Source organism: Vicia villosa, linkage group LG4 (genome assembly GCF_029867415.1).
Source record: "Vicia villosa cultivar HV-30 ecotype Madison, WI linkage group LG4, Vvil1.0, whole genome shotgun sequence".
NCBI lineage: Eukaryota > Viridiplantae > Streptophyta > Magnoliopsida > Fabales > Fabaceae > Vicia > Vicia villosa.
In genome coordinates this window covers 17009134-17081222 of record NC_081183.1, presented here as the reverse complement: position 1 = coordinate 17081222, position 72089 = coordinate 17009134, and the positions used below count along the sequence as shown (strand labels likewise).

The following is a 72089-nucleotide window of genomic DNA, read 5'->3' as shown; positions in this document are numbered from 1 at the left end:
TCGGGAGCGTTATTCCATATACATTCATACATGCATCATGCATAAATCATATCATATCTGTTTCTTTCTGCAGGAAAGTTATCCAGATACAAATGTCTCCCAGAGAGCAACTCGCCTAATCATTACAGGCGCTTATCCTGATGTTTTAATCAGAAGAAGTTTGTTTTCCCATCTTGACATCGTCAGATCAGTTGAATGCATTCTTGTTCCCGATGCCCTCAAATCGGTTGAAGATATTTGTTCCTATCCTGATTCCAGTTCAGTTGAAGGAACCGCCTCCGGATCTCCCAAGATCTTCCTAAGGAGCAAGTCTGCTGATGCTTCAGATCAGTTGGAAATATCTACGTCCTGACGATTTATTTTTGTTCAGAAGAAGAACTCATCTGCCCTGTCCTGATGCTTACTATCAGTTGAAGATGTTTTCTTTTCCCGGCGCACACAGTTCGGAAGAGATATCCGTTCCTATTCCTGATAAATCAGACTTTCAGTTGAGGGAACCGCCTCCGGATCTTGTCGATCTTACGAAGGAGCAAGCCACTGATGCCCAGATCAGATGGAGATATCTGCCTGATTGACTTTGTCATTCAGAAGAGGATTGTTCTACTTATTTTCTAGCATCGAGCCTAGATCAGTTTAAAGACTTCCTTTCCCGGCGTACACAGTTCGGAAGAGATATCCGTTCCTATTCCTGATAAATCAGACTTTCAGTTGAGGGAACCGCCTCCGGATCTCGTCGATCTTACGAAGGAGCAAGCCACTGATACCCAGATCAGATGGAGATATCTACCTGATTGACTTTGTCATTCAGAAGAGGATTGTTCTACTTATTTTCTAGCATCGAGCCTAGATCAGTTAAAGACTTCCTTTCCCGGCGTACACAGTTCGGAAGAGATATTGTTCCTATTCCTGATAAACCAGACTTTCAGTTGAGGGAACCGCCTCCGGATCTCGTCGATCTTACGAAGGAGCAAGCCGCTGATACCCAGATCAGTTGGAATATCTGCCTGATGATTTAATTGCATCAGATGGAGATGTCGCCTTGGTACCCAGACCAGAGATATTTACTATCCGTTGATGCCCAGATCAACCGGAATATCTCATTTCGATGCCCAGATCGACTTAGACATCTATCCCCGATTCCTGTTCGGAAGACATCTGCTACGCCTGATGCCCAGATCAGTCGAGATGTTCCTTCTCTTGATGCCCAGATCAATTGAAGTTTTTCCCCCTGCCTGTGGGGTTGCCCGTTCCTTCTTATCGCAAGTTGGAGCATATTTAATTATACATATCAATCGAAGTTTTTTCTCCCTGCTTGCGGGGTGGTACTTTCCTTCTTCATGCAAGATGGAATCTTCTATTGATCAAGAGTGCAAATTTTCGAGTTCATTCTGGTATTCAATCTCCTCCCACCTCAACGGTTCGAAACTTTTGTTTCTCACTCGCCAGGTTCAAGAAGTTTGAATAGGGGCAGCTGTTGCACCCCAAAATTTGCCCTCTTTCTCCGTGCTATAAGTTATCAAGGACGTTTATTTCGTCACTTCAAAATTAGAGAAAAATTAAAGAGTTTTGTTATACACCGTGTCCGCAATCGCTAATACAATTGAGGTTCGTTGGGTTTCATGCCAAAGTGTTCGTACATGCTTTAGTTCATATCTTCTTCGAGGATTCTTTCGAGGCATTATTGTGTTGGTGGGTTGAAACACAAGTGTGATGGCATAAAGGATTGAATCGTTCATTCATTTTGATCAATGTAATTTTTTAGCTCCCACCATATACTTGTTACTTCAATTGCAAGTTGATTCAGACTTTGGAAATTAAGATTGGGGAATTCAAGAGTTGTCATTAAAAGTGTGAAGATGATGATTTATCAAGTGGAATAAATTTTCATTGAAATTACAAGTTAATTGGATTTGTTCATTAAAACTTCAAGCGAGTTTGAGGTCAAAGATAATCGAATGAATCAAAAATCTTAACCATTTGTGTATGGATTCTTGGGATTTATTAACTAGAAGTGTTGGTTCAAGTTTTAGTTGGAATTCAAGAGGTGAAAGTCAGTATCCAAATTATCATTCAAATCATTCAAAAAGAGAAGATTTTGTTACAAAAAAATCATTACACAAAAAGAGAATTCAAATATTAGTCCATTCAAGTTTAATAGTCCTTCAAGTTTACATTCATTCAACTTTCAATAAAATTCCAATGTCAGTTTTATTCTTTTCTTCAACTAAGATCACGTATGAACCATGTGGCAAGGGGAAGCTTCAAAACCGCACTTGCTAACCGACCCTGCACAAAATAAAACCAAAATTGCATCATGCCGTCGTCACCAAACTGGTTCAGCTGCATTGAACGTTGCACGTAACACCTGCATAACCGAACCAACTGCTGCATATAAATAAACCAGGAAAAAACCAGCCCTGCATCCAACACAATTGAATCGGGTTCAGTCGATTAACCAATACAAGAGATCAATAACAGAATTACAAGAGAAGGGGATTGAGAACACAGAAGGGGGAACGAACCTGTAACAAACTCTCTCGATTCCCTCCCTTTCGTTCTTCAATCCATCTTCATCACTGTAAACAAAAGCCAACACAATTCGTCAATAAACCTTCAACAAACCTTCATCATCTTCTCCCTATGAAACCTTCAAACTTCTTCAATCCTCTCAACTTTCTACATCTTCATTCATTCAATCACCAAGAAAAAAACCTGAGAAAAAAATCCAAAAACCAGTAACAGAAAATTTCTCTCTCACAGCAATAATCATCACCGTTGCAATCTCCATGAATTGAATCACCAAAATGAACAATCCTTCATCTCTTCAATCTTCATCATCATCTTCATCAACTCTGAATTCAGGGAGAAAAACAAGAGGTTGAGAATCAGAAAACAGAAGAAAAAATCAATAATCTCCATAAGAACTTTCAATCCACCATAACCGAATCACGTCATCTTCTTCATCACACCAAAATTCACAGAGAAAAAGATAACAGAAAATCAGAATTGGAACTTACCTCATAATGTAACAAACTTCTGGATTCATTCTCGAACAATTCGCCAATCTCTCTGAACTTTCAACAATCTGCTCCACATCCATCTTCTCCATTGCTCTTCATCTTTCTTGCTTCACGACTTCATTCATCTTCATACTTCAACAATCATCTTCTTCATCATCACAGAGCCGTCATCACCTTCAATAACCTCATCACCACATCGGCTCGTCATCACACAACAACGCATCTTCATCACTTTCAATCAATCTTCACATCGCTCTTCAACCATCAACCTCACGTCAAGAATTCAAAACTCTTCACCGAATCGCCTCAACACGTGCACTTCATACATCTCCAATCTTCACCGATCTGAAATTCACCTCTCGTGGTACACCTTCGGCATCAACAGCGCAATGACCTCGTCTTTGTGTCACTTCAACAACAGCGGTATAATCACCAACAATCGCAACATTACTATCAAAGAGAGAACGAAATTTCGAAGCAAGACGGCTAAAGCTTATTCATACCTGATGTCTCTGGATCTATCACCGTCGGAGCATCTCCGATCAACTTGCGTCATAATCAGATTTGAGCTTAGAAGAGAGGAGGAGCGATGAGCGTTTGAGAGGAGATCGGAGTGAGAACGCGAGTGAGATGTGAGCGGAGATGAGAGAGTCGCGTTGAATTAGAGAGAGACGAGAGTGTCAGGTCCGATGAGGAGATTCGTTGGTTTACAGAGTCGATTGAAACCACCGGAGAAGTGCCCTGGCCGCCGCCGCCGCCGCGAGTTCACCTGAGGAGGGAGACGAGTTTGGTTTGAAGAGAAGCTGATGCGTCAAAAAGATAACCCTAATTCCTTTTAGCATTTTATTTGATTAACATTGAATATAATCTGTTTTAATTTGATATAATTGATTAGCATAATTTCTGGTTTAATTGAGATTAGAGATTAACTGAATCTGATTAGGAAATCTAGATGGGTCTACCATAATCCCTTGGGCCAGCAAAGTCGATTTTCACACCTCCCCTGTGGTCCATGCACATTTTTGGCAGAATTATGATTTACCAAACAGTTATGATGGGCTAGCCTTACCAGCATTGGGCCAGCGCCTATTCTCCCTGCACCACTGCAATTTCACTTTAACCTCCCTGCTTTACTTCAATTTTTTGTTTAGAATTAGGATTCATTTTCATATTTCTAGATAATGATAAAATAGCATATAAAATCAATTGTTTTGTTAGACTTTTGTATGATAAAAATGAATAAAAACATGTATTCTTTTCTAATTAGAATTAGATTTTTGTTTTCTATATTTGTTTTAGATGATAAAAAAGGAATAAAAACATGTAATATCTTTTGCTCATTAGAATTTAATTGTTTTGTACATAGTTTTGTTTTAATTTTTAGATAAAAATGTCACAAAAAACAATTTAATCTTGTTAGACTTTTGTTTAGGATTTACTTAGAATTTATTTTCTATGGCGGGTGCATGCCTCCTTGTTATTACTGATTTCGTTGTTGAGATGTGCGAGGTATTTCGAGAGAGCCTTCGATTGCGATTCGACTTGCTTCGTGTTCCACTTTATTTGTGGGACACGAATTCGCTCCCGGTGCGACTTGACTTGTGTTGTGTTCCACTTTATTTGTGGGACACGAACTTACTCCCGATGCGATTCATCTGATCTCTCATTCATTGAGATGTATATTCCTGTCTTGTTTGGCTTGTGTTCTCTTGCAGGTTGCTCATGTGGTTATGCTCGACGTGTACCACATATCGCTCGCGATTTATGACTTGCTTTGCTTGATGATGGCTTACGCGAAGTATTTCGGACTTCTCTGCTTACGCTTGCTAGCTCATTGCGGATTTGCTATCCGTTCAGTATTGTCTCCTTGTCCCTTTTACCGCTTTCTCGCATCATCCTTTAACATGAGAAGTAGGACCTAGACATGCATCTGGCCAAGCCCTCGAAAGAGGCTCTGTTTTTGTTGGTGTGTTTACATTTGTGCTTTGCGGCAGGGAGTCACGGTGTAATAAGTCCTATATGGCACTCCGTTAAGTCCTCATGGAAGGCACGCGGAAAGGGTTAGCAATCAACCCCCGCCTAGTCTCATCGAGTCTGTTCAGTATGCGCATGCTACGCGTTGCTCGCTTCTGAACCTGCACAAGATCTTGTTATCGAGTATGTCAGGAAAAGGGTTCATGCAGCCGGACCCCCGCCTTTCCTATAGCTCGCGTCGCTCGACGTTGATGCTCGGTGTACGCACGCACCGTTTTCCTTTATGATCCGTGACGGCTTGGTTGCTGAGAGGGGTCCGCCCTCTTGTCTATGGCCCGATCATTTTCACGAGGTCTAATGCTTGGTTGACTTGGGTTGAGCTGCTCCCCTTGGCTATGGCGGGACCGCTTTTCTACCATTCGGTCAGTACCGTTGGTTTTGTTTGCTTTACGAGTGGATGCTCGTTTGTGTGATATTCTTGTGTGCTTCCCCTTTTCCCTCGTAGGTTGATAGCTTAGTTTAGACTGATACCCTTTGTATGCTAACATTAGGTAGCAAGCTTTCCCCCTTAGCTTAGGTTTTCCTCATGCATTCTTTAAAACACAAACCACACTCTTTCATTTTCTTTTCTTAAGAGCTTGTTATTTCCGCTCCATTCCCAAGCATAAGTCTCCAAAGGTCGAGCAGCGGAGTGCGAATGTAACTCGTTCACCTAAAAAACACAAAACAAACAGAAATTAGTTAGCCGAGCTACGGTAGCTCTGATTCTGCAAAACAGATACGTAGGCAGCGGGGTAGGGCCCGTGCGAGCACAATCCTTTCTTTTCCCTACATTCTGCACTCATTTTAGTCCAGATTAGCGTAGTTTGCTTACACACCCATAGTTTTAGACACAAGCGTGGATACCATCGAGTACGATGGGCGCGAGGGGTGCTAGCACCTTCCCCCCGCGTAACCGACTCCCTTACCCTTTTTCTCTGGTCGTGAGACCGTTGTTTTGTTTTGTGGTTTGCTGGCATTCCCTTCCTTTTCAGGATAAATATGTTAGTGGCGACTCTGTTAATTTTCGCGGTAGCGACAGTTTCTTACCACTTCTCCCTTCTCGCTTAGCTTGTTTCTGAATACCCACTTAGTGCCGATGATGTTAAATCCTTTTGGTCTAGGAACCAAGTCCCATACATCATTCCTTGTAAACTGATTGAGTTCTTCTTGCATGGCAATTATCCAGTCTGGATCTTCTAGAGCTTGATCAACAGAAGTTGGCTCGATCAAAGAAACAAGACCTAATTGACAGTCTGCATTGTTCTTAAGGAATTCCCTTGTTCTGATGGGACCGTCTTTCTTCCCAAGGATCACATCTTCTGAGTGAGCTGAAGCAAGTCTAGGTGATCTTCTTACTGTTGGCTCTTCAGAAATCCTGAGATTCTCTAAAGATGCAGCAACTTGATCTTCTGATCCATTGCTTCTGAGACTGCCAGCTTCTGCAGCTTTGCTTCTTGGTTCTACAGCTTCTGATATATCAATATCTATATCTGCAAAATTCTTAAACTGCTTTGGTTTTTCAAAACAAAGCTTATCATCAAACCTGATATTGATTGATTCTTCTACAATCAATGTTTCAGTATTGTATACTCTGTAGCCTTTAGAGCGTTCAGAATATCCAAGAAGGAAACACTTTTGTGCTTTAGAATCAAACTTACCAAGATGATCTTTAGTATTCAGAATAAAACATACACATCCAAAAGGATGGAAATATGAAATGTTGGGCTTTCTGTTCTTCCACAATTCATAAGGAGTCTTATTTAGAATAGGTTTGATAGAGATTCTATTCTGAATATAACATGCAGTGTTTATTGCTTCTGCCCAGAAATGCTTAGCCATATTGGTTTCATTGATCATGGTTCTGGCCATTTCTTGTAGAGTCCTCTTCTTTCGCTCTACAACTCCATTTTGCTGTGGAGTTCTAGGACAAGAGAAATCATGGGCAATGCCATTTTCTTTGAAGAACTCCTCAAAGAATTTGTTCTCAAATTCACCACCATGATCACTTCTAACCTTTATGATCTTGCACTCCTTCTCAGATTGGATCTGAGTGCAGAATTCAAAGAACACTAAATGAGACTCATCCTTGTGTTTTAAGAACTTTACCCATGTCCAGCGGCTATAATCATCAACGATGACTAATCCATATTTCTTCCCTCTGACAGATGCTGTTTTGACTGGGCCAAACAGATCAATGTGCAAGAGTTCTAACGGCCTTGAGGTAGACACAACATTCTTAGACTTGAATGCAGGTTTGGAGAACTTGCCCTTCTGACATGCTTCACAAAGAGCATCTGATTTGTATTTCAGATTTGGGAGTCCTCTGACCAGATTTAGTTTGTTAATCTGAGAAATCTTTCTCAAACTAGCATGTCCTAATCTTCTGTGCCAGACCCATTGCTCCTCAGAAACAGACATAAGGCATGTCACCTTCTGCTTCTCAAGATCAGAAAAATCAATCTTATAAATGTTGTTCTTTCTCTTGCCTGTAAATAGGATTGAGCCATCCTTCTGACTTACAGCCTTGCAAGACTTTTGATTGAAGATTATATCATAACCATTGTCACTTAATTGACTTATGGACAATAAGTTATGCGTTAATCCTTCTACAAGAAGTACATTAGTTATGGAAGGAGAGTTACCAAGACTTATGGTTCCAGAGCCAATGATTTTGCCCTTCTGATCTCCTCCAAACTTGACTTCTCCACCTGGTTTAAGCACCAGGTCTTGGAATGTAGACCTTCTTCCCGTCATGTGTCGCGAGCACCCAGAGTCCAGGTACCATGACATTTTGCTTTTTGTCCTCTTTGCCGCCAAGGATATCTGCAACAGAAATTATCTTCTCCTTAGGTACCCACAATTTCTTGGGTCCTTTCTTGTTAGTTCTCCTCAAGTTCTGATTGAACTTGGGTTTAGCAAAATATTTAACAGGAGGAACAGCATGATATTCTTTAGGTTTGTCAGCATGATATTTCTTAGGATGTGTCACATGCTTCTTGGTGTTAACAATGTTAAAACTCTGTGCATGTGAAGTGAGCCTAATATCATGTGCATGGCCATATTTGAACTGATCATACAATGGCTTGTATGTGATCTTCAGATCATCAATAGGTTCAAATTTATGTGAGGTATCACCCTCATAGCCAAAGCCAAACCTTCTGTTTCCAGAAACACCATATATCATAGAAGCAAGATGACTTCTGCCAATACTTCTAGATAAGAACTTTCTAAAGCTCGAGTCATATTCTTTCAGAATATGATTCATGCTAGGAATGGATTTTTCTGTTTCAGAAGGAGATCCACTATCTTTGGATAGATTTAAAACTTTTTCCTTCAGTTCAGAATTTTCCAATTCCAGCTTCTTAGTTTCAAATTCAAATTGCTTTTTCAGCTTTTTGTATTTGATACTAAGATGAGCCTTGAGTTCCAGAAGTTCTGTTAAACTGGAAACTAACTCTTCTCTAGATAGTTCAGAAAATACCTCTTCAGAATCTGATTCTGATGTAGATTCTGATCCATCATCTTCTGTAGCCATCAGCGCGAAGTTGGCTTGCTCTCCTTCAGAGTCTGATTCTGATTCTGATTCAGAATCATCCCATGTTGCCATAAGACCTTTCTTCTTATGAAACTTCTTCTTGGGATTCTCCTTCTGAAGTTTTGGACACTCGTTCTTGTAATGTCCAAGCTCATTGCACTCATAGCAGACAGCCTTCTTCTTGTCAGATCTTCTGTCACCAGAAGATTCTCCTCGTTCAAATCTCTTTGAACTTCTGAAGCCTCTGAACTTTCTTTGCTTGCTCTTCCAGAGTTGGTTTACCCTTCTGGAGATCATGGACAGTTCATCTTCTTCTTCAGATTCTGATTCTGCAGGATCTTCTTCTCTAGCCTGAAAAGCGTTAGTGCATTTTTTAACATTAGATTTTAATGCAATAGACTTACCTTTCTTTTGAGGCTCGTTTGCGTCCAGCTCTATTTCATGAATTCTCAAGGCATTGATAAGCTCTTCCAACGAAACTTCATTCAGATTCTTGGCAATCTTGAATGCAGTCACCATTGGACCCCATCTTCTGGGTAAGCTTCTGATAATCTTCTTTACATGATCAGCCTTGGTGTAGCCTTTATCCAGAACTCTTAATCCAGCAGTTAGCATTTGAAATCTTGAGAACATCTTCTCAATGTTTTCATCATCCTCCATCTTGAAGGCTTCATATCTCTGGATTAGAGCAAGAGCTTTAGTCTCATTGACTTGAGCATTTCCCTCATGGGCCATTTTCAATGACTCATATATATCATAGGCCGTTTCCCTGTTAGATATCTTCTCATACTCAGCATGAGAGATAGCATTCAGCAAAACTGTTCTACATTTATGATGATTCTTGAAAAGCTTCTTCTGATCATCATTCATTTCTTGCCTTGTAAGCCTTACGCCACTAGCTTTCACTGGATGTTTGTAACCATCCATCAGAAGATCCCATAGTTCACCATCTAGACCAAGAAAGTAACTTTCCAGTTTATCTTTCCAGTATTCAAAGTTTTCACCATCAAATACTGGTGGTCTAGTATAACCATTGTTACCATTGTATTGCTCAGCAGAGCCAGATGTAGATGCAGGTGGATCTGTTGGAATTTCACCAGCCATCTTTTACTGAAGCATTTTTCTCTTCCTGAATCTTTTCTAAACACGGTTAAGTGCTTGCACCTTAGAACCGGCGCTCTGATGCCAATTGAAGGATAGAAAAACACTTAGAAAGGGGGGGGGGGGTTGAATAAGTGTAGTCTAAAAACTTGAACGATAAAAACAATTTGCACAGTTATTTTTATCCTGGTTCATTGTTAACTAAACTACTCCAGTCCACCCCCACGGAGTGATTTACCTCACCTGAGGATTTAATCCACTAATCGCAACAGATTACAATGGTTTTCCACTTAGTCCGCGACTAAGTCTTCTAGAGTATCCTGATCACAACCTGACCACTCCAGGAACAAATGCTTAGACACAAGCTAAGACTTTCTTAGAGTATCCTGACCACCACGTGATCACTCTAATTACAACTGCTTAGACACAAGCTAAGACTTCCTAGAGTATCCTGATCAACACTTGATCACTCTAGTTACTTACAAATTAATGTAATCAAATAAGAGTTTTACAATGCTTCTGAAAAGCTATAATCACAACAGTGATATTTCTCTTAAAGTTTAAGCTTAATCTCACTAATATATTACAACAGCAATGTAGTGAGCTTTGATGAAGATGAAGTTTCTGAGCTTTGAGTTGAACAGCGTTTCAGCAAGTTTTTCAAGATAAGTTCGTTCAGAATTGGTAACCTTGCTTCTCATCAGAACTTCATATTTATAGGCACTTGAGAAGATGACCGTTGGGAGCATTTAATGCTTTGCGTATTCCGTACAGCATTGCATTTAATGTTTCACACTTTTGTCAACTACCTCGAGCCTTGTTTACGCTGTGTCTACTGACGTTGCCTTTAATAGCTTCTAACGTTCCTTTTGTCAGTCAGCGTAGCCTGCCATCTTGTACTTGCTTCTGATCTGATGTTTGTGTATACGACGTTTGAATATCATCAGAGTCAAACAGCTTGGTGCAGAGCATCTTCTTGTCTTCTGACCTAGAAGTGCTTCTGAGCGTGATACCATGAGAACTTCAGTGCTTCTGCTTTTGATCTCAAGTTCTTCTGATGCTTCCATAGACCCATGTTTTGATTCTGCTTTGACCATCTTCTGATGTCTTGCCAGACCATGTTCTGATGATGCATGCTGAACCTTCTGAGTCAAAGCTTCTGAGCGCTGATTTGTGCATACTCTTTATATATTTCCTGAAAGGGAAATTGCAATGTATTAGAGTACCACATTATCTCACACAAAATTCATATCCTTGTTATCATCAAAACTAAGAATATTGATCAGAACAAATCTTGTTCTAACAATATCATCACCAATTCTGAAGAAATTTGGAAGGAAAGGCTTCCTTTTTGGCATTGTAGCCCAGATTTCGAGTATTAGTAGCTGCTCATTGTTTTGCCACTGGTCTGGGGTTTGGTTTTGTCTAGGAAAGGTTTTTTTCCTGCTAGTTTTGGTGCTGATATTTACTAGTTATATTTCCTTAGGGGTTTGGTTTTGGTGCTGATATTTTCAAGAGACTTATTGGATGATAAAGATGAACAGTATTATGTACACGGGTTTTATGATTCAGGATTTAAAGATGTCACTAAGATTTAGTCAATTGTTGTAGTTTCATGTTGAGATTTGGATTTTTTGGTCTCTTTCAAACTATCTTTTTAATGATGAAATACATAAGGTGTTTTACATATATATATTTAAGTTTTCATATTAGTTCAAAAACTAAACATGTTTTGATAGGCGATGAATATGACGAAATCAAAGTCACATTCTAAAGTGTAGGTAGATTTTTGACAAAATCAAAGTTACACTCTAAAGTGTAGATTTTGTAAAAATTACTGTAATAAAGTTTGGTATATGAAGTGCATATAAAAGATTTATTATAAGAAAGGTAGCATATTGAGTAAAGGGTAGATTTGTTGTACTCACTTGGAGATTGGAGGCTTTTGGTGTTCTTGAGCATAGGAGTTCAATTACCAAGAGTTTAATTTTTGGTTGTTTCCTTTTTTTTTCAATGATAAAAAAAAACTCACGGTGAAACTTCTAATTTGTTTGCATCATTTTTCTGTATTACTGCGATTTTGACAGAATCTCAAATGTTTTGATAGGAAGCAATTCCTATCAAAGGTATAATCTAGAGGGGTGTTTGTTTGATGGATTCAAATAGGATTCCTGGAAATGAGAGGTTGGGAATCTGATATTCCCATGTTTGTTTGAAGTTTGAATATATATGCATCTTCTGTATCTCTCTCGTCCTTTAACTCTGTCACTCTTTCTCTCTCTCTTTTTTTCTCTTACTCTATCTCTTTCTTCCGTCTCCCTCTTCTTCTTGCTCCTCTTCTTCCTTCTCCTTCTCTTTTTCTATCTTCAACGCTTACATGGATACAGAATTTTTCCGGTGAAAAGTGTGAAAGTAACTGTGATGTAATGTCGAAAATCAGAACAACGGAAGAGGATGCAAAGGTTGAGTTTTTCTTGAAGTTGATTTGTTATAGTTTTGTTTTTGTTGATGATTTTTACCTTCTCCGTTGTCCATTCTCATTAAAAGTATTTTTTTTTCCAGGTCAAACGTTTCTGTGGCTTAGGGTTTGCACTGAGGATGTGTCTTTTACAAATCATATTTCTCTTGAGAAAGATGATCCTGAGAAAGATGGAGTTGGCTCAAGTAAAAACAAGCTTAGGGTATATATTGATTTGTCTGAGTTATGCTAATTTTTTGTTTTTAATATATTACTAAACATACATTTTCATGTGAAAGTTTATCACATGGAGTAAAAGGTGACTAGCTACATTTTCAATGTAGTTTCAACTCTACTATGATGTTTTTCAAGTACTTTTTTATTTTTTTTGTTTGAACTTGGAATCATTGCTACATGCTATTTGCATTAATATTGCCAATGACTTGTTTAACTCTTACAGAATTTCTCTTACTTGCCTATTATTTTATTGTGGATGTGATCTTATTTATATGTTTTTAAATTTATTTCTATGTATTAACACTTTGGTATGTGTATTTTGTTTGATTTATATTTTTCTTTTTCAAAACACAACTGTACTCACAAGTTTTCGCATTTTTTATTTGTTCAATGTTCTTTTTCTTTGATCTTTATTCCATTGTTCCAAACATACATTATAATTTTAGGAAAGGATATTACAATTTCATAGTTTAAGTTCGTTATCGCTCATGGACAAGGTAAAATAGATTTTTTAGTTGTAGGATCGAATTCTTATTAGTTTGTTGAGGTTGAACAATTAATGGATACGAATAAGTTCGTAATACTACATAGCTTGATAATAAATGCGTTCCTTTCTAATTTTGGAAAAATTGGTTTTTTTGGTGTTGGGTTGTGTGTGGGGGGAGAGCATAGTAAATATCATCACCAATTCCGAAGAAATTTGGAAGGAAAGGTTTCCTTTTTGGCATTGTAGCCCAGATTTCGAGTATTAGTAGCTGCTCATTGTTTTGCCACTGGTCTCGGGTTTTGTTTTGTCTAGGAAAGGTTTTTTTCCTGCTAGTTTTGGTGCTGATATTTACTAGTTATATTTCCTTAGGGGTTTGGTTTTGGTGCTGATATTTTCAAGAGACTTATTGGATGATAAAGATGAACAGTATTATGTACACGGGTTTTGTGATTCAGGATTTAAAGATGTCACTAAGATTTAGTCAATTGTTGTAGTTTCATGTTGACATGGTTCATACATAGTCGGACATTATCAATGCATCTTTGACAGGTTCACACATAGATGACCATCATCAGTTGACTGTTTGACATGGTTCAAACATAGTTGACCATCATTAGTGCATCCCTGACATGGTTCACACATAGTTTGACATCATCAGTCAAATGTTTGACATGGTTCACACATAGTTGATCATCATCAGTGTATCCCTGACGTGGTTCACACATAGTCAGACATCATCAGTCGACTGTCTGACATGGTTCACATATAGTTGACCATCATCAGTACATTCCAAACTTTTACTTTTAAAACATTATTTTTTTTTAAATTAAAAAAATGACATTTTTAATTTAATAAATAAATAACGTAAAAATTTAATTTACTTTTTATAGTAAAAAAAACTACATATCTAAAAAAGAAAAAGAAAAAAGAAATAAACATTATTTTAAAAAGAAATAAACATTATTGTAAAAAATAAATAAATGTTATTCTTTGAATTTCAAAATATTAGTTTTTAAATTAAAAAAATGTGACGTTAATATTACTCAAAATAAACGTTATTTTTTAAATTTCAATTATTTTTAATGTAGCATACAAAAATTATTTTTCAATTTCACGTTAAAATGTCTTTAATATTACCTATTTTGTTAATGAAAATGCAGTATATGTCATTGACATTAATACTATCATTGTAGCAAATATATATCATTGTTTTAATAAAAAAGCAGCATATATATATATATATATATATATATATATATATATATATATATATATATATATATATATATATATATATATATATATATATATATATTGAATTGAAATTGATTATGTGTGTGATGTATAATATTATGGTGTACTTGATATTAAATCTAATGGCTCTTATAGAATTTGAAAATAAAAAATAAAAAACTAGTCTCTCAAGTCACAGTAGCCTGAGCCTTATTTAATAGCCACAACAACAACACCAATCTCTTTCTCTTCTACTTTCTCTCCGTCCTTATTTTAAGCTCTTGGCTAAGTTAATATGATATAAATAAAATAATTTTTTCCTAATATTTCTCTCTATCTCACCTATTTTCCACATCGTCAGAGACCTACTCTACAAGAGAAGAAAGAATGAAAAATCCATCACGACACAACAATACCCTCCGAATTTTCTTCCTAATATCACACTAACTTCGCACCCTTTCCAATTTCGTTCCCTCATCTTCTTGTGAGATGGATGGCATAACGGGTTTTGGTTTTGATTATAAATAGGAGGGTTATGGCTAGCGTGTCGGTGATAGGAAGATGAATGATGTGACTTGCCATGGAGGAGATGGATCACAGGTAACTAACCACCACTTTACTATATTTTTTATACTTCTAATCAATGGTTTTATCTGCTACTTCCCCGATTCTGTTTTGGAGCTTCTAATCAATGGTCGATTCTCTTTTGGAGCTTCTAATCAATGGTTTTATCATATAACTGCTACTCAAAAGAACTTAGGTATGTATTTCTTTTCTTCTTGACTAATAAAATATTAATTTCCGTTTAATATAAATAGTTTTATAGTTTATGCCATAATGGCATATATTAAAATATACCAAAATACAAATTTTGTGTTAACTTTTTTTTAACAAAATTAGTTTATATATCTTCACATCATTTACATATTTTGGTCGACATTAGATATTACATTGCCTAATGTAGAAGATGTTCCATTTTGTTCTCCTCTCTCTTTATTTAAATTATGAAGTTGTACAATAATTGAATAAAGTTTTGGCAATATTTTGTTTGTTCGGAATTTTGATTAATATGTTAGTTATCTACTTAATTTATGTTGATAAGGGGGTGATTTTTTCCATTTATTTAATTCTAAATTCATTATAAATTCCTGGAGATTATATTTGTCTATTGATGAGATTTTGACTTCTAATAGATAGTTGATCGGTTTTCAAAGAAGTACCACAATGAACCCACAACATGGACAAAGAACATATAAATGATAAAATTATGAATGGAATCTTCTCCACTTCACAATCCTTCATTTATATGCTATTTATCCATGTTGTTAGTTCATTGTGGTGCCTCTCTGGTAAAAGATCAACTAGTAGAGACCAAAATCTCTTAAATTCGACAAATATATGGTATCTTTAAAGATTTTACAATTATATAAATGAAATAAATGATACCTTATCAACCTAAATTAGGTGGAAAACTAACCTATCAATCAAAATTCAGGCCAAAACTTTATTCCACTGTTGTACAATTTTAGTGTAAAATTTAGTGAAAAGGTGACTGACTAGCTACATTTACAAGGGAGTTTCAACTCTACTATGATGTTTTATTAGTTTTTTTTGTTTGAACTTGGAATCATTGCTACATGCTATTTGCATTTATATTGCCAATGACTTGTTTAACTTTCACAGAATTTCTCTTACTTGCCTATTATTTTATTGTGGATGTGATCTTCTTTATATGTTTTTAAATCCATTTCTATGTATTAACACTTTGGTATGTGTACTTTGTTTGATTTATATTTTTTCAAAACACAATTATATTCACAAGTTTTCGCAATTTTTATTATTTCAATGTTCTTTTTCTTTGATCTTTATTCCTTTGTTCCAAATATACGTTGTTAATTTTAGGAAAGGATATTACAATTTCATAGTTTAAGTTCGTTATCGCTCTTGGACAAGATAAAATTGATTTTATAGTTGTAGGTTTGAATTCTTATTAGTTTGTTGAGGTTGAACAATTAATGGATACGAACTCGTGATTCTACATAGCTTGATAATAAATGCGTTTCTTACTAATTTTGGAATATTTGATTTTTTTGGTGTTGGGTTGTGTGTGGGGGGGAGAGCATAGTAAATATCATCACCAATTCTGAAGAAATTTGGAAGGAAAGGCTTCCTTTTTGGCATTGTAGCCTAGATTTTGAGTATTAGCTGCTCAATGTTTTGCCACTGCTCTAGGGTTTGGTTTTGTCCAGGTAGCGTTTTTTTCTTGCTAGATTTGGTGTTGATATTTACTAGTTATATACTTAGGTGTTTGGTTTTGGTGCTGATATTTTCAAGAGAACTATTGGATGATAAAGATGAACAGTATTATGTACACGGGTTTTATGAATCAGGACTTTAAGATGTCACTGAGATTTAGTCAATTGTTGTAGTTTCATGTTGACATGGTTCATACATAGTCGGACATTATCAGTGCATCTTTGACAGGTTCACACATAGATGACCATCATCAGTTGACTGTTTGACATGGTTCACACATAGTTAACCATCATTAGTGCATCCCTGACATGGTTCACACATAGTTGGACATCATCAGTCGACTGTTTGACATGGTTCACACATAGTTGATCATCATCAGTGTATCACTGACGTGGTTCACACATAGTCGGACATCATCAGTCGACTATCTGACATGGTTCACACATAGTTGACCATCATCAGTACATTCCTAACTTTTACTTTTAAAACATTATTTTTTTTAAGTTAAAAAAAATGACATTTTTAATTTAATAAATAAATAAGTTAAAAATTTAATTTAATTTTTATAGTAAAAAAAACTTCATATCTAAAAAAAGAAAAAGAAAAAAGAAATAAACATTATTTTAAAAAGAAATCAACATTATTTTAAAAATAAATAAAGTTATCCTTTAAATTTCAAAATATTAGTTTTTAAATTAAAAAAATATGTGACATTAATTTTACTCAAAATAAACGTTATTTTTTAAATTTCAATTATTTTTAATGTAGCATACAAAAATTGTTTTTCAATTTCACGTTTAAATGTCTTAATATTACATATTTTGTTAATGAAAATGCAGTATATGTCATTGACATTAATACTATCACTGTAGCAAATATATATCATTGTTTTAATAAAAAAGCAGCATATATATATATATATATATATATATATATATATATATATATATATATATATATATATATATATATATATATATATATATATATATATAATAAATTGAAATAGATTATGTGTGTGATGTATAATATTATGGTGTACTTGATATTAAATCTAATGGCTCTTATTGAATTTGAAAAAAAATAAATAAAAAACTAGTCTCTCACGTCAGAGTAGCCTGAGTCTTATTTAATAGCCACAACAACAACACCAATCTCTTTCTCTTCTACTTTCTCTCCGTCTTTATTTGAAGCTCTTGACTAAGTTAATATGATATAAATAAAATAATTTTTTCCTAATATTTCTCTCTAACTCACCTATTTTCCGCATCGTCAGAGACCTACTCTACAGGGGAAGAAAGAATGAAAAATCCATCACGACACAACAATACCCTCCGAATTTTCTTCCTAATTTCACACTAACATCGCACCCTTTCTAATTTCATTCCCTCATCTTCTTGTGAGATGGATGGCATAACGGGTTTTGGTTTTAATTGTAAATAGGAGGGTTATGGCTAGCGTGTCGGTGATAGGAAGATGAATGATGTGACTTGCCATGGAGGAGATGAATCACAAGTAACTAACCACCACTTTACTATTTTTTTTATACTTCTAATCAATGGTTTTATCATATAACTGCTACTTCCCCAATTCTGTTTTGGAGCTTCTAATCAATGGTCGATTTTGTTTTGGAGCTTCTAATCAATGGTTTTATCATATAATTGCTACTAAAAAGAACTTAGGTATGTGTTTCTTTTCTTCTTGACTAATAAAAAATTAATTTCCGTTTAATATAAATAGTTTTATAGTTTATGCTATTATGGCATATATTAATATATACCAAAATACAAATTTTGTGTTAACTTTTTTTTAACAAAATTAGTTTATATATCTTCACATCATTTGCATATTTTGGTCGACATTAGATATTACATTGCCTAATGTAGAAGATGTTCCATTTCGTTCTCCTCTCTCTTTATTTAAATTATGAAGTTCTACAGTAATTGAATAAAGTTTTGGCAATATTTTGTTTGTTCGGAATTTTGATTAATATGTTAATTATCTACTTAATTTATGTTGATAAGGGGGTGATTTTTTCCATTTATTTAATTCTAAATTCATTAAAAATTCTTGGAGAGTATATTTCTCTAATGATGAGATTTTGACTTCTAATAGATAGTTGATCGGTTTTCAAAGAAGTACCACAATGAACCCACAACATGGACAAAGAGCATATAAATGATAAAATTATGAATGGAATCTTCTCCACTTCATAATCCTTCATTTATATGCTATTTATCCATGTTGTTAGTTCATTGTGGTGCCTCTCTGGTAAAAGATCAACTAGTAGAGACCAAAATCTCTTAAATTCGACAAACATATGGTATCTTTAAAGATTTTACAAATAAATAAATGAAATAAATGATACCTTATCAACCTAAATTAGGTAGAAAACTAACCTATCAACCAAAATTCAGGCCAAAACTTTATTCCACTGTTGTACAATTTTAGTGTAAAATTTAGTAAAAAGGTGACTGACTAGCTACATTTACAATGGAGTTTCAACTTTACTATGATGTTTTATTAGTTTTTTTTGTTTGAACTTGGAATCATTGCTACATGCTATTTGCATTAATATTGCCAATAACTTGTTTAACTTTGACAGAACTTCTCTTACTTGTCTATTATTTTATTGTGGATGTGATCTTCTTTATATGTTTTTAAATCTATTTCTATGTATTATCACTTTGGTATGTGTATTTTGTTTGATTTATATTTTTTCAAAACACAATTGTAATCACAAGTTTTCACAATTTTTATTATTTCAATGTTCTTTTTCTTTGATCTTTATTCCATTGTTCCAAACATACGTTGTCAATTTTAGGAAAGGATATTACAATTTCATAGTTTATGTTCGTTATCGCTCTTGGACAAGGTAAAATTGATTTTATAGTGTTAGGATTGAATTCTTATTAGTTTGTTGAGGTTGAACAATTAATGGATACGAATTAGTTTGTAATTCTACATAGCTTTATAATAAATGCGTTTCTTACTAATTTTGGAATATTTGATTTTTTTGGTGTTGGGTTGTGTGTGGGGGGAGAGCATAGTAAATATCATCACCAATTCTTAAGAAATTTGGAAGGAAAAGCTTCCTTTTTGGCATTGTAGCCTAGATTTTGAGTATTAGCTGCTCATTGTTTTGCCACTGCTTTTGGGTTTGGTTTTGTCCCAGAAATGTTTTTTTTCTTGCTAGATTTGGTGCTGATATTTACTAGTTATATACTTAGGTGTTTGGTTTTGGTGCTGATATTTTCAAGAGAACTATTGGATGATAAAGATAAACAGTATTATGTACATGGGTTTTATGAAACAGGATTTAAAGATGTCACTGAGATTTAGTCAATTATTGTAGTTTCATGTTGAGATTTGGATTTTTTGGTCTCTTTCAAACTATTTTTTTAATGATGAAATACATAAGGTGTTTTACATATATATATATATATATATATTTAAGTTTTCATATTAGTTCAAAAACTAAACATGTTTTGATAGGCGATGAATTTGACGAAATCAAAGTCACATTCTAAAGTGTAGGTAGATTTTTGACAAAATCAAAGTTACACTGTAAAGTGTAGATTTTATAAAAATCACTGTAATAAAGTGTGGTATATGAAGTGCATATAAAAGATTTATTATAAGAAAGGTAGCATATTGTGTAAAGGGTAGATTTGTTGTACTCACTTGAAGATTGGAGGCTTTTAGTGTTCTTGAGCATAGGAATTCAATTACCAAGAGTTTAATTTTCAGTTGTTTCCTTTTTTTTTCAATGATAAAAAAAACTCACTGTGAAACATCTAATTTGTTTGCATCATTTTTCAGTATTACTGCGATTTTGACAGAATCTTAAATGTTTTTATAGGAAGCAATTTCTATCAATGCTATAATCTAGGGGGTGTTTGTTTGATGGATTCAAATAGGATTCCTGGAAATGAGAGGTTGGGAATCTCATATTTCCATGTTTGTTTGAAGTTTGAAGAAATCATTCCTAGGTACTTTTTATTCCTTGGAATAAAATTTACTCCTGAAATTTATAAATTTATTCCCATGTTAATGGGTGGGAATCTTACATTCCCATGGGAATTGTAACACCCCTTACTAACCCCGCGGCAATTTAATTAAATTCATTCAGAGTACATGAAAATAAAGGTGCCACAATTCATAATAAAATAAACATCATTCAGTCATGTCATGCATTCACTAAGGCAATCATCATCGATTAAAACATTTCATGTTAACACAGCGGAAATTAAATCAAACGGACTAAGTTCGACATCTTTAAAACTTATCCTTCAAAACATCAAACATAACTAGAGTTATAAAACATAAACTCTAAGCATCGCGTCCCCAGTGTTACAAATATCAGGGCATGACACCTGACGCTAACTAAATAACGGACTCATGAGCTAATCCTCACCGAGTCGAACAACCGCTATCCTCAATCTGAAAATGACAACATGTAAGGGTGAGTCTCATCATAATTAACAAATGTTATAAGGTTATAAAGCAATAACACATCATAGTTGCATCGTTCACCCAATTGTTTCATAAACAGACATTCAGACAAGATTCATCATCACAAACAATCAACCAACACATCATCAATATTTACAACACTGGAATACATCCAATCATGTTATAAAAATATGCATATGTATGAACTGACACTATGCATGTGGTACCAACATCATCAAATGGGAATAACCCATGATCGATCCAACATCATCAAGATACGGCCCTGCCAGCACAGATTCCACACAATGGGAATCATGCCCTTCACTGATCCAACACATCATCATGGATACAACATCATCGATGAATATGAATGAATGCAACATATATGAACATACTTATACCATCGTCAAGTCTAATGAGTAACATCATCAAAATACTCATTTCATCATACTTACCATCATCATCAAGCATGTTTATATGTATATGCATCATTCAATCACAATCACATCATTAATCATCAAATAGATTATTTTATAAGGCTCGTTTAGCTCGAAACGGCACATCAAACGGACCAACGGTTAAAAAGTTATGCATCTTTAAACTTTTTAAAAAAGTTCCAATCACTAACAGCACGCAGCGCCAACTTGGTTCGCTGCGTCAACTAAGCGTCTCAAAAATCCTTGGCTCTCTGCCAAGCAGTTCGTGGCGCAAACATATGCTCGCGGCGCGAAACGAGAAAAAAAGTAGGCCTTCGCGGCGCCAACACTGGGACGCGACGCGAACTGAGCGTGTCAAAACTTCCTGGCTTTCTGTCTAGCCGTTCGCGGCGCCACCTGGGACGTGGCGCGAACCGGTAAATTTCAGAACCCCAAATCGCAGAAAACAACATTCTACACATCCCAATTCCCCTCAAATCGTACCAGCACGAATTTCAGGAAATGGATCACACATACAACACAAAATGCACATTAGAATACACTAATTAAGCATCAATTAAGACCATAACATCATACACATCATGGATTCAACAAAGGGATTAAACATCACACGATTGACTCAATCCCTAAACCTATCATATGACTCAATTGATACGAATCCCACATCTATTCTATGCTATCAACCCTAACCCGATAATAGATGCTAATCAGATAAGTCCCCCCTTACCTTAGCCAAATTCTTGAATCCTTCCTCTTTCTCTGCTTCTGCACTTTCACGTTCTTGCTCTCTTCTCCTCTTTTGCTCTTTTCTCGTTCTATTTCCAATTTTCCTCTTTTCCTTCTTTTTATGAAAACAACATAATTTTAGTAAAAGGTCTCATGACTAATACCCCTCCTTTTACTAAACACTACCTCGGCCCAATTCTATTATTTTCCATAATTTTCAGAGAAATGCCAAATAATTCCAATAAAATAATTTAAATTCTAATTAAATTAATTTAAGGAAAAATTACGGATGTTACAGGAATAAAAAGTAACTACCTATAACTACCCATTTATATATTATTTTAATACCTTTGTATGTATTTTTAAAATTATAAATAAAATAAAATTTTAAATAATTCCTAGGAACTTAAATAACTTGACAAACAAATTGATGGGAACTATTTTCCCAGCAATAACATTCCTAGGAATAACATTCCCAGGATTATAAATATAATCCATGAAACAAACACACCCTTGGGTTTTAACTAGAAAGAGAAAGAACACTAAAAAAACAAAATAGGATTAAAAGAAATAAAATACTTTTTCATTTGATTGATTAATTCCAAATGTCTCTATGAGACTACATTATATAATACTCTTAATGGATCATAAACCTAAAAGCTCAAGACAATTTCTTTATGGACCCTCCAACCTTTTTGGATACCCGCGGCAAAATTTTCAAAATGCTCCTATATTTCGGAAGTGCATCTCCGAAATCATTTTTTTTCTGAAAAAAAAGTTGATTTCGGAAGTGTACTTCCGAAAACACCTTATTTTTTTAGCAAAAACGTTGTTTTCGGAGATGAACTTCCGAAATCACTTTTTTTTCCAGAAAAAAGGTGTTTTCGGAGATGCATTTCCGAAATAATCCTGCGGGATATATTCGGAGATGCATCTCCGAAAAAAATACTGTCCCCTTCTTGAAACAGCTGCAGGGAGTGATAATAATGAAAGAACAAAATTTTCATAATGATAATAATTTTTTTTCCAGAATTTAAAGTGGTAATAGATAATGATTCAAAGTGGTTGTTGATAATGGGGTGTGAAATTTCGTTTTGAGTTTGGGTATTTTGTTAAGGAAAATGGTTTTGTTGTTGTTTTTCTTCTAGAATGTTTTGTTCTTGTTGAGGTTGTTGTTTTTCTTCTTGTTCTTCTTCATTGGAAAAGTTGAGGAAGAAGAAGACGGGTGGAATTGGAAAAGAGTGAAAAATTGGGGTTTTGAGAGTAACCTAGGAATAAGAAGAACCAGAGTTTCGAGGGTGGAACGGTGTTTGGAAGAAAAATATTTTTGGAGATGTATTTCCGAAAACACTAAAAGATGGGTTATTTCGGAGATGCATCTTCGAATTCTGAAAAAATTTAAAAAAAAAAAATACTTCGGAGATGCATCGCCAAAACATGAGTATTTTGGGATTTTCAGCGGGGGTTATCCCCACAGGGGGTCTATAAAGAAATTGTCAAAGCTTAAACACTACTAAAAATCCAATTACAACTAGAAACTAATAACAATACTAATTATAAATACTATTATACCTCTCTATGAGTTTCACGTTTCACTTTGATTTTGCCAAAGTATGTGTGAATCTAGACATGACAATATGAAGTAGATTTCACTGTGGGGGTTATACTTTTTGATGTTATATTATTAGCTTCTTGAAGCTGTTTCTAACAAACTTGAAATGGTATCCATGTGTTCCATGTAGTATATATGAAATACTGTAAATGATCAGTAAGTTGATACACTTTTATAGTCTTATTTGTTCTGGATATTACAATTTTCAACACCTCAAAACTAAAAGAAAGATTTTACTAATGAAGAACTTGTTCAGGAAGTTTAGCAGATTGTTAATGATGAATTTCTAAAAAAATGTACCAGAAAGATAAACATAGCAAAACAAGACTCTCCTCTTCTGGTGCCTTTACTCCTCAATCTGTAAGTCGATATCCTTTTCTGGGTAAGACCCTTTTTAGTATATGCAGAGTTGAGCCTTAAAGTGTGTTTTTTTTATATGTAAATTGATATTTCTGTTGCAAAGTTGCAAAATTGAAATTATGGTTTGCAGCTACTGATGTTTTTTTTTTTTTTTGTATTTGAAGCCATTAGATGCGTCTAAAGTTCTGGAATCTGGACACGAAGATTATAAGGAAGATGATTTGATACATGGAGTTACTAAATGGGAAGAGTACAGCTTGATCCCTGCAGCTCAAGTAATTTTCAAAATTGAGCACACTGATGTTCCTCTTTCCTACTAGGATCACAATATAATGCATTATTTTTTGCAAGGGAAATCGAAGCTGCTGTACTACTATAGAGAGATTAATTGACAACTCAAATGGTTCTTTTTTTCTTAGTTTGCGAGATTAAGTATTGGCATATCTATTGCATGTAGGTAAAGGGAAAATCAACAATTGAAGTAGCACCTCTATTGCAAGGGCCTAACAGAACATTAGTTTGGCACCTGCTCTAGCCTTTGTTTTTTGGTTTTTAATGTTCAAGTTTAAATGTTGGCATCACCATTGTCAGGTCAAGCATGGGATCATGGACCATTTGTATCAATAGAAGTTCAATAGCAAATTGTTGGCTTATGATGGGTACATGCACCTCAAGGAGTCCAATGCATTGGCACGAAAAGATTTAGTCATTTGTATGCATTTCATAGCATAATCCTTTAATTTTGCTTGCTTGTGATGACACAAGAATGAATTAAATTTTGCAGCAATGAAATGAATTCAAGATATGGGTGCTTCATGTTGTATTGGACCTTAGAGATAAGCTTGGTGGGCTCATACAGGTTGGATTTCAATAATCCTATATTTCTATACGATTCTTATTTTTGCTTTGAAATCAGCTAGAATATTAAGTTTTATATTTTGTTTGCATCCTGAAAATGAAGATAAGTGATATGATAATGCAGATATGAGAGGACATGTCAAGATTGTTTTTGTTGTCCCATTATTCCTTTTATATGTGTTTACTTATGTGTCTGGAGTAATTATATTTTATTGAAAATGAATGGAGATAATCAAACTTTAGATGAATGGAGCAATTATATTTTATTCAAGATTAGTTTCTCTTCATTTCTTCATTTTTAACATCACCTTCTTCAGAGCAAATCCACCTGCATCTATTCTCAACTCCGCCTCAACCGCATTATTAGGGGTACGTGAGTTTTTTAATAAAAAAATGGAGGGGTACGAACTCAAACAAATTGTGTTTGTTTTTTACTCTACCCTAATTTACTTCCCACTAAATCTAGGATCATGAGCATGATATTAGAACTCATTCAAATCTTGGACGAGTATTAGCATGATATTAGAACTGTTATCCAAATCTTGGAGTAGCAGTAGCATGATATTAAAATTCTATCATTTTCAATATTTTATTTCTAACTTACTTTACGAAATGTTTTTAATTAATAGTTTATATATAGAAAAATTCATTTCCCTTGTTTTTTATATTAACTATTGAAATAATGAAAAAGTATTTAGTGTTAGTTTTTTTTTTTTTTTGGAATACTGAAAAAACCTCGAACTCATTTGATATTTGTGACATATGATCATAGATGAGTAATAGACGCACCAAATCCCTTTATAATGTACCTGACCACATATGTGCAGTCAGATACTAACTGTTATTCTATGATGCCACTCAAGATTAATTGTACTTTGAATGGAACAATAATTATCTGGGGATATATGTGGTTGTTGAGAATCTTAAAGTTAAATGCAACATATTTGTTTATCGTCAATTTTCAATGCTGAGCAATAATATATTGGTGAAACTAGCATACCGACTTTTGCAATGCCACCCCATCGTCCCACAGAATACATGTTACATGTATGTTTTTCATACATCCTCAACTATAGTCTTTTAAGTCTGCATGTGGGACACTTAACCTTTCCTAGAGAAGAAGTGCAGTTTATTGAATTAATGAACTTGCAATATTTTAGGAAGATCTTTATCAGAAATATTTCAAGGATTTCAATCAAATACAAATCAATGTTTTTGTTGGTGCTCTAACTGGAAGTGGAAAGACTGTATGCTTAAAATTTCTCAATTTTGAGGAACCACAAAAGTACTATGCGCGTTGTTTATATGTTTGTACTCATTCAGGCGCTTGCCGATAAAAGATATCTTGTTTTTGGAGAAGAAATTTGGGGTGATCTCAATTTGAAAGTAGTTGAATTGACTAGAGATATTGAGATTGGCATGAAATTGCTTGAGTTAAGTCACCATATATAATTACTACTCAACATATATGAGATACTTTATCCTGCCAGTGGAAATAAATATCACTTGTTCAACAAAAGAGTCTCTTTATAATCAATGATGCACTCTCTGAGAAGAGGTAAAGAAGACCTCCGTTGCCTATTCCCCATATCCTTTCCATTGGCAAGTGAGTTTGACAAAAGCATTTTTATTAGAGTTGCAATAAAATATCTCATATAGGTTGAGTAGTAATTATAAGTTGGTTTGTCTCAAGCAATTTCATGTCAATATCAATATCTCCAATCAATTCAATCACTTTCAAATTGAGCCACTGACAAATTTATTCTCTTAATCAAGATATTTTTTTGGGCAAGAGCTTGGATGGTTGCAACATAAACAACACAGGTAGCCTTTTGTGATTATTCAAAATTGCAAATTCTACCCATAGTTTTTCCACCTAGTTGGAGTAGCAACAAAAACATTACCATCTGAATGATAGATAACATGGAACACGTTGGTTTGTATTTGATTGAAATGATTGAACTATTTCTAACAAAGGTTACAAGTTCATTTATTCGACAAACTACTCTTCTTCTCTATGAAAGGTTAAGTGTCCTATGTAAAGACTTAAATGAATATATATGATGGAAGATGATACATTAAAAGCATAAGTGAATTTATTGTAACATGTATAATGTATTATGTGCTACAATAGATAGACATTGACATTGCAAAAGTTAGTGTGTTGGTCTCACCAATATATTTACTATATTTACTGTTCAACAAACCTGTCCATAAACAAATCTCTAGTCTTCAGCTTGAGGATTTTCAACATGCACCTTTGACAGTTACCATTTCATTCAAAAGTAGGATTGATTTTGAATTACCATTGTAAAGAGCTTCAGTGGGTTCATCGCTAACCCTATGATCACATATCACAAATGAGTATGAGACCTTTTCATTATTTAAAAAAAAAAACACTAAATACCTCTTCCATAGATAATAAAAAAAACTATGGTGATTAATTTTTCTATACACAAATTTTTAATTTTTCCACACTTATTCAATAGATTTCAATTAACATATATTTTTTCTTATATTTAAAAAAAAAAACTACAAAACATTTTTAAATTTTCATAAAGTAAAATTAGAAATAAAATATAGAAAATGAGAAAATTCTATTATCACTATTGCTCCTCCCAGATTTTGGTGAGGTCATGCTCTCTAAGATTTGGATGAGAAGTAAAATAGGCTAAAATAAAAAACAAAAACAATTTGTTGAGTTTGTACCCTCCTTTCTAAAAAACTCACATGCGTCTAACAATGCGGGTTGAGGTAGAGGTGAGAACAGACACGACAAAATGGATTTGTCTTGAAAAGTATGATATGAAAAATGAAGAAATTGTAAGAAACTAATTTGAGTTTGCATTGAATTTGTGAAAAATGAAGAAATACAAGAGAAAGAATGAGAAACTAATTTGGTGACTTAGCGTGACTAATTTGATGGACTTATTGAAGGAACATCATTCTATTTTTGTTATCCTGAACATGTCACATTTGGATCTAATACATAAGGTGCTTTACATATATACATTTAACTCTGGATACTAATCTAAGTTACATTCAAAAGTGTAGATTTTGTCAAAATAACTAATAAAGTATGAAAGAGTGGTATATGAAGTGAGTATAAAAGATTCATTATAAAAAGAATGCATATTGAGTAAAGGGTAGATTTGTTGTACTCACTTTGAGATTGGAGTGTTTTTGGTGCTATTGAGCTTAGATCAATATTGTAGAGGTGAGCTTCAAAGGAACAAGATAAAATCTATCATTAAATATATTCTGTTTATGAAGGAAAGCTTTGCTTGGTTTGTGTTTGGTTTGGTGGATTTTGTGTGTGTGGATCTATAGTTTTTTTTTCCTCCATGGTTGATGGCTTAAAGCACCAGATTTTATGTTGGTACTGGTAGTGGTGTGTGGTTGTTTGCTTTTACATTAGTTGGTTGTGGTAGTTGGTAGATTCGTTATGGATAAGGGTAGGTAACAATTGTTTGGTTGGTAGGACATTATATTTGTCAGGCTGCATGTGAAACTGTCGGAACTATATAATAAAAAAGTATAGAACTAAATATAGAACTGATATACTTTAGATTATTAAATTAAAGAAAATTTTTATATTCTAAAATACTATGCTTATTTATTGATCATGTAAGTGTGCAACATCAAACAACTACAACAAGTCAACAACATCCATTCCTCCTAAATTCAAAATGTTATTATAATGTCGACACACTCATGAGTTCTCTAGCAAACCATAATAATATAATCAAAACATTACCAAACACAAGATCTTATTACAACAATAACATGCTCGACATGCAAAAATTATTTATTTGATTCACATAAATCTCTAATCATCATACCCAAGTGATTTCTTTCTAGCCACAACATATTCATATATCTTCTTCTCATTAGGAAGTGATTTTGAAACACTTTCTTTCTTAATGCATCTCTTTCCCCAAGCCACAAGTTTAGGAGTCTCCACTTCAAATTTGAAGTTACTATATTTCTCAAAAGTATAAAACCAGCTATAAAAAGGAACCAAACCAATATCAACATACCAAAAAGTGTCATCACCCTAAAAACTCTTTTCACCTAATGTCACCTCTAGTGTCTTAAAGATAGATATCAACTCCTTAGCTTCTTCATATTCTTCACCTTTTGAAAGCAAAAGTATTCCATTTTTGGAATAAAATTGTGATTACTAAATGAATTTTGTTATTTCTTTGAAATTATGACTGACATGCATTTTGATAAAATTAACTTAGCAGCAACATGTTGAAAAAGATGTTTCAACTTACAGATTCAACATGTCGAATGCGATGTCTTAACCATAAGTATAAGACATCTGGTTTGTCATAGTTTATAGTTTGGATGCAGTTGTTTACTTACAGATTATTGAATATTCTATGAATATTAATAGATCATATGTGGCGTCCAAGGTTGATGAATCCGAGACTTTTTTGTTAATTTTGTTTTCTAAATATTTAGTCATTTTAGGAAACTCTAAATTGAAGACCTATTTTTGTGGGGAAGTTTCAGCAGACTTTTAGCAGCTTCCTTGCTGCATTTTTGAAGCCTAAATATAGTCTAAACTATGCATATAAATAGAAGGCTAAAAACCTAATTTATGTGTGGAACGTATTGTATTGTTAAGTTATCTTTTAGGATTAGCTTGTTCATGTTATTTGTGAGCCTCTATAATATCATCTTGATATAAGATATGGGATGTCTCTTTTGAGTTCTAACTTTTGTTAATCATTCATAAGCTTTTAAGCACTGGGTGATTGTGGGTCCTTGAAGTGTGTCTTCTAAAGTATTTTAACTAATAATCAAGGTTGTGATTGAGGGGGATTGAGAAAGGTCTCATACCTAGGTGAGTCTTAGGTAGAAGTATAACACGAGTAATGATTAGGTGAGAAGGCAGTAAACCGGAGGTTATTTAACTTCGAATTGATATTATCATAGTGGACTTATCCCTGGCTTCGTAGCCTCTAGCCGTAGGTGTTGTATACATCGAACTAGGTGAAATAAATATGTGTATTCATTTATTTTTCAGCACCTTTAAATTGTATTTACCTTATCATTGTGTGTTGCTCAGATATTAGTGTCTCGACATCTCTTAGGAAATAGGATATTTGCATACCAAAATTTCAAATTTAAATATTAATCTTGCTAAAAATATATAATCGGGATTAGAATACAAAATGAATAAAATAAAATATGAAATAGTTTGCACTTATCTTTTAGGTTCGTGGAGCTTTGTTCGCCATTCTCCTTTTTGACGATTCCTTACTTCTTTTCGATGTTAATTATTGGTTGCTTATTCTTAACTTGCGCCATATGAGACTCACAATGGGTATGCTTATAGGTCCATAGTACAGTCTATAGGAAGCTTTCTAACATTTCTTTATAAATGTTTGTGACATCCTATGTTGCTCATACCATAAGTTAAAATTGTGGATCTATGTTCTTGCAAGTACTATCAAAGTGATCCAAAGTGGTGAGGATTATTGATAACAAAGTTGCAACAACTATTTGGTTTTGATGATGCTGACATCTAATATCCAACAATATCTAGTGAAGTCCTTATCTCTTGAAGATAACTCAAGTGATCAAAGATTCTCCTAGATGTTTATCAAGCTATCCTTTTAAAGATGCTTTTGTTCAGATGTCTATAAGATCAAGTCATCTCTATGAAGTCATCTATGTCATCTAATGATGTTCAAGTGAATACTTATGTTTCAAGGGTCTCTAGTGGTTTGGTATCAACTCTTTGATAATGATAATTAAGTTGAAGACATCTCAAGACTCATCAATCTAGAAGAATCAAGACTTAAAACTTAAGAGTTGTGTAAGAGAGAAAGTGTGAAAGCTTGTCAGATTGTGTCTGTCTGAGTGACTAGTGTCTTGTAAAGGTATAAGGTCATTTATGGAATTACTAAGAAAATATCACACACACTAAAAAACTTTGAGAAGTCTCTCGTATTTTTTTAAAACCACCTAAAATGTTCTTAAGGCCTAGCTAAATGATTAGGAGAACTCTTTATGTTGTGACCTTGGCGACGACCTGTGCCTTTATCCACTTTGTGAAATGGTCAATCCCAACAATTATAAATTTTAGCTTTCCAGCGCCAGAGAGAATATACCCAAAATGTCCACCCTTACTAGTAGAAAGGTCGATTAGGGCGATGCTATGGAGTGGAGGAGCTCAGCTAGGGCGTGATGAAGTTTGGAGTGTCTGTGACATTGTTCACACTTCTTGACAAATGCCACATTGTCTTTTAACAAGGTGGGCTAACAGTAGCATACCCTAAGCATTTTGGGGGAGAGTTAAAACTATTTGAGGAGACCAACGAAGCACCCATGAATGTTATCAGAGTATCCTAGAGATGGAGGGAGGATCTTGCCCATGAATATGCCTCATTTCCAGAAGCACAAAACGCAAACGCTGATAGTTGGGATCCCAGACTGGGCGAGAAGAATGAAAGGCTCACGCCCGTAGAGGATCTGAAGGAGATACATATAAGACCTTTTGCTCACAAATTGAAAAAGATAGGCATCTCATTATCCAAAGAAGAAGAGTAGGAACTAGTCGACCTGTAACACCCCGATATCCGCTACACGCATCAACCGTGTCGGCCAACTAAGCATGTCACCAGCTTAATCAATACTCCTCCTAGGTCCGCTTACCGACTGCCTAGGAAATATTGTTTTTTCCTCCCGCAGGAATCGAACCACGTACCTAGGGGTTAAGTACATATTCATACAAATATTACATAAACATTTCGAAACATTTAATATTGCAGAAACCTAAGTGAGTATATGATGACTTAAATAAAGAGATAATAATATAATGGTTGAAAGTTTAAACATAATGATGTAACAATCAAAACATATGAAAACTAAATTAAGAACCTATTTAATGAAATCCTTATTACATTCAGCATATGATATTAACATAGTTGCTATACAAAATGGCTTGGACATAGCTGGATTTAATATTAAGAAATATAGATATAAAACACTAACATAGAAAATGGATTTCAATAACCACTTATTTAGATACTTCTTATGTATACCCTAGGAGTGCTCGAAGTACATTAATATTAAGAATGGTTTGAACATGCTGCAGAAATTTTGAGGTCATATGAGTTTGGTTATTTTGAGGTCATATGATTAAGATGGATATATGATTGTGTTGAAAAAAACATGTGAATGAAAAAAATATTATATCTTAAAAGGTGTGTATAAGTTGATGTAAAGTAATGTATTGTTTCCTTACCATTTTTCTCACTTTCTGCATTGTCTCAGGTTGTGCTTGAAGCTTTAATAAAATTCAAAGTTGTTATTGTTACTTGCAAGTTTTTTTACACGATAAATGTATTTAAAAGGGAATAGAACTTACTGTAGAAATGCGAAAACCGGAGGATCGCAAAGAAGGTAAGTTTGTCGTTGTCCATTGTTAGAATCCCATTTGTGTATATTTTGTATATAAATTTTGTGGTATTTCTTAAACTCTTGTGCCAAATTTGATTACCTTTTGATATATTAGTATGTAAATAAATAACTTTGTGTTTGTTTTCTAAATTAAGTTAGTTTATTAACTCTTGTAATTTTTTCTTTAGGTTTTAACAACTTTTGGGCAAGATGGAATGAAAATAATGATCAAAACAAGCTTGCAATGAGGGTGGAAGACCAAAAGAAGGAGTTTTGTGCAAGAAGGTCCGCTCAGCGGAGTCCAAGCGGACCCAGGCAGAGATTTTTTCAACAGCAAGTCCGCTCAGCGGAGTTGAAGCGGACATGGGCAGGGACGAGCATCAAAGCAGGCTCCGCTCAGCGGACCCCCTCCGCTCAGCGGACCTTGAAGACAAATCAGATATTTTGGCTGCTCCGCTCAGCGGACCTAGCCCTCTCAGCGGACCTACTTTTTCAACTTTTGTTCTTAGCCACATAAAATTGATGATTAAGGGTAATTAGAATAGGAGTTATCATAACAAACACTTGGAAAAAAGCTAGGGCAAGAGAAGAAGAGAAAAAAACCATTTTCCTTAAGAGAAAATCAAGATTTCTAAACATCTTTCTTCAATCTTCTTGAGTTTGATGTCACTAAATCTTGGTTTGTTGCTTGTTGTTGAAGCTTCCATGGATATGGAGGGCTAAGTTTCATCTTGTGTCAAGACTAGAGGTAGTTAGTTTGTAAATATGTATTTTCTTTGATCCATTATGTATGAACTTTGTTAATGATCAATACATGGTGAATATCTTGTTATTTATGTTTCATTTGTTGTTTTGGATCACTATTGAGAGATATGTTTCAAAGCTAGACCTAAAAGATATTCATCTATCAATAAACAAATTCTAGAGATAGATTTGTGACTTGATAATCACATGTATCAAGCTTTTAAGATTATCATGTTGATTGTCGGCATGAGAGATCATCTAACGGTGAATATGATAATAATCACGATATTGCTTTAGAGATAAACGGTATCGAGAGGATACGTGATTGTATTAATCATTAATAGGTTCATATATATGATCATTAGAGTACATATGAAGCAAATTAATGAACACTAATCTTGACACAGTTTTCTCAAATTATTTTCAAACCCTATTTTATGGTCTTTACTTACTTTGTATGCATTTATTATTTCATGTCACCAAACTGTTACCCAAAACTTAACTCAAAATACACTAAGCTGTAGAACGGCGATAATATCGCATCAATCCCTGAGGAGACGATATTAGAAATACTTATCATATACTTTCTAACATCCATCCTACATATATTGCTCCAAAAATTGAAGTTCTGTAAGAAACCTGCATGCATATTTTAACAAAAGAATAACATTTCAACAAACACATGAACATTTTGAATTTGAAGTGTGTAGACAGATAAATACTAAGTAGGTGTATACATTAAGAAAGAAGAGAAATGAAAGTATGAAAGAATCAAAGTCTCAGTAGAAAATCAACACAACAATAATGCTATAGCAAAAAACAAAGAAAACATAAGAGAAAGAATCAAGAAACTGACAGAAGCATTTCATCAAACACTTTGTAAGCAAGATTGAAAGCGAAATTTTCTTCTCATTGTTGCTTCAACATGTAAGTAAATCCTTTAATTCAGCTTCATAATTGCTTCTTGTGTATATAATTCAAACCAAAACCAACTCAGAATCACAGTAAAACTGCAATTATGTCGAAATCACAAAAAGCGAAGCTTACCGTGTTTAAACTGCAAAATCCACGTTGTAACTTAATCATGAACCAAATCCGAATGCTGTAATGAAACATACACATTTATATAAAGAAATTTGTAAAGTTCACAGTAATATACCCTAACAAAGAGTGACACAAAAAGATAACTGTTAGAAACATACACAAATGGCAGAGGGACACTTACATTGTTATTGAAATAAAGGAAGTAACTGTAAAAACAAACTATGTAACCATATATAATATTACAGTGAATATCAAAAGTCATAAAATTTTGAAAAGATTGAATTTTTCCTCTCATAAACTCGGACTAATAAGTAAAAGTCATGAAAAATCGGTCAAGAACATACTATGTAACCATATACTATTGCAGTGAAGAGAAAAAGTCAAAAAAGTATAAAAAGACATAATTTTTCCCCTCATACACTCAGACTAATTGTTAAAAGGCATGGAAAATCAGTAAACAACAAAAATATGCTACCATATAATATTATAATTAATATGAAAAGTCTACATAGTATATAAACATCCATTTTCTATCTCATAAACTCGGTGTAATATATTAAAGTCATGAACAATCCTTTTAAAAGGCATGAGAACTCTATAAAGATAATAATTGAAAGACTTTTTTAAACGAAACAATTTTATGGAGAAAGCTTAAAAAGAGGAACTTAACAAAGTATGAATTCTTATGAAGAAAAAAAGTTAGAAAAGTATGAAAAGGCAAGGAAAATGGGTAAACAACGAAGTATGCAATACAACATTACGGTTAATATGAATAGTCACAAAAGTATTTAAAACATCCATTTTCCATCTCATAAACTGGGTAATTAAACGACATTAGAACTATGTATGTTAAAGCCACAAACAATCCTTATAAAAGCCATGAACTCTGTTAGCATTTTTACGAAACGAAACTAAATATGAGGAAGAAAGTTAAATGCGTTTACAATTGGAGAATAACGGATGTGGGATGTTACCTTAGATGCAAAGATGAGAAAGAGTCTTACCCGAGTTTTCGATGAAGATGAACTCGTTGTGCAGAGAAACAATGAGTAGTTTCAAATGAGTTATGAGAAAGAAGGGTTAACCATGTTTGAAAGTGTACGATTGGGGTGATAAAAATAGTTACTAGTATACTTTGTATCACATGATTTGTTAATTAAGTTTTTATCCATTAGGCAGTGAAAATGAAATTGAAGGAAATGACATTTTGGAATAAGTTCATAAGTCTATGTATAATAGGTGTGTTGAAAAACAAATTCAATTGTTGAATCCTTGCAATGAGGGTGTTGAATAGGGTGTTTAAAGTGAGGTGTATTAATTGGTGTTGAAAGTTTTCAATATGTTGAATGTGGAAAGAGTGGGGTCCACAAAATACTTTGTAAAATTTTATTGGTTGTTTTGAATGTTTAAATTTTTTAGTGTGTTGTGAATGGTGGTGGAATAAGATGCTAAATTTTATCAAACAAAATCATTGTAGTGAGGATAAATTGAACGTGTGTTGAATTATTAGGTGGAAGAAAGAGAAGATGGTGTATAGTATAAAAAATGAAAAAGAAGAGTGTTGAATAATAAAACCATTGTCCATAGCCTAAGTAAAGGCCATAGTAGATAGTAGAAGGGACCCACCCAACCACGAAACAACACAGCGGCACCTTATTACCTCTCTCAAAATGTAATAGATCTGAGTATTTTCAAAAGAGAAGGTGTGGAAAACGAAACAAAAACTTCAATACATCTTCATCTCTAAAACACCAAGTGGAGCTTCTACCTCTGTAACTCACATCACTCACACCATTCAACCAAACCTCACAAATAAACTCTCTCACTCGTTGGCCATGACAGATCTGGAAAACAACCAACTCCAAACATAATCCGACACAATAACACTCACCGAACAACCACAAATAGAATAAAGTTTTGAATTCTTCCTTTGTCAAGCTCACTTGCCAATGGAAAGGATATGAGGAATAAGCAACTGAGGTTAACAAAGCCACAATAACTGTAAATTGCAACATGACTCTTCTAACTACAATTACCTCTAAAATATGTTATTGATTATAAGAAGACTCATTTGTTGAACAAGTGATATTTATTTCCACAGAGTATCTCATATATGTTGAGTAGTAATTATATATGATGACTTATTTCAAACTAATAATAACAAATAATAAAAAGAAAACAAAATTATTATAGCAGCATAATTCTATTGACATTAACTGAATGATAGCAGCATACAAGATGCTACAGAATGATAGCAGCATACAACCAGGACTTAATACAACAGGCTCAAAAAGTTAAACCAGTTCAAACAACACCTTAACTGAAACAAATGAATAATTGATAAAACACCAGCTCAAAGAAAACGGATTATTGGCAAGCTACAAAGACCCGAACATGCAGCTGCCACAAAATCTATCAACCTGACCCACACACTACAGGACAACTATACTCGCTAGGTTAATCAATTATGTCTTAAACTTGTTGTCATCATAATTCTGATATAACTTAGCCAAATCCGGGCAGGTAACGAAAGCCCTTACTAATGTATTGGTCATTTTGATTAACTTGCCATTCGAATCAAATAACCTATAAATCCTATGCACCAAATCCTCCAATTCCGGAGGACGAGCCTCATAGTCTTTCATGATAGCCTTGAGCAAACTCGTGCTTTGTGGAGGTTTCCTCACAGATTTAAATGTGCCATCCGATGTTGACATTCGTGTAGCACCACTACCACTCGCCCCCTATTGAGTTGATCAGCTTTTTACTACTCGCCTTCTTTTCCTTGTTCTCCAGAGATTTTCCATGTTTTAAAAATGTCTCTTTAAAAATGACTTTAAAACTCTTAAAATATAAGACCGTGTATTTGTGCTCAAACGTAAAACATTCTATCGCTTCTCTCTGCAAATTTAAGACATTTGAAAATAAGAATAACGATATGCGATGAAAATCCATGAATTAAAATTTGCTAAGCAACTTACCAAATCGGGACTATTGGCCTTAAGGTTTATTACTCGTGAAAAAGTACCACTGTCATAATCAAACTTCAGACCTGGGAACCCACGTTGCATATTCCAGCAATACAAATCAAATTTGAAATGGAAACATTTCATTACTCTCTTAACCTACCAAGAAATACAAATTTTATACAATTGAAGTAAGAGATAAGTTTATAAACCCACAAAAGAGGATGAAATAAATTAAGCAAATAAATAAAGTTTATAATCAACTTTTATTATTATATATGAAAAATACATATCTCTTGAAAGGAATTCAGAATACTAAACATGACATTATAGAAAATACATCACACTTCATCTTCATTGCAAGGAATTCAAGATTTCAAAATAAGTATCACACATATCCGTGTTAGACAACTACAAAATTAAACAGAATACTAAACATGACAGTATAGAAAATACATCACACTTCATCTTCATTGTCGGCTGCTTTTCCGCCCCCATCAACAGCTAAAGTTCGGTAAATTTATCCATGAATGACACTTTCATAGTAGCAAGCTCCGTCAAGATATATCTTGAAGTAAAGGTACTCCTATTTGAGGAAGTTTCAACAAGATGGTACAACTCATTGATCCTCTTAGTAATAGGATCAGCAGGATTGACAGGATCAGCAGGATTGACAGGATTGACAGGATCAGCAGGATTGATAGGATCAGCAGGATTGACAGGATCAGCAGGATTGACAGGATCAGCAGGATTGACAGGATCAACAGGCTTGACAACGTCAGCAGGATTGACAGGATTGCCAGCATCAGCAGGATTGACAGGATTGACAGCATCGGCAGGATCGACAGGATCGACAGGATCAGCAGGATTGACATGATTGACAGGATTGACAGGGGGAGGATTGACAACATCAGCAGTGGGAGGATTGACAGCATTAGCAGGGGGAGGAATGAGTCCCAACAAAATATCAGCCTCCACAGACGGTGCCATCAATAGAATAGCTAAACTTGGACCATTCTTCAATAGAGTACGAAATTTGTGGTGGAGTACATCTCCTTTCAAGTTCGGTGGGAAACCAAACTCTGGATCAGCAATGATGGCTACCCATTTGTTACGTTGTGTGTGGTATCTGTAAATCCCCCGCTTGAGGTTCAGAATCAACTCCGGTGTAAAACGAAAGGGCACAGGAGGATGTGCTTGCACCGCTGCGTGTGGTTCATTTGCCATATCGTTAAAAAGAAGGGTTGGGAGAGTTGAAATTCGTGAAGAGTTTCACTTTGATTTTGCCAAAGTATGTGTGAATCTAGACATAACAATATGAAGTAGATTTCACTGTGGGGGTTATACTTTTTATGTTATATTATTAGCTTTTTGAAGCTGTTTCTAACAAACATGAAATGGTATCCATGTGTTCCATGTAGTATATATGAAATACTGTAAATGATCAGTAAGTTGATACACTTTTATGGTCTTATTTGTTCTGGATATTACAATTTTCAACACCCCAAAACAAAAAGAAAGATTTTACTAATGAAGGACTTGTTAAGGAAGATTTTACTAAATCTACCAAACTTCCTGAATAAGTCCTTCATTAGTAAAATCTTTCTTTTTGTTTTGGGGTGTTGAAAATTGTAATATCCAGAACAAAAAAGACTATAAAAGTGTATCAACTTACTGATCATTTACAGTATTTCATATATACTACATGGAACACATGGATACCATTTCAAGTTTGTTAGAAACAGCTTCAAGAAGCTAATAATATAACATAAAAAAGTATAACCCCCACAGTGAAATCTACTTCATATTTCACTGTGGGGGTTGATTTTGAACCTCACACAGTGGTGCAAGCACATCCTCCCGTGCCCTTTTGTTTTACACCGGAGTTGATTTTGAACCTCAGGCGGGGGATTTACAGATACCACACGCAACGTAACAAATGGGTAGCCATCATTGCTGATCCAGAGTTTGGTTTCCCAACGAACTTGAAAGGAGATGTACTCCGCCACAAATTTCGTACTCTATTGAAGAATGATCCAAGTTTAGCTATTCTATTGAGGGCACCGTCTGTGGAGGCTGATATTTTGTTGGGACTCATTCCTCCCCCTGCTGATGCTGTCAATCCTCCCCCCTGCTGATGTTGTCAAACCTCCCCATGTCAATCCTGTCGATCCTGTCAATCTTGTCAATCCTGTCAACCATGTCGATCCTGTCAATCCTGCTGATGCTGTCAATCCTGTCAATCCTGTTGATGCTGTCAATCCTGTCAATCCTGTTGATGCTGTCAATCCTGCCAATCCTGTTGACGCTGTCAATCCTGCTGACGCTGTCAATCCTGATGATCCAGTCAATCCTGTCAATCCTGGTGATCCTGTCAATCCTGTCAATCCTGTTGATCCTGTCGATCCTGCTGATCCTATTACTAAGAGGATCAATGAGTTGTACCATCTTGTTGAAACTTCCTCAAATAGGAGTGCCTTAACTTCAAGATATATCTTGACGGAGCTTGCTACTATGAAAGTGTCATTCATGGATAAATTTACTGAGCTTGAGCTGTTGATGGGGGGCGGAAAAGCAGCTGACAATGAAGATGAAGTGTAATGTATTTTCTATACTGTCATGTTTAGTATTCTGTTTAATTTTGTAGTTATCTTACACGGATCTGTGTGATACTTATTTTGAAATCCTGAATTCCTTGCAATAAAGATGAAGTGTGATGTATTTTCTATACTGTCATGTTTAGTATTCTGAATTTCTTTCAAGAGATATGTATTTTTCATATATAATAATAAAATTTGATTATAAACTTTATTTATTTGCTTAATTTATTTCATCCTCTTTTGTGGGTTTATAAACTTATCTCTTACTTCAATTGTATAAATTTGTATTTCTTGGTAGGTTAAGAGAGTAATGAAATGTTTCCATTTCAAATTTGATTTGTATTGCTGGAATATGCAACGTGGGTTCCCAGGTCTGAAGTTTGATTATGACAGTGGTACTTTTTCACGAGTAATAAACCTTAAGGCCAACAGTCCCGATTTGGTAAGTTGCTTAGAAAATTTTAATTCATGGATTTTCATCGCATATCGTTATTCTTATTTTCAAATGTCTTAAATTTGCAGAGAGAAGCGATAGAATGTTTTACGTTTGAGCACAAAAACGCGATCTTATATTTTAAGAGTTTTAAAGTCATTTTTAAAACATGGAAAATCTCTGGAGAACAAGGAAAAAGAAGGCGAGTAGTAAAAAGCTGATCAACTCAATAGAGGGCCAGTGGTAGTGGTGCTACACGGATGTCAACATCGGATGGCACATTTAAATCTGTGAGGAAACCTCCACAAAGCACGACATCGCTCAAGGCTATCATGAAAGACTATGAGGCTCGTCCTCCAGAATTGGAGGATTTGGTGCATAGGATTTATAGGTTATTTGATTCGAATGGCAAGGTAATCAAAATGACCAATACATTAGTAAGGGCTTTCGTTACCTGCCCGGATTTGGCTAAGCTATATCTGAATTATGATGACAACAAGTTTAAGACAGAATTGATTAACTTAGCTAGTATAGTTGTCCTGTAGTGTGTGGGTCAGGTTGATAGATTTTGTGGCAGCTGCATGTTCGGGTCTTTGTAGGTTGCCAATAATCTGTTTTCTTTGAGCTGGTGTTTTAACAATTATTCATTTGTTTCAGTTAAGGTGTTGTTTGAACTGGTTTAACTTTTTGAGCCTGTTGTATTAAGTCCTGGTTGTATGCTGCTATCATTTTGTAGCATCTTGTATGCTGCTATCCTTCAGTTAATGCCAATAGAATTATGCTGCTATAATAATTTTGTTTTCTTTTTATTATTTGTTATTATTAGTTTGAAATAAGTCATCATATATAATTACTACTCAACATATATGAGATACTCTGTGGAAATAAATATCACTTGTTCAACAAATGAGTCTTTTTATAATCAATAACCTATTTTAGAGGTAATTGTAGTTAGAAGAGTCATGTTGCAAGTTACAATTATTGTGGCTTTGTTAACCTCAATTGCTTATTCCCCATATCCTTTCCATTGGCAAGTGAGTTTGACAAAGGCAGAATTCAAAACTTTATTTTTTTATTAGAGTTGCAACATGATCATCTTAACTACTATTACATCTAAAATAGGACCTTCTCTGCCTCTTCTCAGAAAGTGCATGTCATTGATTATAAATTGACTCACTTGTTTCTGCGACCTAGATAAAGTATCTCATATATGTTGAGTAGTAATTATAAGTTGGTTTGTCTGAAGCAATTTCACTTCAATGTCAATATTCCCAGTCAATCCAATCCGTTTTAAATTGAGACACTATCAAATTTATTCTCTTAATCAATTTATTTTTTTGGGCAAGAGCTTTGATGGTTGCAACATAAACAACACACGTAGCCCCTTTTGTGATTATTCAAAATTGCAAATTCTACCCATAATTTTTCCACCTAGTTGGAGTAGCAACAAAAACATTACCACTGAATGATAGATAACATGGAACACGTTGGTTTGTATTTCATTGAGATTATTGAACTATTTATAACAAAGTGTTAATGGTATAACGGCAGCATACAAAAGCCATGACCAGAGAAGAAGATAACAAGCAGAGTGAACTAAAATGATTATTCATTCAGTGAGTAAAAGAATATTACAGTGATAGAGTTTATATACAATGAATGGTACACAAGTGTACACGTGTAAGAATATGATTGAGAGAGAGGAAACTAGTAAACTAAGCTATGCTAACATCCCCCCTCGAGTTGGACTGTGGATGCTGAGAAGTCCCAACTTGCACAGAATAGAGGAGAGGGCAGGTGAATGCAGTGGCTTAGTAAATGCATCAGCTAGTTGATCCTTTGTAGAGATAGGTAGTAAATGTAACAGTTTGGATTGAAGTTTCTCCCGAATAACGTGACAATCGAGCTCTATGTGTTTGCTCCGTTCGTGAAAGGTAGGATTATGGGCAAGGTAAATAGCAGATTTGCTATCACACTAAACAGACGGAGGCTGGGAGAAATTAATTTTGAGGTCATTGAAGAGGTATTGCAACCATTGAAGTTCACAAGTCAACGATGCTAAAGCCAGATATTCCGCTTCAGTAGATGATCGTGAAACAGTGTTTTGCTTCTTGGATTTCCAGCAAAGCAAAGAGGATCCAAGGATTATACAGTATCCAGTCACAGACTTGCGAGTGTCTGGGCAACGAGCCCAGTCGGAATCAGCAAAAGCGAACAGTTTGAGAGTGTTGGATGATGAGAAAAGCAAACCTTTGGAAGGGACAACTTTAAGGTAACGAAGAATTCTTGTTGCAGCTTGATAGTGAGGGATCAGAGGGTTAGAAACATATTGACTTAACTGCTGGACGGCATAGGCAATGTCAGGACGAGAGTTAGTCAGATAAATGAGTCTCCCAATCAACCGTCGATAACTTGTAGGATCCTCTAATGGCTGTCCTTCAGTAGCAGAAAGTTTTGTATTGGGATCAAATGGCACTGCAGACGGTTTTGAGGCAAGAAGACCACTATCCTCGAGCAAGTCAAGAGTGTACTTCCTCTGGTTGAAGAAAATACCAGTATTGGATCTTGCAATCTCGAATCTAAGGAAGTATCTCAACTGTCCTAAGTCTTTGATCTTGAAAGTGTGGTCCAATAGATGTTTAACAGAAACAATTTCATCTATGGAATCACCAGATAATACAATATCATCTACATAGAGTAGCAAGGCAGTAAAACTGTGAGAAGTAGACTTCACATATAAAGAATGATCTGCTTGTGACTGTGAGTATCCAATAGAGATTAGGAAAGAGGAAAGTTTGGCATACCACTGACGACTAGCTTGTTTTAAACCATAGAGTGATTTGTGAAGTTTGCACACCTGAGAAGTAGATGAAGTGGTCATGCCAGGAGGAATGGACATATAAACTTCTTCATTTAAGTCACCATGGAGGAAAGCATTGTTTATATCCAGTTGTTCTAAGTGCCAACCTCTGATAGCTGCAAGAGATAACAAAACTCTAACTGTGGTAATTTTAGCAACAGGGGAAAAGGTATCAAAATAGTCAATGCCCTCCATTTGTGTGTAGCCTTTGGCTACTAACCTTGCCTTATACCTTTCAATAGAACCATCTGCCCTGTACTTGATTTTATAAACCCATCTACACCCAATAGGCTTCTTACCAGAAGGCAAATCAACAACATCCCAGGTGTGGTTCTCAGCAAGAGCTTGTAGCTCAGTATGCATAGCATTTTTCCAACATTCAAACTTATTGGCTTGAGAAAACGATTTTGGTTCAATATTGGAAGATATAGCACAACAAAAATGCTTATAAGAGGGTTGACATTTATCATATGAAAGTACAGAAGATAAAGGATAAGCATTATTAAAGTCATTAGAATGCAAAGAATGAATGTTATTGACTGCAGAATAGCAATGGTAATCTGTAAGGTAGGTTGGTGGGTGTGAAGCTCTATTGGACTGCCTTATAGGCTGAGATGATATGACATTATTATTAGGTTCTGCAGGGGTGGGAAGGACAAAATTTTGCTCAGGATTGTGATTGGTGGTATTGGGAATATCATTATTTTGATGAGAGGTTCCTGCTGTACTATGAGGGACAGTGTTAAGTCCAGTAGGTAAACTTGATTTTGTGGTATCAAGTGAGTCAGTACTAGGGGTGTGGGACAGAGGTGAGTTGGTAGGCTCAGTGTGTTGGTTATGAGAGAAGGGTGAGGTGATATGACCAATAGGTTCAGCATGGTTGGGAGTGTCAAGGGGATTATCAGGTAGGAGATTAGAAAGAGAGGTTGACATGTCTGTGGTGGTAGCAGACCTATGGATAGTAGGAATGTCATCAAGAAAGGAGTAAGGGGACTGGTTTGACTGATGGTTATTAGACCTGAAATTGGGATGTTGGTCAGATTTGAAGGGAAAGGTAGTTTCATAGAAGACAACATTTCTAGAAACAAATGTACTATTATTGTGTAGATCATACACAATGTAACCTTTTGTGCCATCTTGATATCCAAGGAAGACACATTTTCTGGCCCTAGGGTCAAATTTGGTTATGTGACTTTGTAAAGTGGTAGCAAAGCATAAACACCCAAAAGTTTTTAGATGTATTAGAGAGGGTGGCTGGGAGAATAGGAGTTCATGGGGGCTTTTCAGTTTGAGTAAAGGGGAGGGTAACCTATTGATCAAATGGATAGCATGGTGAACATAAAAATTCCACATATTTAGGGGTAACTTGGAATGGAAGTATAGGCTTCTAGCAACATTTAAAATGTGCTGGTGTTTCCTTTCAACCACCCCATTTTGTTGGGGTGTCTCTACACAAGACTTTTGGTGGATGGTTCCTTTAGATAATAGGAAATTAGTTAAGGTGAGAAATTCTGTGCCATTACCTGTCCTAAGGCACTTTAGGGATGATTTAAACTGGTTTTCAATGTAAGCTATGAATTGGATGAGACTGTTTTTAACTTGGTCTTTAGTTTTGAGGAAAATCACCCATGTGTATCTAGTATAATCATCTACTAAAGTCAAAAAATATTTGTGACCTAAAAAGGAAATAGTAGAAAAGGGGCCCCAAACATCTGCATGTAATATTTCAAAAGGAGCATAAGAATGAGTATTGCTATTGGGAAAAGGTAACTTTTTTTTGTTTGCCAAAGTGGCATGATTCACAAGGAACATTATTCTTTGTACAAGGAATGAAAGGAAACATTTTGGCAACAGTTTGTAAGCCTGTATCAGATATATGGCCTAATCTAGAATGCCAAATATTACAAGTATTATTGCTAACAATAGAAGTATAAGCTGAAGGGGAAATGGTAGAGTCCAGAACATACAACCCTCTTTGCAATCTAGTTGTACCAATCATTTCCTTGGAAGGATTCTGCATGATTTGGCAAGTATCAGCAGTGAAATATACAAAACAGCCATTACTACTAACAAGTTTGGCATCTGATATAAGGTTGACATGGAAATTAGGTATATAAAGGACATTATGCAGAGTTAAGGAGGAGGAAACAATAATACTGCCAGACATGGATGCAGTGATATGAGAGCCATTAGGTAAATTAACATGGACAGGTATGACATTGATGCAAGTAGTGAATGCATTTTTGTTGAATGTTATGTGATCGGTTGCCCCTGTGTCTAAAATCCATAGATTAGAAACCTTACCAGCAGGAATAGTGGAATGTGTGTTCATAGCAAAAGGGGACGTGGTTAAGGAATTAACTTGAGGGTTAAGTTTTGACTGTTGGAGCAATTATATGATACTGTTGTACTGCTCCTGAGTTAACCCCATTGAAGATGCAGCTGACCCTTGTGGAAAGGCTTCAGAGGCGAGATTAATTGCAGCAGTGGATTGAGTATTTGTTCCAGCACTCTGTGGTTTACTCTTGCCTTTAAATCCAGGAGGGTAACCATGTTTTGAAAAACAAGTCTCCACAGTGTGGTTTGTTCTTCCATAGTGGGTACAAACGCGATTATGACCTCGAGCCGATGGAAGTCCTTGAGCTTTGCCCTTTGAATATGGGGGTTTCCCATTCAAATTTGATGAATTACTCTGGACCTGAAACGCAGTGACTTCCTCATTGCTTTGCCCAGGAGGGTTTGAAATGGCTATGGAACTCTGCATTTCACGTTCTTGTTGAATAATCAAAGAAAACGCTTTATCAATATCAGGCAAAGGGCTCATCATCATTATTTGAGATTTTGAGTGTGTGAACTTCTCATTGAGTCCCTTTAGAAACCTGATGACACAATCTTGGTCACGATACTTCTGAATTGAAGCAACCGCACCACAGGAACAAGGGATGGCGCAAGAACATGTAATGATAGGACGATAGTTTTCTAGTTCATCCCATAGAACTTTGAGCTGTGTAAAATAGTTAGAAACATCAAGATTACCTTGCCGAAGTTTGTACAGATCCTCCTGAATATCAGAGATGCGAAAAACGTCACCTTGTGAAAAACGAGTCCGCAAATTCTTCCACACTCCAGCAGCGCTATCGATCCATAAAACTGACTTTGCAATGGATTCTGAAATGGAGCGATGAAGCCACGCAAGAACCATGGTATTGCATCGAAATAACGGGGCATAAAGGGGATCTGCGAGTGGTGGTTTTGTCAAGGAGCCATCAATGAACTTCTCCTTGTTCTTGGAGATTAATGCGATGTGCATTGATCGTGACCAACTGTGATAATTCTTATCATCGAGTAACGGGGATACGAGGATGAGTGTTGGGTTTTCATTGGGATGAAGATAGTATGGGTTGGTGGGATTTGTAGAGAAATCTTGGAAGGTTTGGTAAGCCATTGATGAGATCAAGATTGGTGATGAAAGAACTCAAGAAAGAAAAAGGGTTCTGCAATGTGCAGAGGCAGAACACAAGAAAAAGAGGGTACTTGAAATCAAAAAGAGAAAAAAAGGATTCTGCAATATGCAGAGAGAAAGAAAGAAAACGAAGAAAGGGGTAGAATCAATGGCTACCAGAGCTTTGATAGCTCTGATACCATGTTAATGGTATAACGGCAGCATACAAAAGCCATGACCAGAGAAGAAGATAACAAGCAGAGTGAACTAAAATGATTATTCATTCAGTGAGTAAAAGAATATTACAGTGATAGAGTTTATATACAATGAATGGTACACAGGTGTACACGTGTAAGAATATGATTGAGAGAGGAAACTAGTAAACTAAGCTATGCTAACACAAAGGTTACAAGTTCATTTATTTACTACTCTTATTCTCCATGAAAGGTTAAGTGTGAAGACTTAAATGAATATAGATGGTGGAAGATGATATATTAAAAGCACAAGTGAATTTATTGTAACATGTATAATGTATTATGTGGTACGATAGATAGACACTGACATTGCAAAAGTTAGTGTGTTGGTGTCACCAATATATTTACTGTTCAACAAACCTGTCCATACACAAATCTTAGTCTTCAGCTTATTGAGGATTGCTTGAGGACAGTTACCATTTCATTCAAAAGTAGGATTGATTTTGAATTGCACCATAGAATAACAGCTTGTAATTGGCCGCATAGATGCATCCGTGGGTTCATCGCTAGCCTGTGATCACACATCACAAATGAGTTTGAGACCTTTTCATTATTTAAAATAAACACTAAATACCTCTTCGTTATTTTAATAGATAATAAATAAAAAAACTACGGTAATTAATTTTTCTATACACAAATTTTTAATTTTTCCATACTTATTCAATAGATTTCAATTAATATATATTTTTTCTTATATTTAAAAAAAACTACAAAACATTTTTAAATTTTCATAAAGTAAAATTAGAAATAAAATATAAAAAATGAGAAAATTCTATTATCATTATTGCTCCTCCCAGATTTTGGTGAGGGTTGTAATATCAAGCTACTCCATGATTTCGGTGAGTGTTTTAATATCATGCTCTCTAAGATTTGGATGAGAAGTAAAATAGGCTAGAATAAAAAACAAAAACAATTTGTTGAGTTTGTACCCTCCTTTTCTAAAAAACTCACATTCGTCTAACAATGCGGTTGAGGTGGAGGTGATAACAAACGCCGCAAAATGGATTTACCTTGAAGAATATGAATTGAAAAATGAAGAAATAGTAAGAAACTAATATGAGTTTGCTTTGAATTTGTGGTAAATGAAGAAGAATTTAAAGATGAAAAGTATTATTTACATGGTTTTTATGAAAAAGAATTTAAAAGTCACTGAGATTTACTCAATTGTTTCATATTGAGATTTGGATCTAATACATAAGGTGTTTTACATATATACATTTAACTCTGGATACTAATCAAAGTTATATTCAAAAGTGTATATTTTGTCAAAATAACTAATAAAGTATGAAAGAGTGGTATATGAAGTGAGTATAAAAGATTCATTATAAAAAGACAGCATATTGAGTAAAGGGTAGATTTTTTGTACTCACTTGGAGATTGGAGTGTTTTTGGTGCTGTTGAGCTTAGATCAATGTTGTACTTGTAGAGGTGAGCTTCAAAGGAACAAGATAAAATCTATCATTAAATATATCCTGTTTATGAAGGAAAGCTTTGCTTGGTTTGTGTTTGGTTTGGTGGGTTTTTGCAGGATCTTCGTTTTTTTGTGTGTGGATCTATAGTGTTTTTTTCCTCCATGGTTGATGGCTTAAAGCACCAGATTTTATGTTGGTAGTGGGTGTGGTTGTTTGCTATTATTGCCTTTACATTAGGTAGGTTGTGGTGGTTGGTAGATTCATTATGGATAAGGGTAGGTAACAATTGTTTGATTGGTACTGGTAGGACATTATATTTGTCTGCATGTGAAACTGTCGGAACTATAATAAAAGTAGTACAAAACTATAAATTGGATCAACACTTACTATAGTGACTAATATACTTTAGATTATTAAATTAAAGAAAAAATTTATATTCTAAAATACTATGCTTATTTATTGATCATGTAAGTGTGCAACATCAAACAACTATAACAACATCCATTCCTCCTAAATTCAAAATGTTATTATAATGTAGACACACTCATGATTTCTCTAGCAAACCATAATAAAGTAATCAAAACAATATCAAACACCTTATTACAACAATAACATACTTAACATGCAAACAGTATTGATTTGATTCACCAAAATCTCTAATCATCATGCAAATAGTATTGATTTCATTCACCAAAATCTCTAATCATTATACTCTTAGATAGAGATTTCGACAAGCATAAATATGATTTCAAGATACTATGATTCGAAGCAGGAGATATGGCTTTGTAAGGTCATTATGAGTTCTTTTTATAAAGAATATTTGACCATATCGAAGTGGAGTCCAAATTAATGCCTTCAAAGTTGAAGAAATAAAAGACTTAGAATATTTCAGGATATTTGGAAAACATACTTCGACAGTCACGTGGGTTGCGCTTTAGAGCTTCAAGCGGGAAGGTTTGAAATTCAAACTAATTCGTTTTGGCCAGAAGGACTCGTGAAAGTCTTAAAGAATTGAATCACATGCAAGCATCGAACGTGACGTATTTCTGTAGAAAGACCGTTAGGGTCGAATTAGTATAAATAGAAATCTTAATGTTAAGATTCGGAGTTGTTCACTTTGTACAAAAATCACTCAAATACACTCAAAGTACCAGCGTAGAGAAAAGAGTTTTTGTTAAAAATGTATGTATAAGAAACACCATCATTATCTTCAAAAGTTATTTTTACTTTATCAATACGAAGTCCTTTATATACCTTTTGATTTCTTTTATTTTTCCAATCGAAGTCTTTACTTTCAGAGTCATTTCATACGCTTTTTTACTTTTCTTTAAGTTTTCAGTTTGAACTTTTAAATTCCAGTCATTTAGAAATCGTAGTCGAAGTCATCTTTATCTACATTTTCACATAGCCATAATATTTAGAGCATTCTCATTATCTTCATAGAAACGAAGTAACATTAGAATATGAATCCAATTATAAAAATAATAAAACTTAGACACACGTCCTAGGATCAATCTAGTTGATCCTGCAAGTTACCAAAATATTCAATTTAGAAGACTTGCGGTTGTTTTACCAGAAATTGCTGTAAACAAGTACCCAAGTGCTTTCTTCCTGGCGACAACATACTCATATTTCTTCTTCTCATCAGGAAGTGATTTCGAAACACTTTCTTTTACAATGCATCTAATTCCCCAAGACATAAGTTTAGGTGTCTTAACTTCAAATTGAACTTACCATATTTCTCATAATTATAAAACTAACTATAAAAAGGGATCAAACCAATATCAAAATACCATAAAAACTCTTACCACCTAATGTCTCCTCTAGTGCGTTAAAGATAAAGATCAACTCCTTCTTAGCTTCTTCATATTCTTCACCTTTCAAAAGCCACACTTTCATCCAAGTATCAAAAACCTATATTAATTCAACATAAACAATAATAATGAGTATATTTTAGTATTGAAAAAATATATATAAAAAACAAAAAATAATACCTTTTTGTCAAAGTAATCAACCCAGAATCTAGCTTGAGCTCTCTCATAAAGGTCAGATGGAAAGAATGAGTTTTGTCATTCCAAACCTCATCAATGTATTAGACAATAATTCCATATTCAGAAATGGAATTACCATTATGGATAAGAACTGGAATCTTCTTGTGAATAGAGTTGGATTGAAGAAGCAAATCAACGCTTATTGTTAAAATCTTCTTCTCTTGATTCATAGCTAATACCTTTTTCAGCTAATGTAATCCTAACTCTCATCCCATACAAGCTAGCCCATTTATCCAACAGAATCACCTCGTTTGCCATTTTTATACAAGCACCAATATGAACTACCTAGAGTAGAGGTGGTTATTTATAATGTGTTTGGAGGTCAGTTGGTAGTTATGCAGAGATATTAGGTGCATGTAGGGATGGCAAATCGGTATGCTCGTCCCGCAAATGCTCAAAAAAAATGGGCCAGTGTGGACATAATTGATGACGCGGGCCTAAAATTTTATCCTGTCCCACACACAAGTGTGGGTGGGGCGGGAAATGTCCGCGGGCACTACGGCTTGAAAAACCATAAAATTGTGTTAAATCATATGTTCGTAAAAAAATGTGAGGGTCGGGCCCGTTTTACCATCCCTAAGTGCAAGACTATGAGTTCGAATCTGCAACACCTTATTTATTCATCTTTAAAGAGTAAATTTTAGTCATAAGACTATTTGAAAAAAAAATCATTTTAAGATAAGGTTGGACATGTTTCTATTGTGATTTTTTTACACATTATAACCAAAATATTTAATGAATCATAAAATTAAAAGATTTTACAAAAATTGTAGCAGTTTAAGGATAACATGAAAAAAATCTTAATTCAAAAGGAGGCATAGATCGACACAATTTTCGCTTTCAGCGTAATACTACAAATTTTATTATAAACGTATAAATTGATCTATTTTAATTCCATTTTACACGCAGAGGATATTTAGTTTCTACAAAAAAAATTGATCTATTTTAATTCTGTTAAGAGATAGTTGTGCAAGGAGAAAGGCGCACAAATATCACCATGTCTAAAAATGATATATTTTCGTTCTGTTAAAGTAGTTCAGTTGGTAATTGTGCCAGAATATCAGGTGCAGGATGCGGTTCGATTCCACGACACCTTATTTATTCATCTTTAAAGAGTGAATTTCTCTTTTAAAGAGTAAATTTCAGCCATTAAACAAGTTTAACATGTTTCTATTGTGATCTTTGTGACACAATATAACCAAAATATTTATTGAATAAGAAAAGATTTTATAAAAAATTGTTATAGTATGAGGATAACATGAAAAAAAAAATCTTAATTCAAAATGAGGCTTAGATTGTCACAATTTTCAATACTTGGAATTTTATATATTAGAAACGTTTTATTTTACAATACAACTTTTTTCTCAAAATATTAGAGACACTATAATTTAATTTAATCTTACAAACACATTTTTTGACAAACGATTTTTACGAACATTTTTCTAATATTAATAATCAAATATTGTTAATTAACACCCAAGAACACTTGAATAAGATGGTAAGGGATCTCTTTCCTCTTAACCATAAGTTTTGGATTCGAACTCAGCCCGTAGCACGCAACACTGTTAAATTCTCTTGAGATAGATATTTGCCATGAGTGATACCTACAACTACAAATACTCCATAACCTTGAAGTCGTGATATTGGGCTTGGATCACTTGAATATTAGTTGGATCTTTTCCCATACGCACCTTGTTAATTACGCCTTTTATCAGTCATGGACAGTAGCCCCTCAAATCTTAGTTTGCATAGTCAGGTAGTGGCTTGAGTCTGATGTTCATTAGGGTCGTGGACTACACAAGGAATCACATGAAGGTTTGAATCTAACATTTACTGATTAGGAATCTCTTGGTGGAATCGTTATCGATAGTCTTCGTAGGATTGATGATTGGTCTGAAGACAAAGTTGACTATAAACATTGTTTATTTGGATTTAATGTGTTTGAATATGTGTGGCGTCGTAGGACTCATCGAGGTTACGCTTTGATCATTATTTGATTTTTATGTCTTGGGTTTTATTGACAACCTATCATCTCCCAAAACAATTCATCGACCAAAGAGCATTAATTAGTTTGAGGTGGACCTAACGTCACTACCCATCGACTTAAGTGGCTAATAAAGAATAATTGTACCGTGGAGATGCTTGTACTTTCGCTTAAACAAGCATATAAGTTCGAAAAAGGGTTTAACTTGCTTAAACTAAGGGGGTGACTCTCACTCGACCAAGCATATAAGATTAGAGGGGGGACCCTGACTTGCTATCCTGGATAACATAAATATGTATCACTTCCTAAAAATCAACACTCAACACACACACACACACACACACATATAGGGGCATATCATATGAGAATGTTTTTTTATATGAGAATGCGAGAATGAATCTGAACCATTGGATTTTAAAATAAATTGTGGAGATTATGTGTAAATCTTTTTTTCTCTCTCCTCCATTATTAAAATAAATGATGTAGGAGAGAGAAAAAAAATTCACACACAATCTCCACCATTTATTTTAAAATTCAATGGTTCAAATTCATTCTCAAATTCTCATATAAATATGGCATTATCATATGATATGCCATATATATATATATATATATATATATATATATATATATATATATATATATATATATATATATATATATATATATATATATATATATATAAGCAGATATAGAGCTAAATTAACCAAGGTGTTTTTATTCGGTTTACTTAGCTAGATGTAGGGGTGGCAAAACGGGTCTGGCCCGCAGGAAAAGCCCATTTTGCCCGCACTTTTGCGCGGGGAGGGGCAAGATTTTAGGCCCGCTTCCTTTAATGTGCCCGCTCCGCCTCGCCCCGTTTTTTTGCGGGCTTTTACAGGCATTAGCTTTTTCATACAATTTTATTATTTTTAGGCCTAAAAGGTTCAATGTCCGCGGGCTTTCCCCGCCTCGCCCTCACTTTTTTGTGGGGAGGGGCAACATTTTAGACCCGCACAATCAAATATGCCCACCCCGCTCGCCTCGTTTTTTCGCGGGCTTTTGTTGTAAGGGCCTAAGCGGGGCGGACATGCCCGTTTGCCACCCCTAGCTAGATGTGAGTCTATCTTGGTGGATCTTGTGGCTCATTTTTCTTTTCATAAAGGCCTTGATAAATGACCTTCTCATTATTTCCAGTGACAATAAATAAAATAAAATGTAATAACATTGAATATTAGTACTTCAAATAATTTATAAAATGATTTGATCAAGTTGGAGTGTTTTATTCCATTTTTGGAATAAAAGTGTGATTACTAAATGAATTTTGTTATTTCTCAGAAATTATGATTGGCATGAATTCTGGTAAAACTAACTTGGCAGCAACATGTTGAAAAAGATGTTTCAACTTGAAGACCCAACATGTCGAATGTGATGTCTTAACCAGAAGTATAGGACATCTGGTTTGTCACAGTTTACAATTTGGATGCAGTTGTTTACTTACAGATTATTGAATATTCTATGAATATTAATAGATCGTATATGGCGTCCAAGACTGATGAATTAGAGACTTTGTTGGTTTATTTTGTTTTCTAAATGTTGAGACATCTCAGTGTGTGTTGCCCAGATATCAGTGTCTCGACATCTCTTAGGACATGTGATATCTGCATACCAAAATTTCAAATTTAAATATTAATCTTGCTAAAAATATATAATCGGGACTATAATACAAAATGAATAAAATAAAATATGAAATAGTTTGCCCTTATCTTTTAGGTTCGTGGTGCTTTGTTTGCCCTTCTCCTTTTGACGATTCCTTGCTTCTTTTCGATGTTAATTATTGGTTGCTTATTCTTAACTTATGCCATATGAGACTCATAATGGGTATGCTTAGAGGTCCATGGTATAGTCTATAGGAAGCTTTCTAACATTCCTTGATAAATATTTGTGACATCCTATGTTGTTCAAACCATAAGTTGAAATTGTGGATCTATGTTCTTGCAAGTACTATCAAAGTGATCCAAAGTGGTGAGGATTATTGATAACAAAGTTGCAATCAACTATTTGGTTTTGATGATGATAACATCTAATATCCAATAATATCTAATGAAGTCCTTATCTCTTGAAGATAACTCAAGTGATAAAAGATTCTTTTAGATGTTTATCAAGCTATCCATTTGAAGATGCTTTTGTTCAGATGTCTAGAAGATCAAGTCATCTTTATGAATTCATCTATGTCATCTAATGATGTTCAAGTGAATACTTATGTTTCAAGGTTCTCTAGTGGTTTGGTATCAACTATCTGATAATGGTAATTAAGTTGAAGACATCTTAAGCCTCATCAAGCTAGAAGAATCAAAGTTCTTAGGCAATGATAAAGTCAAAGATAATGATTCCAAAACTTGAAGCTTTAGAGTTATGGAAGAGAGAAAGTGTGAAAGCTTGTCAGATCGTGTCTGTCTGAGTGACTAGTGTCTTGTAAAGGTATAAGGTCATTTATGGAATTACCAAGAAAAAATCACACACACTAAAAACCTTTGAGAAGTCTCTCATATTTTTTAAAACCACCTAAACTGTTTTTAAGGACGAGCTAAATGATTAAGAGAACTCTTTATGTTATGACCTTGGCGATGACCTCTGCCTTCATCCACTTTGTGAAGTAGTCACCCACAACACTTAGAAATTTTAGCTTTCCGGCACCAGAGAGAATGGACCTAAAATATCCACCCTTACTGGTAGAAAGGTCGATTAGGGTGATGCCATGGAGTGGAAGAGCTCAGCTGGGGCATGATGAAGTTTGGTGTGTCTCTGACACTATTCACACTTATTGACAAATGCCACATTGTCTTTTAACAAGGTGGGCTAACAATAGCATGCCCTAAACATTTTGTGGGAGAGTTAAAACTATTTGAGGAGACCAATGAAGCACCCAAGAATGTTATCAAAGTATCCTAGAGATGGAGCGAGGATCTTGCCCATGAATACACCCCATTTCCAGAAGCACAGGACGCAGACGCTAATAGTTCAGATCCCAGACTGGGCATGAAGAATGAAAGGCTCACGCCCGTAAAGGATCTAAAGGAGATATATATAAGACCTTTTGCTCACCAATTGAAAAAGATATGCACCCCGCTTTCCAAAGAAGAAGACCAGGAACTAGTCGACCAACTCATTAGAAATGTATACTAGTTCGCTTGGGTCCCATCCGACATGCCGAGGATAAATACTAGAGTGGTGTGTCATTCGCCTCACCATCAACCCCTCTGTAAGACTAGTGTCACAAAGAAAACAAAAAATTTGGCAAGGAGAAGAAGGTCGCCATCGAAGAAGAGATGCAATCATACAAACACTAACACATTGGATCTCATCAGAACTCCGTAGTTAAGCGTGCTTGGACGAGAGTAGAACAAAATCAAATTAGGGTGTGTGAAATTGCAGGTCACTAAATGTTGTAGGAAAAAGAGCACTAAAAAGTAGGATATGTGAAATTGCTTATCCTACTACAACAAGGTATTTTTGACATTTTTTATTTCAATTGAAGCCCTAATCTGATCGCTATACTTCATCCGGTCTCATATATATAAGCAATTTTGTAAAAAAACTCTTCCTTTAAAAAATATGTAAATTTTTTTAACTTTACCCCTATTTTTGTTTTAGAAATCCTTTAAAGACATAAAAATGTAGAAGTATATTTAGAATAATAATTTTAAATGTAATAATTATAAATGTGTTTTACTTATATTTAATACCATTAATTTTTTTTTTTTTTTGCTGCTGATATTTAACACCGGAGGCAGTACATTGCAAGCAATTATTGAAAAAAGGGACCAACCACGAAACAACACACCGGCGCCATATTACCCCCCTCTCTCTCTCTCTCTCTCAAAAATAAATGAAATGGATCTGATCTGAGTATTTTCAAAAGAGAAGGTGTGGAAAACGAAACAAAAACTTCAATACATCTTCATCTCTCAAACCCCAAGTGGAGCTTCTTCCTCTGTAACTCACATCACTCCCACCATTCAACCAAACCTCACAAATAAACTCTCTCACTCGTTGGCCATGACGGATCTGGAAAACAACCAACTCCAAACATAATCCGATCCACTTACACCATCGAGTATTCACCACCATATTGACACAATAACACTCATCAACATGATCTAAAACCTCACCGAACAACCACACAAACCACCACGTTTTTCGGCCGTTACTCCATACTGTAGCACCACCGTGAAAATCCTTCAAATTGCTTCCATTTACTCCGATCTGTCACCTTCGAACACAATATATACTACACCGTACGAAGCGGAGGTTCTGGTTCTTCTACCTGCCAGCCGTCTCTCACTGTCCGACGGACGCTCACCGACGACCTACTATTCAGTCTCCGTTTGATATTATTCTGTTCGCCGCTGTTCTCTTCTCTTCCACATTGAACAAGTAATTTTCTGGTTCCTCTCAACTCCATTGTTTTTCTTAAAGGAGCAGTAGCATGATAATAAAATTCTATCATTTTCTATATTTTATTTCTAATATTACTTTATAAAATGTTTTTAATTTTTTAAATATATTTAAAAAAATATTTTGCAACTATCGGTGCATATCCCTTATTCTCAAAAAATTATTACCCTACCTTTTTTATAATGAAAAGGTATTTAGTGTTAATTTTTTTTGAAAATACTAAAAAGGCCTCAAACTCATTTGATATTTGTTACATATGATCATAGATGAGTGATGGACACACCAAGTCCCTTTATAATGTACCCGGCTGTATCTATGCAGCAGTCTGTTACTAGTTACTCCCTCCGTCCCAAAATAAGTGTTGCATTTGATAAAATTATTTGTCCTAAAATATGTGTCGCTTTAAGTTTCCAATGCAATTTTAATTTTTATCTTTCAATTATGCCCTTTAATTAATACTCTTAATTTATTATTCTCTCACTTTACATTTATGATCATTCAAATACACCAATAATAAACAAGGATAGTTTTGTAAAAATACTATTCTCTCTTTCATTTATGACATTTTCTTAATCTGTGTGAAATGACCAATTATAACATATATTATGGGACGGAGGGAGTACATTATTATTTTATGGAGCTACTCAAGATGAATCCGACTTTTGAATAGAAAAATAATTGTCTAGGGATATACGTGGCTGTTGAGAGTAAGTTAAAGAAGTTAAACATATTGACTTTTGTATCTTCAGGTTTCAATGCTGAGCAATAAATATATTTGTGAGACCAACATACTGACTTTTGTAATGTCAAAGCCTCTCTCTCCTCCCACAAAATACATGAGATACATGTTATTGTAAATTCACTTATGCTTTTAATTCATCCTTCTCTACCACAATTTTTAAGTCTTATTGTGGGACACTTAGCCTTTCCTTGAGAAGAATAGCAGTTTGTTAAACTAATGAACTGGTAACCTTTACCCATTAATTTTTTTTGATAGATGCATTTTATGAAGATATTTATCTGAAATACTTCAAGCTATTTCAAGTAAATACAAACCAATGTTTTTGTTGCTGCTCTAATAACTTGAATGGGAAAGACTGTATGCACAAAATTCTCAATTTTGAAGAATCACAACAAGGTACTATGCGTTGTTTATTGTTTATGTTGCATTCATTAAGCGCTATTTGATAAAAGATATCTTATTTGGGAGAAGAAATTTGGGGTGACCTCTATTTTAAAGTCAATTTTAAAGTGGTTGAATTGACTACATATATTGAGACCGACATGAAACTGCTTGAGATAAACCACCCTATCATGGAAAAAACCACTTGTTCAACGGATGAGTCTCTTTACATATTGGATGACCTTTGATAAAGAAAAATCATATTTTAGAGGCAATTGTAGTTATGATGAATCAAGTTGCAACTCAAATGAAATATATAAGTTTCATATTGTGACTTTGGGAATCTCACTTGTCAATGGAACGAATATGGGAAATGTATAAGAGCTAGCTCCCGAGGCCTTTTCAAATTTTCCCATAGTGTTTGTCATATTTCCTTGGAAATATTCATTAAACCTATAGAGCTCTTTAGAACACATGCACACAATTTCATTCAATGCAATTTATCCGAAAGGTTTTAGGAAATGGCCAATTTTGCTTATATGGGTTGCAAAACTTTTAGATAAACTGCAAGTATGGGTTGCAAAGAGTTCTAGTGGTTTCATCAATATTTTTAAAGGAACATGACGAGCGTTATGAGGAAATTTGAAAAGACCCATTGCCTATATCTTTTCCATTGTAAGTGAGTTCGAGATAGCTACAATAGAAAACTTGTTTTTTTATTTGACTTGCAACATGATTCATCCTAACTACGATCACTTCTAAAATATAACCTTTTTTGCCTCTTCCCATAAAGTGCATGTCATTGATTATGAAAAGACTCACTTGTAAACCAAGTAAAATTTGTTTCCATTGGCTTGTCTCATACAGTTTCACGTCGATAACAATATCTCTGATAAATTCAACCATTTTCAAATTGAGGTTGCTGCCAAATTTCTTCTCTTAATCAAAATATCTTTTATTGGGAAGAGATTGGATGGGTGCAACTTAAAACAAAACACATGGCCGCATTTGTGATTCTTCTTAATTGCAACTTTACCTCGTCTCTCCACCTAGTTAGAGTAGTCACAAAAACATTACCAACTGAATGGTAGATAACATGGAACACATTGGTTTGTATTTGATAAAAATACTTGAACTATTTATGATAGAAATCTTCATAAGATGCATCTATCATGGAATTAATGAGCTGAGCAAAGGTTGCAAGATCATTTATTCAACAAATTATTCTTCTCTATGAAATGAAAGATTAATTGCCTCACGTGAAGACTTAAATGAATATGTCGTAGAGGATGATACATTAAAAGCATAATAACATGTATCATGTATTCTGTAGGACGAGGGAGTAAGTGGTTGCATCGATGCAATCGGATCCTTTGTAAAGGGATTCTGTGGGTCAATCGCTTACCCTTCGATCACATATCACAAATGAATTCGAGACTTTTTTTATTTATTTCTAAAAAACCAAATACTAAATAACTTTTGATTATTTCAATAGATAAGAAAAACAAACTACGATAATTCATTCTTCTATACACAAATTTTTAATTTTGAGACTTATTCAATAGATTTCGACGAGGGTTCTATAATTCATTCTTATATATAGCCTTATTCTATATATATATATATATATATATATATATATATATATATATATATATATATATATATATATATATATATATATATATATATATATATATATATATATATATATATATATATATATATATATATATATATATATTTATATTTATATTTATATAATAAAACTAAAAAACATTTGGGTGAGGGTTCTAATATCAGGCTCCACCATGAATTGGGTGGGAGTTTTAATATAATGCTCTGGTTCTCCGAAATTTGGATGAGACTTATAAAATTTGATTGAGAAGTGAAAATTCTAGTAACTCACACGCGATGCCGTGCTGGATGTTATGACATCCACTATTACACCGTACAAAACGTTAAAACAAAAACACATAAAAACAGTAAAGAACACAACAAATTGTTCACCCAGTTCGGTATACAACAATACCTACTATGGGGGCTACCAAGCCCGGAAGGGAATCCAATATAAGCATAATTAATTCGGAGTTAAACTCCCCCGTTTACAACTCCTCACTTAAGACCTACCCAATATAATTCCAATCTATTCCTAAACCTGAGTATCTCCACTCACCCCCCTTAATCACAGCAGTGATTACAAACAAACATTAACAAATTGAGAGAGAAATCACACTTCAAAAACACACATTGATCTGTTTAAAAGCTTCAATCAAGTCTCTCCACCTAGTTAGAGTAGTCACAACAACATTACCATCTGAATGGTAGATAACATGGAACGCATTGGTTTGTATTTGATAAAAATACTTGAACTGTTTATGATAGAAATCTTCATAAGATGCATCTATCATGGAATTAATGAGTTGAGCAAAGGTTGCAAGTTCATTTATTCAACAAACTATTCTTCTCTATTAAATGAAAGATTAATTGCCTCACGTGAAGAGTTAAATGAATATGTCGTAGAGGATGATACATTAAAAGCATAATAACATGTATCATGTATTCTGGTGGACGAGGGAGTAAGTGGTTGCATCGATGCAATCAGATCCTTTGTAAAGGGATTCTGTGGGTCAATCGCTTACCCTTCGATCACATATCACAAATGAATTTGAGACTTTTTTATTTATTTCTAAAAAAACAAATACTAAATAACTTTTTATTATTTAAATAGATAAGAAAAACAAACTACGATAATTCATTCTTCTATACATAAATTTTAAATTTTTTGAGACTTATTTAATAGATTTCGACGAGGGTTCTATAATTCATTCTTATATATAGACTCATTATATATATATATATATATATATATATATACTAGAATGTGACCCGTGCGCTGCACGGGGCGCACGAGAAGTAGACAATTTGTATGTAAACAAGAATGATTCATTTTAATAAAATATTATAAAATATATAAATGACATTTTAATTTAAATATTTTTTAATTTTAAACATTCAATAAAAATATAATATTTTTTGTCTCTAATCTCAATTTTTTTCCGTAGTAAATACATTATTTTTAATCTTGAAATGTATTTGTTCACGGTTTTTTTTAGTAATGAATACATTCTTTTTAATTTCAAATTGTATTTTGTGTTTTTCTTTCTGATGGTGATTTCCTTATTAGTATTATGGCCAATGTTTCAAATGAATAAAATTTGCAGTGAAATCTTTTATTTTAAAATATCTTATCAATGTTAAATATTATTAGATGTGACTATTTGATTTTAATTTTATTGTTTGTGAAAACTATTTTCTAATTTTAGTTTTTGAATATTATATTTAATATGTTAAAATGAATTTTTTTATTTACACGAACTATTATAGACTATTTTACTTTTATTATAGAAATATATAATAGAAATAAAATTTATAAATCTAGTAATAATATTTTAATTTATATTGGATATAATATCTTATTATAAAAAATATTACCATACATATCAGTAACTTATTTATAGTTTACAATTTACAAATTATAAATTACAACTAAATTATAATCAAAACAATATAACTACAAATTGCGTGGAAGATTTTTTTTATTTTCTTTTGTAGGTAATATTAGTTGTGGTGAATTGGGTTGCTGCTCACCAAATATAAATAAAATGAGAGATTGTATTTTTTTTGGTAGAATAACCAATCATCAACTATATTTCTAAGCAAATCGATTCATTATTATATGTAAATGTATTCCCCAATCGAGCAACTCACACATAAATAAGATTTTCAATAAGATTTTTTAGAAAATAATGTTTCTTGATAAAATTACAGTTGAGTGTGAGGATTATTTAAATAAATCATTTAGAATAAATTATATTTATATTTTATTTTATTGTATAAATTTTGAGATATAAAAATTGAATATTACGTAATGATCATTTAAAAGTTACATTTTAAAATATGTTTATTATTAAGAATTTCTAAATTTATTGTGTTTATAAATTCTTTCTTATTAGTTAGGTTCTTGATTAATTAAATGTTACAAAAGAAAATAATATAATTATCATAATTAATTGGGTAAACTGTTAAATTTAATCTATTCTTCTAAAATAAGTCATCTAATTTAAGACATTACCTTTTATTCTACCGGCAACGATTTTAATATTAATATGTAATAATATTAAAAATAAAACAGTTATATAAATATTAATTTGAAATTAAAATCAATAATAAATCATGCCATCATATTTATTATCTACCATTAATATATTAATTAATTTATATTTATTACTGTTCAACTTTACGATTTCTATATTAATAGAGATTTACTCTCTATTTATATATAACTCAACGATTTTGTTAAAAAATATTTTAAGTTATTAATAGAGATTTAGATTTATTGTCTACCATCATATATTAATTATTATACTGGTATTATCAACGATTTTTATTAAAAAATATTTTAAGTTATTAATGAAACTTGTACACTACTTAAGAAGTATTGAAAACTCGAGAATTCCTACATATATGGTTCTTAAATTTTCAAAAAGATAAATCCTAAAACAGGCTGCTTTCCACATGTTATTCCAGTATTCAAGTCTTGTGAAAAATTCATCACTATGGGTCACTTAAAGACTATCTTTGTCACATTAAAATGTGTTGAAAAATGAAGTAAATTGATATTTGAAAAAGCTTTAAGCTTTACAATTTTCAAATGTCACCTTTTATAGATAAAAACATGTCTCATGTCAACTAAAAATTTATAAAAGTTCCTAAATAAATTATCATTAAAAGAGAAAATACAATCAATATTTCACACTTACATATTCTTAACAATATATTATAATACATAATACTTAATACAGTACTATACAATAAAATGTATTTTTGCTTGAAAAATCGTTAAAAATATAAATTATAGCTACATTTTGTCCAGCATCCACCCCTTCCACAATTTAACAACACTACCTTACTGCTAACAATGAACACTAAAATAATTAGTATAGTGACTAAACAAAAATGCACAACTATGATTACTGCTAACATCTACCACAACAATAAATAAAGAAGCTTAGTGATTTTTTTTAATAGCCATCTTGACATGGTTGTTTTTAATCTTCGCAAGTGCTTGCCGTTCGCGTTGGAGAATCATCAGCAAGGGATCATAATGGAGCTTTCTCCAAGCATCATTAGCAGATTGAGGCATATCTTCAAATAAAGCTCCAAGAACACATGCATCTGACTATAAAATAAAAACCAAGTATCAATTCACAATAATAAAGACAAACATAAATTCAGATTCAATCAACAATAAAGAGAATAAAAAATACATACTTCATACTAATACCTTAGAAGCAGCATAGAATTGTGCATCTGTTGCATCAAATTTGGGTACAGTTTCAAGCGCCTTTAAACCTTCAGAAGTCTTACCAGCGGAAAATCCCGAATCCTATAAAAAAAATTCAATCTCTCCTGGTGATTGCAATAAAAAAACATCATTCAAATTTTCAATTCAATTAGAGATTTACAATAAACCCCAACCCTATAAAATATATTTCGGATTTCTAATAAAAATTACAGGATGAGACCAATTTTTCCCCTGAAGCTGACGAAACTCGGAGCGTTCACGTTCCTCTTGAATATGCTTACGAAGCTTATTGTGTTTCTTCTTCTCAGCGTTATGCTTCTGCTCCGATTTCTTTCAAAACAAAACAATTTCAAACAATAAAATGATGAAAGAACCTGTAACAGATTTTGAAAAACATAAGAATAGCAGAGTTATAAGATCTCAAGATGAAGAGGAAAATGATATCTGTCATGTTTTATAGAGTAATGGAAGGAGGCAAATGAATGATTAGGGATTTGGAAGGGTTCTGCAAATTTCAAAGGAAAACTAAAAATTATAGGGTTTAGTAATAATTTGATGTTTTCAAGACAAATTTGATAAAAGCTGCTTTGAAAATGTAGTTTTCAATATATATTTTATTGAATAGGGTTAATGGTATGTAAATAAGTAATAATTAAATGTAGTTTTCAATACGTGATTTATTATATTAAAAAAATAGATAAAAAATATATAATATAATTAAATAATTTTTTAAATAAAACTTTCCTCTTTTAGTAAGTTGTCCATATGTAAGAATTGCTGAGAGCTTGACATGTGTCTCACTTGCCCAAATACTCATTTTGCTTTATTATATTGTATGATATATATATATATATATATATATATATATATATATATATATATATATATATATATATATATATATATATATATATATATATATATATATATATTATTTATATTTATATTTATATAATAAAACTAAAAAACATTTGGGTGAGGGTTCTAATATCAGGTGGGAGTTTTAATATATTGCTCTGGTTCTTCGAAATTTGGCTGAGACTTATAAAATTTGATTGAGAAGTGAAAATTCTAGTAACTCACACGCGATGCCGTGCTGGATGTTATGACATCCACTATTACACTGTACAAAACGTTAAAACAGAAACACATAAAAACAGTAAAGAACACAACAAATTGTTCACCCAGTTCGGTATACAACAATACCTACTATGGGGGCTACCAAGCCCGGAAGGGAATCCAATATAAGCAGAATTAATTCGGAGTTAAACTCCCCCATTTACAACTCCTCACTTAAGACCTACCCAATATAATTCCAATCTATTCCTAGACCTGAGTATCTCCACTCACCCCCCTTAATCACAGCAGTGATTACAAACAAACATTAACAAATTGAGAGAGAAGACACACTTCAAAAACACACATTGATCTGTTTAAAACCTCAGTCAAGTCTCTCCACCTAGTTAGAGTAGTCACAACAACATTACCATCGGAATGGTAGATAACATGGAACACATTGGTTTGTATTTGATAAAAATACTTGAACTGTTTATGATAGAAATCTTCATAAGCTGCATCTATCATGGAATTAATGAGTTGAGCAAAGGTTGCAAGTTCATTTATTCAACAAACTATTCTTCTCTATGAAATGAAAGATTAATTGCCTCACGTGAAGACTTAAATGAATATGTCGTAGAGGATGATACATTAAAAGCATAATAACATGTATCATGTATTCTGGAGGACGAGGGAGTGAGTGGTTGCATCGATGCAATCAGATCCTTTGTAAAGGGATTCTGTGGGTCAATCGCTTACCCTTCGATCACATATCACAAATGAATTTGAGACTTTTTTATTTATTTCTAAAAAAACAAATACTAAATAACTTTTCATTATTTCAATAGATAAGAAAAACAAACTACGATAATTCATTCTTCTATACATAAATTTTTAATTTTTTGAGACTTATTTAATAGATTTCGACGAGGGTTCTATAATTAATTCTTATATATAGACTCATTATATATATATATATATATATATATATATATATATATATATATATATATATATATATATATATATATATATATATATATATATATATATATAAATTTATATTTATATTTATATTTATATATAAAACTAAAAAACATTTGGGTGAGGGTTCTAATATCAGGTGGGAGTTTTAATATATTGCTCTGGTTCTCCGAAATTTGGATGAGACTTATAAAATTTGATTGAGAAGTGAAAATTCTAGTAACTCACACGCGATGTCGTGCTGGATGTTATGACATTCACTATTACACCGTACTAAACGTTAAAACAGAAACACATAAAAACAGTAAAGAACACAACAAATTGTTCACCCAGTTCGTAATACAACAATACCTACTATGGGGGCTACCAAGCCCGGAATGGAATCCAATATAAGCAGAATTAATTCGGAGTTAAACTCCCCCGTTTACAACTCCTCACTTAAGACCTACCCAATATAATTCCAATCTATTCCTAGACCTGAGTATCTCCACTCACCCCCCCTTAATCACAGCAGTGATTACAAACAAACATTAACAAATTGAGAGAGAAAACACACTTCAAAAACACACATTGATCTGTTTAAAAGATTCAATCAAGTCTCTCCACCTAGTTAGAGTAGTCACAACAACATTACCATCTAAATGGTAGATAACATGGAACACATTGGTTTGTATTTGATAAAAATACTTGAATTGTTTATGATAGAAATCTTCATAAGATGCATCTATCATGGAATTAATGAGTTGAGCAAAGGTTGCAAGTTCATTTATTCAACAAACTATTCTTCTCTATGAAATGAAAGATTAATTGCCTCACGTGAAGACTTAAATGAATATGTCGTAGAGGATGATACATTAAAAGCATAATAACATGTATCATGTATTCTGGAGGACGAGGGAGTAAGTGGTTGCATCGATGCAATCGGATCCTTTGTAAAGTGATTCTGTGGGTCAATCGCTTACCCTTCGATCACATATCATAAATGAATTTGAGACTTTTTTATTTATTTCTAAAAAACAAATACTAAATAACTTTTCATTATTTCAATAGATAAGAAAAACAAACTACGATAATTCATTCTTCTATACATAAATTTTTAATTTTTTGAGACTTATTTAATAGATTTCGACGAGGGTTATATAATTCATTCTTTTATATATATATATATATATATATATATATATATATATATAAATACTTATATTTATATTTATATAATAAAACTAAAAAACATTTGGGGAGGGTTCTAATATCAGGTGGGAGTTTTAATATATTGCTCTGGTTCTCCGAAATTTGGATGAGACTTATAAAATTTGATTGAGAAGTGAAAATTCTAGTAACTCACACGCGATGCCGTGCTGGATGTTATGACATCCACTATTACACCGTACTAAACGTTAAAACAGAAACACATAAAAACAGTAAAGAACACAACAAATTGTTCACCCAGTTCGGTATACAACAATACCTACTATGGGGGCTACCAAGCCCGGAAGGGAATCCAATATAAGCAGAATTAATTCGGAGTTAAACTCCCCCGTTTACAACTCCTCACTTAAGACCTACCCAATATAATTCCAATCTATTCCTAGACCTGAGTATCTCCACTCACCCCCCCTTAATCACAGCAGTGATTACAAACAAACATTAACAAATTGAGAGAGAAGACACACTTCAAAAACACACATCGATCTGTTTAAAAGCTTCAATCAAGTCTCTCCACCTAGTTAGAGTAGTCACAACAACATTACCATCTGAATGGTAGATAACATGGAACACATTGGTTTGTATTTGATAAAAATACTTGAACTGTTTATGATAGAAATCTTCATAAGATGCATCTATCATGGAATTAATGAGTTGAGCAAAGGTTGCAAGTTCATTTATTCAACAAACTATTCTTCTCTATGAAATGAAAGATTAATTGCCTCACGTGAAGACTTAAATGAATATGTCGTAGAGGATGATACATTAAAAGCATAATAACATGTATCATGTATTCTGGAGGACGAGGGAGTAAGTGGTTGCATCGATGCAATCGGATCCTTTGTAAAGGGATTCTGTGGGTCAATCGCTTACCCTTCGATCACATATCATAAATGAATTTGAGACTTTTTTATTTATTTCTAAAAAAACAAATACTAAATAACTTTTCATTATTTCAATAGATAAGAAAAACAAACTACGATAATTCATTCTTCTATACATAAATTTTTAATTTTTTGAGACTTATTTAATAGATTTCGACGAGGGTTCTATAATTCATTCTTATATATAGACTCATTATATATATATATATATATATATATATATATATATATATATATATATATAAAAATATTTATATTTATATAATAAAACTAAAAAACATTTGGGTGAGGGTTCTAATATCAGGTGGGAGTTTTAATACATTGCTCTGGTTCTCCGAAATTTGGATGAGACTTATAAAATTTGATTGAGAAGTGAAAATTCTAGTAACTCACACGCGATGCCGTGCTGGATGTTATGACATCCACTATTACACCGTACTAAACGTTAAAACAGAAACACATAAAACAGTAAAGAACACAACAAATTGTTCACCCAGTTCGGTATACAACAATACCTACTATGGGGGCTACCAAGCCCGGAAGGGAATCCAATATAAGCAGAATTAATTCGGAGTTAAACTCCCCCGTTTACAACTCCTCACTTAAGACCTACCCAATATAATTCCAATCTATTCCTAGACCTGAGTATCTCCACTCACCCCCCCCCCCTTAATCACAGCAGTGATTACAAACAAACATTAACAAATTGAGAGAGAAGACACACTTCAAAAACACACATTGATCTGTTTAAAAGCTTCAATCAAGTCTCTCCACCTAGTTAGAGTAGTCACAACAACATTACCATCTGAATGGTAGATAACATGGAAAACATTGGTTTGTATTTGATAAAAATACTTGAACTGTTTATGATAGAAATCTTCATAAGATGCATCTATCATGGAATTAATGAGTTGAGCAAAGGTTGCAAGTTCATTTATTCAACAAACTATTCTTCTCTATGAAATGAAAGATTAATTGCCTCACGTGAAGACTTAAATGAATATGTCGTAGAGGATGATACATTAAAAGCATAATAACATGTATCATGTATTCTGGAGGACGAGGGAGTAAGTGGTTGCATCGATGCAATCGGATCCTTTGTAAAGGGATTCTGTGGGTCAATCGCTTACCCTTCGAACACATATCATAAATGAATTTGGGACTTTTTTATGTATTTCTAAAAAAACAAATACTAAATAACTTTTCATTATTTCAATAGATAAGAAAAACAAACTACGATAATTCATTCTTCTATACATAAATTTTTAATTTTTTGAGACTTATTTAATAGATTTCGACGAGGGTTCTATAATTGATTCTTATATATAGACTCATTATATATATATAATAAAACTAAAAAACATTTGGGTGAGGGTTCTAATATCAGGTGGGAGTTTTAATATATTGCTCTGGTTCTCCGAAATTTGGATGAGACTTATAAAATTTGATTGAGAAGTGAAAATTCTAGTAACTCACACGCGATGCCGTGCTGGATGTTATGACATCCACTATTACACCGTACTAAACGTTAAAACAGAAACACATAAAAACAGTAAAGAACACAACAAATTGTTCACCCAGTTCGGTATACAACAATACCTACTATGGGGGCTACCAAGCCCGGAAGGGAATCCAATATAAGCAGAATTAATTCGGAGTTAAACTCCCCCGTTTACAACTCCTCACTTAAGACCTACCCAATATAATTCCAATCTATTCCTAGACCTGAGTATCTCCACTCACCCCCCTTAATCACAGCAGTGATTACAAACAAACATTAACAAATTGAGAGAGAAGACACACTTCAAAAACACACATTGATCTGTTTAAAAGCTTCAATCAAGTCTCTCCACCTAGTTAGAGTAATCACAACAACATTACCATCTGAATGGTAGATAACATGGAACACATTGGTTTGTATTTGATAAAAATACTTGAACTGTTTATGATAGAAATCTTCATAAGATGCATCTATCATGGAATTAATGAGTGAGCAAAGGTTGCAAGTTCATTTATTCAACAAACTATTCTTCTCTATGAAATGAAATATAAATTGCCTCACGTGAAGACTTAAATGAATATGTCGTAGAGGATGATACATTAAAAGCATAATAACATGTATCATGTATTCTGTAGGACGAGGGAGTAAGTGGTTGCATCGATGCAATCGGATCCTTTGTAAAGGGATTCTGTGGGTCAATCGCTTACCCTTCGATCACATATCACAAATGAATTTGAGACTTTTTTATTTATTTCTAAAAAAACAAATACTAAATAACTTTTCATTATTTCAATAGATAAGAAAAACAAACTACGATAATTCATTCTTCTATACATAAATTTTTAATTTTTTGAGACTTATTCAATAGATTTCGACGAGGGTTCTATAATTCATTCTTATATATAGACTTATTCATATATATATATATATATATATATATATATATATATATATATATATATATTTATATATTTATATTTATATAATAAAACTAAAAAACATTTGGGTGAGGGTTCTAATATCAGGCTCCACCATGAATTGGGTGGGAGTTTTAATATAATGCTCTGGTTTTCCGAAATTTGGATGAGACTTATAAAATTTCATTGAGAAGTGAAAATTCTAGTAACTCACACGCGATGCCGTGCTGGATGTTATGACATCCACTATTACACCGTACAAAACGTTAAAACAGAAACACATAAAAACAGTAAAGAACACAACAAATTGTTCACACAGTTCGGTATACAACAATACCTACTATGGGGGCTACCAAGCCCGGAAGGGAATCCAATATAAGCAGAATTAATTCGGAGTTAAACTCCCCCGTTTACAACTCCTCACTTAAGACCTACCCAATGTAATTCCAATCTATTCCTAGACCTGAGTATCTCCATTCACTCCCCCTTAATCACATCAGTGATTACAAACAAACATTAACAAATTGAGAGATAAGACACACTTCAAAAACACGCATTGATCTGCTTAAAAGCTTCAATCAAGAGACACACACTCGTGTTTAAAAGCTTAGAGTGACAAAATACATAAACAACCTATTCCAATACAATAATCAAAAGACAATTGCTTGGAGTACAAGAGACAACTACATAACTACGGTTCTTCACAATTATCAAATCTTTCTCTCTGCGTTCCAAATTAGAATTGCAGTCTTCTTATATTTAGCTCTTGGGCCTCGGGCTTTTCAAGAATCAAATTAGGGTTAACCAAGTTAACCTAATTTACACGTCACCTGGTTGTTACAGAATGTGCTGTTAGAGAAATCTTTTAGACGAAATATTCAGCACACCATAAATGGTTTCCTAAATTGTAGATTGAGAGAAATCAGGAAACACAATAATAAAACATAACAGCTCCTGCTGTCAGACAAGGATGTCATGACATCGGTCATGACATTCACTAACATAACCTATATTAGCTTAACACATATGCAGTATGCATAACAGAATATAAATCATGTCATGACATCAGTCAACACATTAAACACCCAGGTATGTTTTACCACAAATGCAGCCAACATGAAAACATATACAATCTCCCCCTTTGACAAATTTTTTGCTAAAACAACTTGTCATACCATATCGTAGAAAACACTTGCAGCAGAAATAAACAACCAAACACAGTCAGAGCTAATACAGAACAACATACCACAAATACCACACACACAACATACACCACTACAACCATCAATATGCACACAACGCCCACATAGCTATACTACCACACCACAAGAGCAACAATCAAACAGGTCAACATAAAATAAGCATAACATATCAGAATTGTTGATCACACAAACACCACATACTTGTTGTTCTGGGGTGACATTACTACTTCTCCCCTTGTTTGGCCACAAAAGTTGCCAAAGCAAACAACAGTCTTCTTCCCAAAAAATTTATTTTATTTTTTTATTTTATTATTATTATTATTTTTAAATTATGGTTCCTCAAAGATGCAGACTCCTAACTTGCTCCGCAAGTTTTCAAACTGTGTAGCATCAAGGGTTTTTGCTTAGTGCCCTTATTAAGCATGGTACTAGTACCACCATCTCCTTTGTCCCCACCAACACTGCAGCCTTTAGTGTCAATGTCATTGATATTGTCAGGAACATTCTTGTCACTATCTTTAGTATCATCTTCAGTCTTCTTGGTTAAGTTCTCAGTTTTCAAAATATGCACCATTTTTAACTGTGCATTATTCAGGATCTTATTAGGACTAGTTACCTCGGTATGCATATTTAGATAAGACACTGCCTTGGATGAGAGGGCTGAGATTGTTGAGACATCTCAATGAAATGAGTGAGTTTTAAGCCATATTTTGCGGGGGAAGAGCAATTTAAGATCACACTAGAGTTGTTATAGAGAGATGGCAGCTGAGGAGTCTTTTTGTGAACTGGGGAAACTTTCACATCTAGCAGGGCATCTAGATCAGTAGTTGACCTTTTTATAGAGATCTGTCTGTCCTCCACACGATATTTGATGTAGCAGGGCATAGTTATGACATTCCTCTTGACATCCTGATTAAATACACCTTGGTGTATCCAACTTAATTTAGACCAGTCTGAATTTTTTGTAGAAATCATACCTATCATCAGATTCACATCTTCAGTTGTGATAAGAAGGATCATGCTCTCCTCACTTTCTTGAGTTCTCAGGTTGATTTGTGAATCCTTTGCTCTTTCCATCCAGATTCTTGAAGCTTTGTCTATTTCTAGTGGCTCCTCTCTTATATGAAATTGACAGCCAATGGGTAGCTTTCTTGGGACCAAGTTCAATACAGTACTCACCTTGAACAGATAGACTTCTCTTTTCATATCTCTAGTCCAGATGTCATTAAGCGCATTCATCATTATTTTTGTTAGTTGAAAGTTGTGAGCATTATAGGAAGTTGTCGATGATTTCCTTGATCTTCCGACAGCTTCTGGAATTTGGTTCCAAACAGTAATCTCCCTATGGAGAACATTTTGGATATTGACTGATGAGCATTCATCAATTCCAAAGGCTTTGTTTGTCTTAATG

The 72089-nt window shown here is 33.8% G+C and overlaps 1 long non-coding RNA gene and 1 pseudogene across 3 annotated transcripts; both read right to left on the bottom strand.

Moving 5' to 3' along the window:
* Positions 1 to 20558: 20558 nt before the first annotated feature.
* On the bottom strand, positions 20559 to 28295 carry LOC131594591 (uncharacterized). Of its 3 annotated transcripts, none has more exons than XR_009281418.1 (4): positions 27957 to 28295; positions 23874 to 27132; positions 21963 to 22076; positions 20559 to 20786 (listed from the first exon to the last, which is right to left on the bottom strand). It is a non-coding gene; the product is annotated as an uncharacterized LOC131594591 (long non-coding RNA). The 3 variants fall into 3 exon arrangements; XR_009281420.1 differs by having other exon boundaries at positions 21963 to 22073; positions 26999 to 27132; positions 27957 to 28284; XR_009281419.1 differs by having other exon boundaries at positions 26999 to 27132; positions 27957 to 28282.
* A 319-nt stretch (positions 28296 to 28614) lies between these two features.
* LOC131594590 (glutathione S-transferase 3-like) lies at positions 28615 to 50274 on the bottom strand (annotated as a pseudogene).
* Positions 50275 to 72089: the final 21815 nt, after the last annotated feature.